The sequence below is a fragment of the Brachyhypopomus gauderio genome, unplaced genomic scaffold (assembly GCF_052324685.1).
Source record: "Brachyhypopomus gauderio isolate BG-103 unplaced genomic scaffold, BGAUD_0.2 sc156, whole genome shotgun sequence".
Taxonomy (NCBI): domain Eukaryota; kingdom Metazoa; phylum Chordata; class Actinopteri; order Gymnotiformes; family Hypopomidae; genus Brachyhypopomus; species Brachyhypopomus gauderio.
The window spans coordinates 79,821-151,909 of record NW_027506977.1 but is presented as its reverse complement, the minus strand read 5'-3'; the positions used below and the strand labels follow the sequence as shown (position 1 = coordinate 151,909).

At 40.2% G+C, this 72,089-nt stretch overlaps 3 protein-coding genes, 2 long non-coding RNA genes and 1 pseudogene across 5 annotated transcripts; 5 read left to right on the top strand and 1 right to left on the bottom strand.

Annotated features, from left to right (window-relative positions):
* Positions 1-15,560: 15,560 nt before the first annotated feature.
* LOC143500547 (uncharacterized) lies at positions 15,561-18,910 on the bottom strand. Its single transcript, XR_013126829.1, has 3 exons — positions 18,368-18,910; positions 17,809-17,907; positions 15,561-17,632 (listed from the first exon to the last, which is right to left on the bottom strand). It is a non-coding gene; the product is annotated as an uncharacterized LOC143500547 (long non-coding RNA).
* On the top strand, positions 18,162-22,498 carry LOC143500540 (uncharacterized). Its single transcript, XM_076994692.1, has 9 exons — positions 18,162-19,063; positions 19,284-19,379; positions 19,785-19,903; positions 20,000-20,401; positions 20,483-20,690; positions 20,884-21,101; positions 21,183-21,336; positions 21,457-21,566; positions 21,660-22,498. The coding sequence occupies exons 2-9, from the start codon at positions 19,340-19,342 to the stop codon at positions 21,969-21,971; spliced, it is 1,563 nt and encodes a 520-aa protein (XP_076850807.1). The 5' UTR covers positions 18,162-19,063; positions 19,284-19,339; the 3' UTR covers positions 21,972-22,498.
* An 11,525-nt stretch (positions 22,499-34,023) lies between these two features.
* Positions 34,024-34,450, top strand: LOC143500546 (uncharacterized). Its single transcript, XR_013126828.1, has 2 exons — positions 34,024-34,101; positions 34,320-34,450. It is a non-coding gene; the product is annotated as an uncharacterized LOC143500546 (long non-coding RNA).
* Positions 34,451-35,673: 1,223 nt separating this feature from the next.
* On the top strand, positions 35,674-36,852 carry LOC143500541 (histone H1 pseudogene; annotated as a pseudogene).
* Positions 36,853-37,346: 494 nt separating this feature from the next.
* Positions 37,347-38,133, top strand: LOC143500543 (histone H2A-like). The gene has a single exon (XM_076994695.1). It carries the CDS (start codon positions 37,347-37,349, stop codon positions 37,731-37,733), a length of 387 nt encoding a protein of 128 aa, XP_076850810.1. The 3' UTR covers positions 37,734-38,133.
* A 25,323-nt stretch (positions 38,134-63,456) lies between these two features.
* LOC143500557 (histone H2B 1/2) lies at positions 63,457-63,875 on the top strand. Its single transcript, XM_076994705.1, has one exon. The coding sequence runs from the start codon at positions 63,484-63,486 to the stop codon at positions 63,856-63,858; it is 375 nt and encodes a 124-aa protein (XP_076850820.1). The 5' UTR covers positions 63,457-63,483; the 3' UTR covers positions 63,859-63,875.
* Positions 63,876-72,089: the final 8,214 nt, after the last annotated feature.

Genomic DNA, 72,089 nt, shown 5'->3' with positions numbered 1-72,089 from the left:
TGTATTGTCTGATTTATGACAAGTTAAAACACTGAGGCAAATTGAGAAAAAGCCTAACTTTGATTTTGATAAGTTTACATGAGAGCCCATGGGGCAATTTGTGGTGCATAGGGCCAAACAAATGGTCATAACTTAAAAAGTAATTATTCAAATGATTTAGATATTTAGGACCGCCGGAAAGGACAAGTTTATCTCCTATGTAAAATTTAAATGGAGCTTCTAGGTAAATGTTTAAGGATTTTACAGCAGTTTATCCAGGAGATTTTTGATCATTTTTCACGACAGCACACTAACTGGCAAATATAATTTTTAATTCTGAAAATTTTGCCATTAATTTCTATGGGGCTTTTAGAATGTTTAAATTCATAAACAATTACAAATCCTGTCAACTCAAAAAAAAAAACATAGCACAAGCCCTATAATAAGAAGAAGTATGAGGCATAACAAAATAAGACTTTTCAAGCTCTATAATAAGAAGAAGCAGTGGGATAACAATAGTGGGCTTTTCAAGCCCTCTAACAATAATAATATTTATTATTATAAAAAAAAAAATTCCTGAGCTGTGTTCAGGTTGCCCTGAGGAACAGGTTTCAGACTTCTCATTTTAAAGAAAGAGTGCATATTTCTCCATTTTACAGCAGGACTCCTCTAACGTAGATGTTTGAAACTCTAGTTCCCAGTGCTGAGGATCTACACTATATTGTCAAAAGTATTCGCTCACCTTCCTTGACTCACATATGAGCTTAAGTGACATCTCATTCCTAATCCATAGGGTTCAATTTGACGTTGGTCCACTCTTTGCATCTAGAACAGCTTCAACTCTTCTGGGAAGGCTGTGCACAAGGTTTAGGAGTGTGTTCATGAAGATTTTGATCATTCTTCCAGAAGCGCACTTGTGAGGTCACATACTGATGTTGGAGGAGAAGGCCTGGTCCATCAGATTTTCAGAAACGTGATAGAGAAACGTGATTTGTCACTCCAGAGAACACGCCTCGACTGCTCTAGAGTACAGAGGTGGAGTGCTTTACACCACTGCATCTGATGCTTTGCATTGCACTTGGTGATGTATAGCTTGGATGCAGCTGCTCGGCCATGGAACCCCATTCCATGAAGCTCTCTGCACACTGTTCTTGAGTTAATCTGAAGGCCACATGAATTTTGGATGTCCTCTTTACACAATGTGCTTCAGCATCCGCTGACCCTGCGCCATCAGTTTACCTGGCCTACTACTTAGTGGCTGAGTTGCTGTCGTTCCCAAACACTTCAATTTTCTTATAATACAGCTGACAGTTGACTGTGGAATATTTTGGAGCAAGGACATTTCAGGACTGGATTTGTTGCACAGGTGGCATCCTATCACCGTTTCATGCTGGATTCATTGAGCAACCCATTATTTCACAAATACTTTGTAAAAACAGTCTGCATGCAAAGGTGCTTAATTTTATACCCCTGTGGCCAAGGAAGTGATTGAAATACCTCATCCTGATCATTTGGATGGGTGAGCGAATACTTTTGGCAATACAGTGTACTTCTATGCCAAGTCTTCTTATTCTTGTTATTAGCAGTAGTAGTAACAGTAAGATTTCTAGGCCCGCATTTGTTGCTCTTAAACTGTTGCTGTCTTTCTTTGCTTTCTCTTTTCCCTTTTATTTGCTGCTTGTTGTGCTTGCCTAAACTATCTCAAATTGTAAAATTGTACTTTTTGTGACTTAGCGTGGAGTCCTTGTTCCAGTTGGTCTAAATGTGGTGCTGGAGGCTTTGGAGGAACGTGGCATTTAGCTCCGCCTCCTCCAGTGCTCCAGTGTCTTCAAGCAGGTCCTGTAGAGAAGTATAACAGAGGCGCACTGGTTGTTGCAGCTTTAGTTTCACTTTTCTGTGAGTAGTTAAAGAAGCGTTTGGCGATGTCTGGAAGAGGGAAGGGTGGTAATCGTGTTGTCTTGTTTGGTCTTGAAGCCATTTTGTACTGCTAACTACGCTTTATATATAAGCTGTCGTACACCTTAAAGACTTTAAGCTTGGTGTGACAATACAGCCGCAATGGCGGCTTCACCTCACGCAGTGGGGAAACACTGGGCCAAAATTAAATACACTGGTCCAGGTGAAACGCCCAGCCGCACTGAAATCGGATCGAACTTGCTGTCTAGTCAGTGGCTCTCGGTGAAAGACATTTACTCCTTCATTGCTCTCCCTAATAACAAAATGTTTGAAGTTATGTTTTTCACTGAAAGAGGTTTGAGCATGTTTGCTCAAATTTTTAATAGTGGCGATTTTTGGAAGGACTGGGAGTTACAAACTTCAGCTCCACAAGACATCAAAACCATTTACATCAAATTCTGGACCGGGAGAGTCGCTGATGCCGATGTGGAGCAATATCTCAGAAGATATTGTGTTATCCTGCAACCAGTTTTCAAACCTGTAGATCAGTTTGGAATGTGGTACGGAGTTCGACGCTATAAAGTGAAACCTGACATGTCATCCAATGGAGCTCTGTGCCATATCCCTAATTCCATCTCCCTTGGACCCTATAATGGGAAGGTATCTTACCAAGGTCAGTCTCAAGGATGTTACATCTGTCACTCTGCAGACCACCAGGTGAAGGACTGTGAACTCCAGCGTTGCTGGAAATGTGGCAACTTTGGCCACCGGGGAAAAGACTGTACAAACGAAGAACTGTGCAACCTGTGTGGCTTAAAGGGCCATAACTATTTCACCTGCCCCAGTTCCTTCAGTAGCCGGGTGAAAGCGCAGAGGACGAAGGAGCAGCCCGATGTTAACACCTTCCCAGGAACCAAGAAGAAGAAACGGATTTGCAGGAAGCCACACGTCTACTTATGGAGAGCGGAGGCAGCGACGGTGAGCGAAGGAGAGACCCGAGGGAATCTGTCCTGACTATTGAACAACCTGCAGTAAGTGACCCCGGAGTCCCCAGCACTGACTCAGCGCCGCTCTCAACTTCTGAAGAGATCATCACTTCAGAACTACAGACAACTCAGACTCAAGAACAGCAAGCTCTAATCCCAGCATAACGTTAGTTATGAAGAAAATGTCTAGACTCTTATTAAATTCAAATTGATATAAAACAAATTTTTACAAAATAATTATCATGTTAACATCATCTTATCTTACTGTTGCCTCGTGTAATTTAAGAGGTATACAATCTGACAAAAATAGAAGGACAAAGATAAATATTTTATTACAGCAAAATTTTGATATATTATGTGTTCAAGAAACCAGATTAAAAACACTTAATGATATCAATAATATATATGAATCATGGGAAATCGGGAAATGATTTTTATCAATAGGTCAGAACACTGCTGATGGGATTGGTTAATTCTTTTATACTAAGAAGATCAATATTATTAAAATAAGAGAACCCGTCCCCGGACGAATCATGTATATTGACTTTTATTTAGCAAATAAAAAAACAAGAATTATTAATATATATGCACCACAAGATAGAACAGGGAAAATAAAAATATTTAATAAAGTTAGAACATTACTATTTTCATTTTTCATATAATTAAATGTGGTGATTTTAATGCAGTGACAGATATAAAAGATAAAAGCTCAATAAAAAAAATCAAGTATTGGAAGAGAAGAAAAGATGAGAGATAATGCCTGGTAATTGCCAATTACCTGTTAGAGCTGTAGTTCGATGGAGTTGTTTTGTTAAAACTGTACAATGTCCAATGTTAAACTGTAATGAAGAAGAAACTTTAGATAATTTTTTGATGGAATGTTATCGATCTTGTGAAGTGTGGGACATGAAGGACATTGGTCTAAAAATTGATATTAATTTAAAATCTGTGGCATATGGACTTTTTGATCAATCTGTACCCGTTACATTTCATGAATTTTATTGGTTCATTGTTTGTGTCACTAAATATCAATTGTGGAAAACTGGAACTCGCATGACGATCGATCAGCAATTTGTACCAGGTAAGCAAGTTTTTAAAAATATTATGTTACTTAAAAAGGACAAGATCTTTAAATATTATATTTAAAAACCCTACATTGTGGAATTCCCTGTTGCTATAAAATAATAATAATTTGCTGTACAAGTGATGATATGTGGTGATATAATAATTTTGTAATGTTATGTATGGTTGAGTATATTGTGTATTGTTTTTGTATCTGATATTTTTCTTCAATTAAAAAAAAAAAAAAGAAAGGGTGGTAAAGGTCTTGGGAAAGGAGGAAAATTAAATTAACTTGGGAAAATTAAATCAAAGAGTTAATATAATCAAAGTACGTGAATGTATTCCTGGGAGATTAATGTTTGCTGATGTAATTTTAAATAATCATAAAATAAGAATGATTAATGTTTATACAGCACAGGATAAAGTAAGAAAGGTAGCTTTATTTCATAAAATAAAAGTATTATTGACGGTAGGGTTTTATGTTATTGTTTGTGGAGATTGTAATACAGTAACGGATAGAAACAATGTTTTTCCTTTAACTAGGACTAGCAGGCAAAGTGTTAAAACAAATAATGATCCAGGGTAACATGCAAGACACCTATAGGGTGTTATTCACCAATGGCTCTGATTTTACTCGGAGTGATTCTAAATTTGAAACCAGAATAGATCGAATTTATAATAGTAATAATTTAGATGTTAAATTTTATTGTACTAAAATGCTTGTGGATTCTGATTACTTAGCAGTCATGTGTAAGGTTCACTTAAGTGGTTCTTTAACGAAATCATATTGGAAATTAAACACTAGAATTTTACAATCTACATCTGTGGTTGAGGATCTTAAAGGTGACTTATTGAAAATCACATCAATGAGTGAATTTGTGGAACCACTCACCTTGTGGGAAGTCTTAAAGAAACGTAGCAGGGCGTGGTGTAAAATTAAAAGTTTAGAAATAAACAAAGAAATTAATAATGAATACAAAAATAGTATAATTAAGTTTATAGCATTGAAAAATAATAAACAACTAAGTGATCTTGAGATAATGGAATTGAAGACACAAAGTTATTGATAAATATAATAATGACTCATTAGTGAATCTGAAAGTGCAGCTTGGAATGGACCTTGATGTTGATTTAAATCCGCAGCATGTGGCAGAGCTTGTTGATAAAAAACATAAAACTCTTAGTAGTAGTATTTTAAATAATGATGGTATAGTTGTTAATGACATGAATGAAATAAATGAAATAATTAAAGCAGAATGCGAGAATATGTATAAAAGTATTGATATAGATAACGAAAGCATGGCTAGTTTTCTAACTGATAAACATTCAGATTTGTCACGTATGGCCTCGCCCCCTCCCTTAGCTGTCACTCCGGGTTCCCTCATGTCTGTGCTCCTTGCCTGTTTATCCCGCCCTGCTCGTTGTCTCAGTGATTCCTCGTTTGTTACCACGCCCCTGTTTTATCATTCCCACCTGTTCCTTGTTTCAGTCCTGTGTATTTAAGTCCCTGAGTGTCCCTTGTCCCTCGTCGGTTGTTTTGGATGTTTGTTTGCTGTGTTTACCCATAGCATCTTCCTGTTTTGATTCATTGTCTGGTTATCGTGTTTCCCTTTCGTCATGCCTATATATGCCTGCTTTTCGGACTGCCCTCCTATTATGAACCCGGACTGGTTTAGCGACGACGATGATGGTATGCCCTTTAATAAATCTCGCTCTTCTAAGCAATTGTATCCGTCCTCTCGCTCCGCTCCGCGTGCAGCGTTATAAGATTCTTATGATCATTTCGCAAGTGATATCATGGTATGTGAGGTAAGGGCCACAATTACAGGTTTAAGTAAAAAAAAGAGCTCCTGGTAAAGATGGTTTGCCATCTGAGTTTTATCAGGTGTGTGAGGGTGAATTGTGTGAAATTTTAACATGGGTGTCACGTATGGCTACGCCCCCTCTCCCCGCTGTCACTCCAACGTCTCTGTTCCTCCTGGTTTTGTTATTCCCTGCCTGTTTATCCCGCCCAGCTCGTTGTCTCTGATTCCTCGTTTGTTACCACGCCCCTGTCGTCATTGTTTGCACCTGATCCATGTTTGGTGTTCTGTGTATATATAATCCCTGAGTGTCCCTTGTCCCTGGTCGGTAGGTTTGGATGTTCTGGTATTTTGATTGTTTGGATGTTCTCTGTTTTGTGTTGCCCTGCCTTGGTTCGTGTACTCTCTGTTCGTAATGCCCTTGTATCTGTCTAACCTTGATGGCTCTCCCGTTGCGACCCCTGCCTGTTACTATGACGACGATTATGGTATGTCCTGCAATAAATCTCGCTCTTCTCAGCGTTTGTGTCCATCCCCTCGCTCCGTGGCGCGAGCCACATTACAATGGGTGTATAATGAAGGTATAAAAAAAGGGTGTATGCATGACACTTTTTATGATGGTGTTCTATCCTTATTATATAAAAAGGGTGACGTGCGGCTATTAAATAATTATAGACATCTCACTATGACGAATATGGATTATAAGATTTTTGCTAAAATTTTAATGAACAGATTAAGTAAGGTTTTGGATTCAGTGATTATCAAAGAACAGACATGTGCCATAAAAGGGCAACTGTTATGGGACAACCTCTGCACACTCAGAGAGGCACTGTATGAAAGTAATGAAAGTTTTTTTTATTGTAGCTTTGGATAAAAAAAAAGCATTAGATTATGTCTCTAGAACTTATGAAGCAAGGGTGTCCCCTCAGTGCGGCTCTTTATATTCTAGCAATCAGCCCTTTAATAAAAAAAAATTGAAAATGACGATGAAATAAAAGGGGTTAAAGTCGGTGATAGGATTGTTAAAATTACTGCTTATGCCAATGATATTACTGTCTTTGTGAAAAGCAATGAAGAAATGCAGTGTGTACTTAATCATTTTAAAACTTACGAGGAAGCATCAGGTGTAAGGAACTTTATTAGTGTGTAAGTATTGATCTGTGTTCGTTGTATCTGCTGTACCAGACATATTGTTTTGTTAAGTTTGAATTATACGTAAGATATGCTCTGTGTTCGCTTTAAAATAATGACCTAAGTAGACATCTATCATGATTGCTAGTTAGCTAATTATCATGATTGCTATCTATCTATCTATCTATCTATCTATCTATCTATCTATCTATCTACCGTTATATTTAAAATACATTAATCATGTTTTGTGGTAATTAAACATGTTCAAAACCATATACTATCTGTTGTATGTATGATATTCCACTGTACATCATTTGATCCATTTAATTACAATGTCTTTAAAGAATGATTATATTCGTATTGCATTCCTGGCTGGGGTGATCCAGGTCTTTCTGTGTGGAGCATGTATGTGCTCTCTGTGTGGGTTTCCTCCCACAGTCCAAAGATGGTATGTTCAGGTGAATTGGAGAATGAAATTGCTGGGATAGGCTCCAGCCTTCCTGTGACTGATGGATTAAGCAGGTTTGATGATGAATGATGAACATTCATGTTGCTACATGCAAGATGTGCAATCAGTTTTGTCAGTAATTTTCACCAGGGTACCCGCGGGTCCTTAAAAAGTCTTAAAATGTCTTAAATTTAGTTTTCCATTTTCAAGGTCTAAAAATGTCTTAAAATGTCTGGAATTTTATGAGGGGAGGCATTAAATTATTATAAGTGTGTGTTGCTCAGTTGTTCTGTTTTATTTTACCGACAATATGTATATCCAACAATAATGATCATTTCCGCAACGGTCGTATTTTTCGCATGGTAGATGGCGTTACCTAACAGGCGGAAACAGCAGACTACCTAGCACGCTACGTTTCTTATTTATTTGAGGGCTGCGGCGGGAAAAAAATTCAATGCAGACATGGGTAAATGTAGATTCAATGAGAAGTGGCTGGAGGATGATAAATATTATGGCTGGCTGAAACCTTGCAGTGATCCATGAGGCGCGATGTGAACTGTGCCGAAAAACATTTAAACTTGGCACAATGGGTTGTAAAGCGCTGGATTCGCATATGAAATCCGAAAAACACAAACGATATGATAGCACTCGTAAAGGTAATATGAACATCGAGTCATTCGCTGCTACTGGCAGTTTAACTGTAAGTGGCAAAAATCATTCGTCTACTGTTAATATATCCGCTCCAGCAAAGCCTCCTGGCCCCGCTACCGGGTATCAGAACCCGTTCAGTACTTTTTCAACAACAGCCACGCTGAAGGCAGAAGGGTTTGGGTTTTGCAAACAATAAGTAGACACCACTCGTATACTTCAAACGACGACATTCACACAGTCTTCAGGGAAATGTTTCCTGATTCCGAACTTGCGAAAACATTCACTTGTGGAAGGGACAAGACAGCATACATTGTGCGGTTTGGACTTGCTCCTTACATAAAAAAGCAGCTCATCTCACGAGTGAATGAAGATTCGTTTGTCATTATGTTTGACGAGAGCCTGAATAGGACCACTAAAAATAAACAATTGGATCTACATGTAAGATACTGGACAACTGATGAGACTGGCACCCATGTTCAGACCCGTTTCTTTGGCTCTCAATTCATGGGCCATTCGACAGCAGATGATTTGTTGGAACATTTCAAGGTAAGCCATATGCTATGCAACTTATCACAATTAGACACATTATTGATACCTGATATTTATTTTACTGTTAATGATCTGTTTTGTTTGGCATGGACCTGTTGTTATTAGCCTAAAATAAGAATATTTATTGCCAAGCTATTTTCATACAAGAAATAAATTAAAATACCAAAACATCTAAAATAATGTGACAATAACATAACTTGGTAAAGTGTAATGCATATTAGTATTGTTAGTTTTTTTTTTATAGTTTGTTTTTATTTTTCACATTTGCAGGAGGGTACAAAGGAACTCATGCTTAAGAACATGGTCTCCTTGTCGATGGATGGACCCAATGTTAACTGAAAGTTTGTCGAGCTAATACAAAAAGATTATGGCGAGCAGTTTGCTGGGGCTCAACTCGAAATAGTTGGAAGCTGTGGCCTCCATACACTCCACAACTCTTTCAAGAGTGGTTTTCTGATGTGGCAGATTGAGAAAGTGCTCAGGGCCCTACACTCCCTCTTCAACTGTGCACCAGCAAGAAGAGACGACTTCAGTTCTGTAACAAAATCATCAGTGTTCCCTTTACCTTTCTGTGGCCACCGGTGGCTTGAAAATTTGCCAGCCATTGAAAGAGCAGTTAAAGTTTGGCCCTCTATTGTGAAGTATGTGGACCTGGTCAAAACAAAGAAGCTTCCCAACCCAGGGTCATCGTCATATGACACGATTGCTGTGGCCCGAATGGATCCACTTCTTCTTACCAAGTTCCATTTCTTCATGGCCATTTCGAGGGTCTTCCAACCTTTTCTGACAAAATACCAGACAGATGCTCCAATGATCCCATTCCTTTGGAATGACCTGGAGAATTTGATCAAGGTAACTGTTCAATTCATTATTATTATTATTATTGTACTGCTATTACTACTATGACTATTACTACTATTACTACTACTACTATTACTAATAATAATTATAATAATAATAAGCATTATATATAAACATTATATATATATATATATATATATATATATATATATATATATATATATATATATATATATCACCTTTCAAAAGCTGCAAATTATATGATGTCCACCCACACACTCATACATTCTCCTCTGACAATGGAACTACTCAAACACACACTTACTTAAATAACTTTGCTTTTCAGAGTCTTCTCAGACGCTTTATCAAGCGGGATGCCCTGGACATTACTCCATACAAGCTTGTAAGGCTTGACGTCACAGACCAGAAACTTTGGGTCAGTCCAAGGGAGGTCGACATTGGTATGGGGGCAGCAGCTATCCTCAAGGTATGTCATCCAGGTGTGGGACATCCAGTATATTCATCCCTTTTAATCAGAACAATTCAGTAATTGTTGTTGCAGAATATCTAAGCACCATGATGTTAGGTCATAGATGTGTGACTAATTAGGAACGTTTTAGCTGTATGTCCATGAGTTATATGATATGTTCAGAGTTGTTTGAGTTGTTCTGGAGATTTGACAAACCACTTTATTTTTGCCAGGGACTGTCGGGGGCCAAAAGTAGTGTAAACGAGCATGGAGTCTTGCAATTTCTGAAAGACTGTGAGATTGCCCTCTCAAGCATCTGCAAGAAAGCTTTGGATAAGTGCCCTCTGAAGTACTCTGTAGTACGAAACATGATGTGTTTGGACCCAAACAAAATGTACTCCAAGCCAGATGAGTGCCTGCAGAAAATGAGGTGTTTCATCCAGAAGTTTGTGCAGGATAATCAGTTGACGGGTGGAATATCTGCTGGTAAATTTTTGAAATAGAAATATCATGGAATAGACTATTAGGTTCATTAATTTCTTAGCTAAGAAATAATATTTATTCCCACATGGATATTAATATTCTCTTTAAACATTGAAATGACATTTCCTACACCAAGTCTCTTATTTTGACAGGGAGTATTCACTTGGCCAGTATATTCATGTTCATGAGTGCCTCACTAAGTGCTGATATTTGACACAAATTGAAATTATACACAATTAACCGTGTATAACAAATTTGGGTGTTTTGGGATCAGTCACAGCTTGAGAGGCAGGGGGCACTTTTTGTATTTGTTGAGTGATAGATTAATTTAGTTACACAAGTCTTTGAATATATGCTAAAATTATTGTTATCAATTATTAATGTTATGGTTTTAATTTTGTTCTGACATTATTAATTCATTCAAACTTTGTGTGTTTTGCTATTGTTGTTGTATGAATATTTATGTTTTTCTAATTGCAGGTGATATGATTTCACAGCAGTTTGAGACCTTCTTGTTTAACAATGCCAGAGCTGAAGACTTCATGTCATTCAGTCCACAAGTCCAAGGCTCCAGAGTTGATGTATTTTTACATCATCACATCAGCAGTTCTTACCCTGAGCTCTGGAGTTTTTGCAAGAAGTTGCTGCTCTTATCCCATGGGCAAGCAGAAGTTGAACGGGGGTTCTCAGTCAACAAAGAGGTGGAAACATGCAACATAGCAGAGGATACCATTATTGCACAGAGACTTGTCTGTGACCATGTCCGAGTGTATGGTTCAGTGTCCAAAGTACCACTTACAAAAGAGATGCTGAACTACTGTGCAACTGCACGCACCAGGTACAGAGCTTACCTGGAAGAGGAAAAAAGCAAGAAGGAAATGGCTGAACAAAAACTGAAGAGAAAGAATGCAGAAGAAAGCATAGAAGAACTAAAGAGGAGAAGAACATCTATACAAAATGTGTGCGAGAGTCTCCAAAAGGATGCAGACAACTTCGCAGAACAAGCAGAGAATACTGCAGGGACCAAGATGGCAACACTTATAACAAAGTCAAACACACTGAGGAGACGTGCAAAAGAAAAAAGAGCAGTTACTAATTCTTATTCTAGTGAAATTGAAGAGAAGACTGCCGAGCTGCGAAACATGGGAGACAAACACAGTCAAACAACTCTATAGATTGTCTCTGGCAGAAGTATGGTGCAGAACAAGTTGGATATTTTAGTTGTTTGGATATTTTAGTTGTTTATAGAACAACTTTAATTCTTAAGTTCTTTAGTTATTTAAAGAGTTCTCTTAACAGTGCACTTTCATATTTATTTAATAGTTATTTAAATTTTTTTTTTTAGTTTTTTGTTCCCTAAGGTGGACTGCATTATTTATTTCAGTTAAGTAAAAAGTTTTGTATACTATTACCTTGTTTGTCATTTTTTACAACAGTCACAGACGTAATTGGGGGTGGGGGGGGGGGGGGGGGGGGGAGCGGTACTTTTTAAAAAGCTGGATTTGGTCCCCCACAGTTTTTAACGGTTAAAAAAAAAAAAAACAAATATTTAAATAGCGACGAACCTATCGCTAGGACCATGCAGAAAACAACCGCTCCGATAACACGTGAACACCCCCACAACACCCCCCGGCGTCAACACTTTGCGGTCACCACCCCCCCCCCCCCCCCGGTCTACGATCTGGAAAACACCAGAACCCCCATTTGTGTCCCCCCCACCTGTTATTAATTTTTCTTGTGAGAGGTATTAAAAAGGTCTTAAATGTCATTGAATTTGAGATTTAAAAATGTGCAGATACCCTGTTCACAAAAGTAACAAGGGCTAGAATCAATCTGTACATGCCAATGTAAGCTATGAACAGAAGAGAAATCTTATCTTATTTCAGTATTAGATGAGAGAACTTGCATTACTATCCTGCTTTTAAAAAATCACTTGACACCAGGTACTAGCAGAAGCTGGTCCTAAACTAGATTTTTTAATTATGCCAATTTAATAATTTTAAATGAGTGCACAGTATCTTGGAATTTGGCAGGCCCAAAACCAGGTCTTAAATTAATTTCGTATTTCTGCTCAGCTATTATGACATTCTCGTTTTTTATTTGTCTAGATGGAACTACTGAAGATGAAGATCCACTTTCTGTACCACAAGTGCTGCAGTGACTAACTGGGCAGTGACACAGGCACCTACTACTTTCAGAAAGAGAGAACTTTAAGATTGTAGTGCACTTTGATCACACTTGCATAGAACGCATGCAAAGCCACACAATTTGTTATCCACTTGTTAGTGCATGTACACACACAATCACATTTCCTACTGCACACTTTGTGCTATACTGTGAATTTAAAGAAAACATAGCAACAGCAATCAAATGTGGTGCAGGCTTTTATAGAATCTAAAAAGCCTGTTAACCTCTCTAAATGGTTATTAAATGGTTATTACTAAATGTTGGTTTCATAGTTATAAAATATTTTCTTACAACATACTGCACTGTTGATAATTTTATTGTGCAGTGTTTAATACATTTACTATGCCTGTTCCAATTTAATGTAGAATACTCCTGTTAAAAAAATCCAATAAAATGAATAATACAAAAAGGACTGGCATTCTCTCATATTTACTCTGCTGAGGAAGATTTTAGTCAAAACTTGTTAAAGGGCAAATTGTAAAGTGTATACAATGCTTCAAGTGTACCTCTACATCTGGCTCAGCCACAGGTGTTTGGAGGTTCCCAATGTGCCACAGCTGCTCTGGAGAGAGGTTTCCTTCTGTTCTGATGGGATGCCTGTTCCAGCTACTCAGGAAGCACTCCAGGTCAGACTTCAATCGTGGAAGAAACACATAATGCACACAAAAGAGGTGCATTTCATCTGTGCAGTCAACCAACCGCTCTTCTTCCATTGTATGCAGTACATCGTAGTAGTTACAGGTGACAGCTGACCACTGATCATGAAAGCTAAGGGTGTTAATCAACTCATGTAGACTGTTAATAAGTTCCAGTGGAATATTTAGGACATGTGATGCCATTGTGGCTAAGGAAAGCTCTTGCTGAGCAACATTCACAAGGTAATCCAAATCTAGTGTTTCATTTCTGAGAATCAAGCTGAATCATGTTTGAATCCTTTGCAAGATTTCATTACATACTTGATCCTGCAGGCACAGATGTTATCAAATCAGCACTGAGAAACATTTGTGTCTATACAAACACATTTCATTACATGACTCTTAAAAAGTCTCGCTCACAGATTGTGCTACATTTTTTATAGCAGTAAGAAAAAACATTGTCATAGTTAAGTTAAACTGACATAATTAAGAATGGCACTGGGATCTAAAAGTACGTGTATAAGTAGTATGTAGAAATACATAAGCCAAAGATAAGCCAAGTTTCTCATTGTATGCCAAAACAGATGTAATGGTTTTATCCTAATCCTTTAAAACAGACCATAATTGACCTACCTGGGACTGCATCTTGGCTCAGGCCCTCCTCAGATGTCACAACTGCTCTACAGAGAGAACAACTAAAACTGTTGTTGCATGCATATCTACCCAGAGATGACACGTCTGTGTGCGAGCGTGTCTATTCACTCGCTCACTTGGTCAATAACAGTGCGCTAGCTAGCAAGCAATCATGATAAATAGCTAACTTGTAAGCAAGCAAGGAATCGTTATAGATAGACTAGCAATCACGATAGATAGATAGATAGATAGATAGATAGATAGATAGATAGATAGATAGATAGATAACAACCGTGGTAATTAGCTAGCTAGAAATCATGATAGATGTCTAGTTAGGTCATTATTTTAAAGCGAACACGGAGCTTATCTTACATATAATTCAAACTTAACAAAACAATATGTCTGGTACAGCAGATACAACGAACACAGATCAATACTTACACACTAATAAAGTTATTTTGTGAGTTGTCCTCTTATGTCCGTACAGGAGTTTTCAGGCCTGCTGTGCTAAACAACTTCTTCTGGGTCACCGAGTTTCCCATTAGCCAATGGGAACGCACCCCTAGAAAACCCCGCCCACGCAAGATCTTTGTGTCAGAATTGCAAACAAAAAGTCAGGCAGCGCAAAGGAGACAGCTGGCAACGCAAACGTGACAACGAGAGCAAACGTCTGGTCAGTGAGAAACAAGCAAAGAGAATCGCAAGCAAGGGCACATAATATTTGCAAAACAATTATTTCTGCAATACTTTAAACCAGTAGTCATTTACACTTTTGATAATGAGTTTTGCTTTTGAGCTGACATTTTTATCACTTCAGTAACATTATTTCTCTCTTGAGTTCTTGATTTTGTTTGCTATTTAAGAAGTTTTGTTTGATAATTTTGGCACAAATCTGATTCCATACAGGTGCAGTTCTAAATGTTTTAAAATCAGAATGTCTCTGGATTGGAGATCTGGATCTGAAGTTTAAAACTGATATCCCCGAACGATCACAGATTAAGGTCTTAGGTATTTGGATAGATAACCAAAAGTGTGTAGACTATAATTGGGAACAGAAACAAGAAGAAATTAAGGTTGAAATAAAAAAATGGTCATATAAAAATTTGAGTTATAAAGCAAGAATAGGTATTTTAAAAATGTTTTTTCTTTCTAAAATCCTTTTTCTAGTATGCGTATTTCCACCCTCTGACAGGTGGTGCAAGAGGATTAATAAGATATTATGTAATTTTATTTGGAATACAACAAGGGAAGTGACTACACTGCAAATTTTTGTCTTCTTACCAAGATTTAAAATCTTACATTAGGAAATTTTATATTGATTATCTTGTTTCAAGTGTTATTCACTAGTTTCTTACATTTGGTCCCATAGCATAATCTTAAAATTCATCATGAATGTGTCCATCTTATCTTACTTAGTCAAGAAATCTTAAATTTAGTAAATTATTGGTAAAAATACCTTAGGAATCAATTTATACTCTTTTATTCCACAACATAAAACTAATTTCAAGATTTAGCCACATAAACTGAGTTTGATTCATACATTACATTTCTTGATTTAAGTTTGATTTCTTAATTCGAGAAGAATTCACAATAATTTTTATTGGTAAATGCCATTTCATCATTGAAATTAGATGAACAAAGTAAGCAAACCAACAAAAGATTGGCTTTGGCCACTTTTCAACAATGGAATTGGATCAGTGAAACAAACAGCCTACAACTGGCCAATACATAGCTAGCTACAGCAAACTAATGTACAGTATAGGAGGACATCTCATTCAGAGCTCATTATACGTACCTGGGGCCGTTCCTATGACAATAACATCACAGAGAGTATATTTTATTGGCACAAACACACTATCCTTAAAATTTATTGGAAAATATGAGGTTTGATCTAAAAGCTCATGCACCAATTCTGTTGCCTGGGCAATAGTAGGAACTGTAACTTCATATGCCAACAAATTGTTATCAAAATGCAATGTTTCATAACGCTGATATTCAAAAGCAACAAAAGAAGAATCTACTAAAAAGATGTCTTTAACCAGTCCAAACACAGGCAAAGTATCATTCACATCTGCAATAATTAGAGACCTGCCACTGATGTATTTATTTCCATTGAGAATTAGCCACTTCACAGAGACAACAGATTGACTGATGTCCATATTTAAAAAATCTCTAAATTTGGCCTTAACATAATCAGTATTTGAAATATCAGTAACAGGCCCCAATTCCCTCTCGGTTGCGAAAATGGGATGTTCAATGCCAATTTCGTTCTGACAACATTCAAGAAATTGATTATGTTTGGCAAGTGACTTGCACACATTTTTAAAATTCAATTTTGGAGCCCACTGTTTGAAATAACTGTGCTTGGCCTCAAATCGCAGGCACATAGTTCTTATTAAAGGACCAAGGGATTGAATTTGACTGGGCAAATGCAACATGTAATGTTGCTTGGGTATTACATTAGTTTCGGGAAATAAATGTTTGAACTGACTAAGGTGTTCTTCAATCATAAGTTTAAGCCGTATTACTGTCTGTAAAGAAATAATAGGAGCAAGAACAATCTGTACAATTTCAATCAGCTTAACAATGAATGTAACATACTCATTGTCCAAGTCATACAGAATAAAAGGTAATACTTTTAACAGTATTAACATTTGCCCACATGATTGTTTTAATTTGTTGTCACTTGCTGTCAAAGTGCTGACACTAACAGGGCAAGGTTTATCACGTATATCAAGAGGCGAGTAAGGAAAACTCTGAATGGCTGAATTGAACACATCTAACTCTAGATTACCTGACAGTATAAGACTTTTTAACACAAGCTTGATTTCCATTGGTGCAACACCTTCAAAAATTACATGCATTATGTCCTGTGGAGTTTGTCTGATTAGGTCAAATGCAGGAACATCAATAAGTCTGCTTCTTCTATTAATTCCGTAAGTAGTTTTGAGGGAGGCCTTTAAAGTATCTGTGCTTGCCTTGTCTATTTCAAGACATTGCCTAATGTGCCTTTCTAGTGTTCTTCTGACAAAATTATTCTCATCAAAATGTATTTGCATATCCTCAAAGGTGCATTCACAGTGTCTGCACTTGCTATAGGCAAAGCCAACCCCTTCTTTAAAGCCAGCAAGCTCATGTTGAGCAAGTGTATCTCCACATACTGCTATCACAGCTCCAAACAAGTTCATTTCACCATGTGGTGTTTCAACCTTGACACCATTATAAAGTAGATTAAGATCTTTTATAATTCTTTGTAAAATAACATCTATACCCCATTTAGAAACATCAACAGATTTTGCAATAGCAAGGAGTCGTATTGCTGCTAACTTGGACCTAAATTTTGGATCAATATTACCTAAACTGTAGTAAACCATTAACAACTTATTTGAAGAAGTATGGGGCCCTAGAGGGTTACATATTTCAATATCGTCTGAGTACAAAATGATCTGCAAAGCATTAGGCCTCACAGAATATAAAGGATGAGATGTAAATAGAGCACCATCTGAAAAGTCATACAAGAATCCCTCTCTGCTTCTCTGTGGTACAGTGTTCAACATGGAGAAAATTCTAGAATTGGTCAGTAGCTGCTTTAGACTTTCAATTAGTGGTACATAGTAAAAACATTTGTTTCTTATGGCCATAACCTTTGAACTACCTTGTTTCACCCAACAAATCTTCTGAGAGACAACAACTTCCTCTGGGCAGACTGGACTGAAGAGTTCACAAATAGTCCTATTCTGTCCATATGCTGTGGTTGAGAAAGGATCTCTGAAAGTATCAAAAGTATTCAGAACCTCATTTTGAAGCTGAGTGGTTGTCTCTGGATGTCTGTCAAAAATTCTTCTCATTCTTATCCTTAATGTATCCAAGAGAGTTGCTTGGTACTGTTGCACCCCCCCAATGACTCTGTTGACAGTCCTCTGTGAAAAGTCATCAATTGGTCTTAATTTTTTACTAATATAATGTCATGACCTCACAGAATTAAATGCAACACATTCTGATGCATTAGAATGAGCCTACTTTACAATTAAGGTGTCAGTTTATCAATTATTATTACATTCACTCCATCTGCATGCATTTTTTATGCAAAACTGACCTGTGACAAATGGCATTCCTCCCGGACACTGATTGCAAATGCTGCCGCAGACTTGCCAATATCCGGTTTGGTTACAGATGTTCCAGCGCCATTATTTTCCTTTCATAAATAAAATTGAATATCTCAGTAGTCTTTCGTATTTATTCATTTATTATTTTTTTCTCTTCTCATAGGAATTTTGATAAATTGTTTTGTTATCTGTTTTATCATTTGTTTTGTTTTTAGTTTTCCATATTTGAAATAAACATTGAAATTGAATTGAAATAGGAATTTTGTAAAGTGTCCTTGGGTACTAGAAAGGTGCTATATAAGTTTAACTTATTATTATTATTATTATTATTATTATAGTCATAACAAATGCACATATCCAAATCCATAATACATATTAAATTTCAACTTAAGTTTCATAACCTACAATACATTTTATAGAATACATTTTGACTGTCTTCACTTCAAAATACAGAAATCATGTAGGCTAAACCATGTAATTTTAATCAAGAATCATAAATATGCCTCATGGATTAAAATTAACTTTGCAATTTGCCAAATCAAAACTTACCTGAATAGAATGGGAATCAGGAGTTGTTTCCATACAAGTTTCAATTTGACTACCGTGTGACTGTTCCTCTACAAAGTATGTTCTTGCAGGAGTAGTGGCTTCAGAAAAGATAGATGCACCAAAGTTCTCTGACCCAAGTACAGCTGATGTAGGTGTTGTCCTCCATCCGCTTGGTGGGCATCCGGTCGCCAAATACAAAGGGTGTGTTCGTTTAAGATGGCGATAAAATGAGTTGTAAACTCTAAAATCTTGTTCACAACCATCAATTCCACAAAGAACCCAGAAATCCTGACTACGGCCATGCGTGACATTTATGTGGCTGAGGAGCGATTTTAAACTTAACGCAACAAAAACGAAACAGATCATGCACCGCCACACCGCCATGACACTCCAGTAGTATTTAGTAGGCTCGTTTTGGTGCTTGTCTGTGGGATTGGTTACACCTGTGCTTCCTATTTGCTAACCAAAAATATGAATTGCCAGAAATATGAATATGAATTTTTACAACAACTTATGTCGTACAATTTTATATATGAGAAAATATTTGCGCACGCTGCTCACACCTCTGCTCTATGACCTGCTCTCCGCTCACCCGCACGTCAAACAGATGCGTCAGTTCAACGTTGAAGAGAATTGCCGCCTTTTTCAGATAAAAAGCAGCAGTGTTCAACGGAAGCCTGAAAAGTGCACGTCGGGGTAAGCACGGATTTAACATTATGTTCACGATATCTTTGGTGTAGTATATTGTATACATTTGTTCCGATATTATTTAATATTTTACCTGCTCTCCTAGCTTGGAGACTGAGGAGCTTAAAGTTATAATCGAAAGCTAGCCATAGTCAGCAAGTCTACATTACAAAGCTAAATGCTTTTGCTAGGTATCATTAGCAAACTTATCGATATGTTTTGTCCTCAGATAACTGCTTACATTTGAGAACAGAGACAGAAAGAAAAGCCACTTTCTTGGATGGTATGGATGATTTAGATGAGACTACACTGTCGGTGCTACGGGGTAAGTTGTGTTTAAGCTAAGCTATTTCAAAGCACGGTGTCAGTTGGTACATTAATGGAATCATGCGCAGATGGAGCAACATAAAGTTCACAAGCTAGGCTAACGTTAGCATTTCAGAAATATGTAGGATAAACCTAAATTAAATAGCTGGCACTTCTAAGAAAGACCTGTTAAGTTAGGGGTTATTTGCTCATCAGGATGGACAATGTGTAAGAATTCTTCGTGTATTCATCTCGTTTTGTATGTATTTTAAAATGTGTGCCATTTTTGTTCAGTTAGCATGGTCATGCTGCTAGCAAATATTCATAGATATGAACAGTTGTAGGCTATGTTTCAATGAAGAATTCGTACCAAAACATGTGTAATGTGATACTGATGCCAGGCATGTTACTGATATTTTTAAAGCTGCAAATATTGATGAGGAGGTTCTGAAAACCCTAAGTCGGGAAGATTTGAAAGACCTCTTTCCTGGACCAGAGAATTTTCTGAAGAGGAAGAAATTATGGGACATGATTGGCCCAAAGGTAATGCATCTGTGGAGGAACTCAGGAAGTTTATGGAAAGCATAAAATTAATTTATTTTAAAGAATGTTTTGTGTGTGTTTTTGTAATTCTTATAGGATGGTGATCCTGATCAAGATCGAGGAAGTGGGAATGTGTCCGCTACCTGTGCAGTGTTGACAAGCCAGCCTCAGACCTCTACCCCTGTTCATGAAATTACAGCCAAAACGGTGAAACTGCCAGACCCACCAGAGTATGTAGTGTACACAGACTCAGAGTTGGACATGGTGCGCAGCCAGTATTTTGATTTGCTCCGCAATGGAAAGGAAAAAGTTTGCAAGATGTCAAAGGAGCTAAGTTGCAGGCTCATCAGAAACACAATCACCAGCATGGTTGCCATTCTGCGTGCTAGTCCCCTGGGAAAAGAGGAAAGATACCCCTCAAAACATGAGCTGAGAGCAGTGTCACAGAAGATCGTTGACTATTACCCTATGCTACGTGACACTTCAGATCTGCCATATGTAAGTTATTTTGCATCTAAAACATTAAAGGGCTTGGTGGATGACATGACAGCTTAACTTATCAACTTTCCTTTGCCACAGCTGACGATTTACTCTAAAATGTATAAGCGACTGCAAAATATTAAGTCTCCAAGAAAGAGGCAGGGCCCAAAGCCACAAAGAGGGTCCGCAAAGAGATCACTCTTTGAAACGAGTACAGAAGAAGAAGGTACTGCAAGTTCTTCAGCTTCAACTGCTTCAACTGTTATTCTTCCAGAGAGCGATGTCAGCAATGATGACTTAAATCCAGGTAATACTGCATGCAGTATTGTTTTTATTGTGTGCGTGTATAAAATATAAAATTTAAAAGAGCTTACCTTTTACACTGGCACTTTGAATATTTACCAGTGAGTTTTATTTATGTGTTTTCCCTGTTCTTTGGCTGATCAAGAAAATATATTTAGAAATAATTAAACTTTCTGAACTCTACTGTTATATTTCAGAACATCAGGACAGCCTGAAAATGCAGGCAAGGCATTACAAAACACTCTCCAACATGTACAGCAAGCCCAACTCAAAACCTAACCAAAGTGATGTTGCTCAAATTTTGGACCTTGAGTTTGATGCAAGGCGGGCCTTCATCGACTCAAGTGTGTTGAAGGAGGAAGACAGGATTGCGCAGATATTTGAAGCATATCCATGTTTCAAAGACCCTAAAAATGTAAGTTTCATATCTCACTCTTTTGTGTGCTTGTTTCTGTGTAATGATATCAGCTGCACTAAATGCACAATTTTATCCTAGGCAATGGATGAGCTGCGTCGAATCTTGGGTGGCACCAACCCCAAATACATTGATGAAACAAAGAAAAGATGGGAAACCTTCTGTGCCAATGTACAGTTCTATGGTGTGTGGAAGAAAGTCCTGAAACCACCTATACCCTTGAATATGCGTGAAGGTATGTTGCAGTTCTATTCCAAATCTGAACTCTGTAAAACTGTAATCCTTCAGCTTCCTATTTGTGTCTGCAGGACCTCTGATACACGGATGTTAATTTATCTAATTATGCCTCTTCCAGCGGATTTCACCATTGCCTGTTTGACTGGTCTCCCATCACTCTTTCCCTCACCAACTTCACCACCAAAACGGCTCGGGAATCCCAGTGAAGCACTATTGCATGTCCTTCAGGTGAGGTTATTGTGCATTTCAGTTGGTGTATTGATTTTTCTTAGTCTTAGAAAAAGACATTTATAAATTTTTTCTTTTTCTTTCAAATTAAAGGCAATGGAGGATCCGTCACTTTACTTGGAAAAGCGCCCTCTCACCAGTCCTGTGTTACTCTTTGATGGAAAGGTCTGCATCCTTGCCGTGGGAAACGTACCTGTAAGCACCATACCAAAGGAGGAGTTCTTTGATGGGATGTTGATGTTGATGGCATACTACTATACGATGCACCTGACGTACCCAAAATGTGTTGCAACCCTCCTCTCGGTCATTCAAACTGAGGTACTGTGTGACACAATCCATGATCGAGATGCTACAGGTGCATATAAGAGGGCAATGGCAGAGTGGAAATCATTTATTGAGAAGTAGTTGCATTTTTTGTTTGCTTACTAGTGGGCAAAGTCATGTTCAAATGCAGTTGTTCACTGTGTATTTAAATGCCTCCACACTCTCTCTCTCTCTCTCTCTCTCTCTCTCTCTCTCTGTGTGTGTCAATCTTTTTCTTTCCCTCTTCTCTCTTTCTCACTCATTCATTCACACATTCTTTCTCTCTACTCACTCCTACCTCCCTCCCTCACCTTGCTGTTTGCTCAGTATACTGGGAAAGTGATGATGTGCAGTTGTTCACTGTCAGTTGCTGTGTACTTCAGTTGTTTAGTGTGTATTAAGTCAGTTGCTGTGTACTTCAGTTGTTTAGTGTGTATTAAGCCCCTGTGTTTAAACAAGTGGTTTGATGGTCTACAGTACGGTCAATAAATGTTGACAGAATTTTCACTTGTTTTGGTGGTGAATTACTTATGGGTTTCCTGTTTTAAGATGTAAGATCCTGGATTAAAACCTAGTTTCAAGTAAAATGTGGTTTTTAAGAGTACCTGTTTTAAGATGAGACAACTTGTTTCAAGTAGTCATAATACCCTAGTACTAAGTATTTTACACTTACATTAGAAAACCTATATTAAGAGTTCCAAAAACTAAATAAGCATTATTTGCTCATATTCAGAATAGTAGACTTGTTACTGTGGTCTAGCACATCTGTTTTCAAGTAATTTTATCTAAATATTAGTACTTTTGACTTATTTTAAGCTCTTGCAGCCTGTCAGAGCAATCTAATTTCAAGACTTGAACAAACTTATTTTGAGAATTCTTGTCAAGTAAAATTATCTTGCTGCATGGACAGATAATTTGACTAGTATTGATTAACTTTATGCTTGAATTAAGTATTTTTTTCTTATATTTCAACTAGCCTTTTTTGCAGTGTAAAAGAGAGTTACTTTTTAAAGGTAGGCACCTAGGGGGTTTGGGAGCTTTAGATGTATCTTTGAAACTTAAAATAGCCTTCTGCAAGATTATAGCAAATGGAATTAATAGGCAGGTTGAGTGGGTGGGTAACATCTCGAACTGGAAAGAAAAAATTAAAGGGAAAAAGTGACTTTATTAACAAATATGAACAATTGAATATTGATTGGGTGAATTTATCTAATAAAAGTATTTATGGCCTGATCTGTGAAGAAGCGTATGGGGATAAAGTTAATTTTAGGAATTTGGATAGTGGTAATAATGGCTTGTGTATACAAAACATTTTTAGTGCAAATATGTCTGAGGAGGTTCGGGATATTCAGTGGCTGATTGCAGTAAGGAGGCTCCCTGTACGAGTTGTCGTTAGGTGGAGCTGTTATGTTAAAACCACTGAATGTCCTATGCCTTGTTGTCATGAACGGGAGACTTTGGATCATTTTCTTTTCAAATGTAATCGATCTAAAGATGTTTGGAAAAAAGTTTATGATATGGGAGTTAATATTAATATGAATAGTAATGCAATATGTTATGGAATTTTTGAAGAAAATCTCTCTAAGCAGCAAAAAGATTTTTTTTGGTTTATTCTTAATATTGTGAAATCAAAATTGTGGAAGACTAGGACACGAATGACAATTGACCACATCTACATTCCTAGTGAACAGATTTTAAAGACTGTTAAAATACATTTTAAAAAAGTGAGGAATGGGAAACACCCCTTTCAACACTCTAGCCTATTGGGACAATCTGGATCTTTGATGCTTTTGTAATAAGGATATGATTGTATGTTTTTGTGTTTGTGTATTATGTATGTAGTCTTTTGAAATTTCTAAATAAATAAAAAAAATAAATGGTGGTAAAGGTCTTGGGAAAGGAGGCGCTAAGCGTCATTGCAAGGTTCTCCGTGACAACATCCAGGGCATTACTAAACCCGCCATTCGCCATCTGGCTCGTCGTGGCGGTGTCAAGCGTATCTCCGGTCTGATTTACGAGGAGACCCGTGGTGTGCTCAAAGTGTTCCTGGAGAACGTTATCAGGGACGTCAAATCATTCCGTCAAATTTCAATTCCGTCAAATCATAATAAACCACACATGCGCGTGCTATCTGTTTTGTGGCTGAAATATGATTCTTTCACTGGCGCTCATCAGCACTGGATGGATGACGGCGGTGTCATTTGATTGACTTGCGGGTCCGCCTTCAGATTTTTGGACAATACGTAGAAAAGTTACCTCCCTCCTTATACTTTCTCGAGTGACCGTGTCTCCGAAACGATGTGTTAGTAGAAAGAAACACCCCTCAAAAACAGGGGAATGAACCTGACGAATTTTAATGTTGCATTGTGTTCCACGTTTGAAAAGTGCTGGAATTTAGGCAAAAATACTTGAAAATGCTTGAAATTGTGACTACTTCGTTTCACAACGAATAGCTGTCTAACTGAACAGTTCTCTTGTATTATGTTAACAAATACGAGCCTCTTGTAATTCCAGGACGAAACATGAGAGAACGTGAAGACGTTAAGATTGGGCATTTTGAAAATAAACCACCATTAAATAATGTGATAAAAAAGCGAATTATTTCGAATCATTTCGAGCATATGTATAAATATTTAACTTTATTAAGTTTAACGTGCTGGGAAATATTGAAATGGACCTTGAAAGTGACGTACAAGTGCTTGAATTGCACCTTGTAAAGGTGTATGAACTCCGCAAACATGACTACACCACCGTCATCCATCCAGCGCTGATGAGCGCCAGTGAGAGAATATAATATATGTATATAATCGAGGGTTCGCGCGCCAAAAATGATGTAATCGCGGTGGCTCCACCCGTGCGCGTGAGCATCGCGTGCTGGCGATTCGCAAGGTCGTGCACCTCTCGAATTTTGTAACTTCGCACGCGGCTTGTGTTTTTACGATAGTGAATCTGATAAAAACAAGAGAGCCTCATACCTTTTAAAACTCACCAGGATTCACTAAATTTGACTTGATCTTTAAATATGACCGCTGACTTAAGGGGAGTTCGTGTGCTCAAACACTCAAGGACGAGCTCCCTGCTAAATTCTTCATTCATGATTATCTGCATTGGCGCCCAAACAAATTTCTCCCAGAAGGTCGTCGTCTTGGTTGCCTGCTCCTACCCCCACACAGAGACTGTCAGAGATGGCTCTCGCCTTCCACCGTGAACTTTGACACAAAAACTGTGTGCCAGGCCTCTGCCCCCCCCTCCCTCTCTGAATGGATCACGCCTCTCACTGCTTACTGTCTGTGTTATCAATGCTGTATGTGCGATGGAGATTTTTTGCATGCACACAGACTGTTGTCCTGTTTGTGAGAATAATCTGTGGTCATATTTTTTTGTCTCCTCCTGATGTTTATCTCTATGTTTCTCCCGTAATCTGTACGGCGGCGCTCTCTTGATGTGTGGCCATTCTAGGTTCTCGGTGCTTTACACCGGGTCCTGGGGAAACTGAATTTCCTCTCGGGGATCAATAAAGTTTGTTATGTTATGTTAAATTATTTTCTGGAAGAGCACCCCCAGATAACTCCATTGTATAAACATTTATGTACATTTATTGCTCAGGTGTTGCATTTTGTTGCTTCATAGATTCTCTCTTCTCTCCTTACACAGGCTGTTTAGGGGTCATTCCAGGATTTTGGTACATTTCCTGTCCCACCACTTAAATTTCAAATGTACACATCCAAAATATCTAAATGACTATTTTTTTAACAATGTACATGTTATAAGACAAACTGTAAAATTTGGTGGAAAAATAAGCACCTTAGATATTATTTAAAAGACCGAATACCTTTGGACCACCTCAACAAATGGCCGTTTTCTCTTGTTCCAAACATTGGGTGACCAAATCCTTTGCCAAATTTAACAATTAAAATAAGCTCTAAATAAATTACTTCCTTTTGTATATTGTTGAAATGCATCTCCTTTACTTATGAAAACAACTTCTTTGGTTTACATTGTATTGCATGTCACAGTTTTTACACTATTCAGTTGTGTCCCACAACATGCGCGCAGCCCTGTTACCATAAGGAATTTTATCTGGCAGAGAAAGGGTTAAAAATATTTGTGTACTGGCACAAAGTAATTTGCATCACAAGGACATTTCCTACGGAGCTCCGGAGGGGTCACTGGCGAAAAAAAAAATTTGAAGAGCAAAATCCGTACGCACGGATTACTAAACCGTACGCACGGATTTATAAACCGTACGTACGGATTACTAAACCATACGCACAGATTTATAAACCGTACGCACGGATTTATAAAACGTGTGTACAGATTTTGCTTTCTCCGGGCCTCCGTAGCTTTCTCCCTAGTAACCCCTCCAGGGCTCCGTAGGTTTTAGACTACTCCGCCCATGTCCTGGTCTTATATGTCACGGTTTGCCTGCTTGTGTCTGGGTGTTTTCATCCTCGAGCCTGCAGTGCTGCAGTGCTCCAGCGTGCGCGCGGTATTGGGAAATGTGTCCGCTGTGCACCGCGTGAACGTCTCGTGACGAAGTATCAGTCGCGCGACCCATTTTTCTGTTCGCGCGACATAATACGCTCACATCACCGAGGCTATCCACACAAAACCAAAAAACCTTCTCACAATTTACCACATCTGCCATATAACACACACACATTGACATTGTTTATTATTTGACCTACATGTTCTTTACACAGGTACATACATATTGTTAAATAAGTTTGTTCTAGTACACTAATTTACACAGACACTCCAGAGGTGGGGACTCGAGTCACATGACTTGGACTCGAGTCAGACTCGAGTCATTAATATTAAGACTTTTGACTTGACTTGAAAAAATATTCAGAGACTTAGACTTGACTTGGACTTTTACACCAATAACTTGGGACTTGAATTGGACTTGAACCTGTTTACATGCAAAGACTTGATTTTTTTTTTTAATCCCAAATCTAAATTTTAAAACGCATATTAATATTTATAAAGTGCGCCCCATTAATTTCATTTCCGTCCTTCTGACACAGACCGGCGTTACACCAGATTCTGTGACCGTCGAGTTTTGTGACCACAGGGGGCGCTATTTCACAGTTTCTGTTCAGAGGCACAAACGCTTTACGAATGCTACGTAAACTACGCTGATGCACTTTCTTTACTCGTTTTGTTGGTGTCGACGAGCCAAAATATGACAGATGTTTATATTTACATTTATCGTCTCTTAATTACATAAATGTACTTAAACAAGATTTACCATCCCCTCACCATTGCAGCCAACAAAGAAATCATGAATGGGATGTACAGGTGAGCCTTTTTAACTGGGGTCACCAATTCTGACGCCAGCCATCAGAATATGTGACCCCACTGAATCTCCAGGTAACAATAGTACACCGTGACCCCACAATAACACTAGAACTACCAAGCCGCCTGCTTTCGACAGTACCCCACTAGAACTACCAAGCCGCCTGCTTTCGACAGTATCCCAACTAGACTCTTGGTCTCTTGGCAGGTGTGATAAGCCCTTCTTACCTCCAGTGTTATGTAAATGAGGCGTGTGTCAGCTGTAGGTGGTTGCTGTTGACACACCTTTCAATACACACCTTTGGCTGCCTCATGAGACTGCAACCTCTCTTGGCAGAAGTCTGCTCAACTCAGGACCATGTTTGAGATTTGATTTGTGGAAGGTTGAAATAATGTGAAATTGACACAAACATAATATTTGAATTATAGTGGCATATTGATTATTCAAAATGGCTCTGATTTTTTAACCTTATTTTAAGTAGTTAAAACTGTCAATAGGTATAGGTAAAGATATTTTTACATAAATTTATACAAAAAACCCTCAGCTACTTGAAATAGAATAATATTCTTGAGCAATTTTAACTTATCAAGATGGTACTTTTTGCAGTGTGTCTCTTTCAAAAACACAACAGCCATAACTGGCAAACAAAAATAGAAAATTTACTTTTCTCTCCCTACTCTCTTTTTTTGGCCTACCTCCACCCCCCCACACCTTCTTTGGAGGACAACTTTATTTTTATGTAAGGATCAGAAAACAATTATGTACCACCACCATCACCACACAGAGAGTAGCCTGTTCAGCCATACCAGTGTTATGAAAATGAGGCCATTACATTGATTCTAAATGTAGGAGTACTGTTTGTGTGTTTGTATGGGGAGGGGTGGAGGTGGGAATATGTAGGTCCAGAAGAAATGTTCCTCTGGACGCCGTGTTCCGCAACGCACAGTGTACTTTCGTACATCTGGTCCATTATATCCACACCACATTTTAGGGAGTTGTAGTCAGTGATTGTGTTTGGCTTTTTTTTGTGTGTTCCCAGTCTCCACCGTACTGTGCATGGTACTGAGGATGCAGACAGTCTTTCTACGTTTGGGTGTGTAAACGGTCAGTGTGGCAACAGAGGTTGAAAACACCTGTGTGCTGAATTCCTCACGGACCAAAGTCTTTTTGGCAGAGTCTGGAAGCTCACGACGAATCCTGTTTACTGTGCCAAGGAGGGTGGTCTTCCGGCCCAGCAATCGTTTTGCTAGTGACAGTGAGGTGAAAAAATTGTCTGTGGTAACAGTTCTTCCTTGGTCCATAAATGGTTCCATGAGCTTCATCACCACATTTTCTGATAGTCTTTCCCCTGTGGGACGACTGGAGTCTTTACCAAGGTATGGGATGATGTTGGATACGTACTTGGTTTTCAGGTCACATGCCACCCAGAACTTTATCCCAAACTTGTCTGGTTTTGTGGCTATATACTGAAGAAAACAGTAACGGGTCTTGGATGGGAAAAGTTGCTCATCTATGGTGATCTATGGTTGCTCATCTAAGTTGCTCATCTATCTATACAGGACAGGATAGAAATGAGGGGGAGAGAAAAGTAATTTTTTAACCTTATTTTCAGTAGTTTTTAGCACTTTGAGTTGCATGAATGTATGAAAGGTGCTATAGAAATAAAGATTATTATTATTATTTATATTATAAAAAGGGAAGGGCAGAAAAAAACACAGCTCAAATGTCCACTGCAATGGTTCACCAACTGCTGCTACATTGGACATCCATATTCACCCAAACACATATACACCCACACACACATACACCCTCACACACATACACCCACAAACCTTATTTTCAGTAGTTTTTAGCACATGCATGTATGTATGAAAGGTGCTATAGAAATAAAGATTACTTATATTATAAAAAGGGAAGGGCAGAAAAAACACAGCTCAAATGACCACTGCAATGGTTCACCAACTGCTGCTACATTGGACATCCATATTCACCCAAACACATATACACCCACACACACATACACCCTCACACACATACACCCACAAACCTTATTTTCAGTAGTTTTTAGCACATGCATGTATGTATGAAAGGTGCTATAGAAATAAAGATTACTTATATTATAAAAAGGGAAGGGCAGAAAAAACACAGCTCAAATGACCACTGCAATGGTTCACCAACTGCTGCTACATTGGACATCCATATTCACCCACACACACATACACCTTTACACACATACACCAACACACCTTCATCCCAACATACATTTACTCATATATGTACCCACACAGACAATCTCCCCAAGGGGAGAACAGAGTTTTTTCCTTCTCTATCTGAGTCAGTGAACACATCCAGCAGAACAATGAACTGATGGTTCACACCATCACCCCCCCCCCCCCCCCACCCACTCCCCGTCTACCTATAATGGCTGCATGTGCATAACAAAGGGTGGCCTAATGGGATGCAAATGTCCCCAGAACTGCCCCCTGGTGGAGGCCAGGTAGAAAAGTTTGGAATTAAAATGGTGGTAGTCCTAGTGATAACAGAAAATAATGAAAAAATAACCCTAACTTTTTATTAGTCTATATTTAAACATTTTATCCAAATGTTTAGAATAACCATTCGTAATGACAGCATCTTGCTTACGATGAAGCTTGCTATTTTCGTGTAAAATGGTGTAACGAAACATTCTTGTTTAAGTACATTTATGTAATTAAGAGAAGATAAAATGTAAATGATCTGTCATCTTTTGGCTGGTGGACACCAACAAAACGAGTAAAGAAACGCATCAGCGTAGCATTCGTAAAGCGTTGGTGCCTGTAAAAAAAAAAAAGACTCGAAAGGACTTGAAATTCAAAGTTTCAGACTTGGGACTTGACTTGACGGTTGCTTGTCTTGACTCGAGACTTGACTTGAGTTGACTGTCTTTGCTTGAGACTTGACTCGGGACTTGAGGATAAAGACTTGGACTTACTTGAGACTTGCAAAACACTGACTTGGTCCCACCTCTGAGACACTCCAATAAAACAAAAAGTGGATATGAGTTATGGTCAGTCACCAGAGGTGTCAATTCCAGGTTCAGAAAGTAAAAGTCCTCACCAGGATTTTGCTCAAGCTTGCTAGATTTTCTAATTAGTGCAATCCAGGTAAAATTAGTGGAAGCCTGAGCAAAATCCTGGTGAGGACCTTTACTTTCTGACCCTGGAATTGACACCTCTGTCAGTCACAGAGAGAGACATTGTTCTGGATTGTTCTTTCATTATTTTATTAAAAAAACCTCTTTTTGAAGCATATTGCATGGTGTGGCCTCTGTTGTGCTTCTTTTGTCTATTGTGATATTTGAATTGGTGTCATTTGTAGTAAACTAATGTTTGTACTTTGTATAAAAGTTTGAGAAATCTAGCTCAAGAATTCAGTGAGATAAAGGTTCAGAAGCAAAAAGTGTTACCAAACAACCAAACACAGTCTTCCCCTATTATATATAATTATAATATAATCATTGACATGTTTTCCTTTGTTACATTTCATTATTAGCTAATAATATTCTTTGCCCACATATGTTGACTCATGATTTTCTGAGCAGGGTTATGAGAGACTTCTGCCTAGTCCCTAAGATCACTCCATATTTAACTCCATATTCTGGGAGTGCTAATACAGAATTGTAAACAGGCTTGCAATAATATTACCCAATATACCTGACCCACGGTGCCGCCTTAAAAGACCCACAAAGCAGTTAGAAAGGGAGAATCTTTCTTCATATTGATGTTTGGTGTGGTTTGGTATCGTTTGATTGTGTAGTTCAGGGGTGGCCAACCCGTCATAGACCAAGAGCTACTTTTCTTAGTAGCAAAGAGCCACATCATACATGGGCGGCGGGGGGGGGGGGGGGGGGGGGGGGGGAGTGTGGAGTGTAAATTATTAGCTGTGAAGACAGTCAAATGCGTGTTTTCCACTACGCCGGTTTTAAAAGTATTAGCGGCTCGCTAGGCTTGTAAACAAACCTCGCACCACTAAAATGTAACAGTGTGTCGCCCCGTTTGTGCAGGCAAGCCCGCGGACCGGCTGGGGAGCCGCATGAAACCAGGCAATGAGCCGCATGCGGCTCGCGAGCCGTGGGTTGGCCACTCCTGGTGTAGTTGATTTCCTGGTTTGTTTGAATTTGAATTATATTGTCCCTGAACTTGAGTCTGGAATTGCCCCTTTTTGGTTTGGTAGCTGATGTAGATATTGTATGTGTATATGTATATAAATATAGTGTGTATAAGTGTAAATATCTGTGTAAATAGTTGTGCTTGTTAATCCGGCCCAGACGGGAAGAAAGGACTAAGATGCTATTTTGGTTATCTTTGTTTTGTATAGGTAGTTATAGGTTATTGTGTTTTACTTTCAATTCTTTAAACATACTTCAGGTAAGGTAGTCGATATTATTTTGGTTAGAGACATTTTGTTTATTGTTTTGAGCATTGGGTTGTGTCCTGGAGCTACATCCCTTGGCCATACTTTGAATAAAAACATTTACCATTTCATCATATCTATCACAGTCTCTCAATACTCATTCTCTGTTAGGGCTATTGCCTAGAGTAGTCGTAACAGTGGCTTTATATGTAATAGCGGTTGGTCCCTTGTTACATTAGATTAAAAATGGTGCCAGGCTGAGTGGAGTTAAAATACATGGAGATAATTGGAAAATGTCAACATATACAGATGATGATACTGTTCTGATAAGAAATCAGGATGAACTAGATCAGGGATGTCAAAGTCAAATACACCGAGGGCCAAAAAACCAAATTTTCTACAAGCCGGAGGGCCGGACTGGTTCAATGTTTATTAAAACATATTGAAATGATTGCACATAGCCTATTGAACCAAGACCTAACACAGTGTAGGCTATATTATTTAATGCTTAAATGAATAAAGCAATATTTTCTTATGGATCTGTCAGTAATTTCAAGTGAAAACATTTTTCAACAGGCAAACAGATAAAAACAAACTTCCTTCAAAGTGTTTCTGAGACGTTTGATAGTGCCGCCTTAGATTCAGGGGCGCAGATGGAAATTCTGAAGTGAGGGGGACCAAGCGAACGTAAGTTGTTGAGCGGGGGGGACGTTTGGTCACCCAAATATATATATATATGCTTGTAGATGCTACATTTCAGATGGGGTGAATATAAATCTGGGGGGGGACATGTCCCCCCCGTCCCCAGTGCCATCTGCGCCCCTGCTTAGATTATATTCTTTCATTACAGCCAAACTTTCTCCACACAGAAGACACACAGGTTTACCTTTTACCTCCGTGAACATGTACTCTTGTCTCCGACCTGACTTGAAACCTCCTGGTCTCAGTGTCCACCTTACGTTTAGCCATTTTTGAGGAGGGGGATAGCTGAACGTTGATATCTGCTCTGACTGCTGATGATTGGGCGTTTTGAAAATAAACAACCATTAAATAATGTGATAAAAAGCGAATTATTTTGAATCATTTCGAGTATATGTATAAATATTCAACTTAATTAAGTTTAACGTGCTGGGAAATATTGAAATGGACCTTTAAAGTGACATACAAGGTGGAATTCAAGCACTTGTACAGGTGTATGAACCCTGCAAAAATAACCTTGTTCATTGCGCTGAGGCGCCGCGCACGCGAAGTTACAAAATTCGAGAGGTGCACGACCTCGCAAATCGACAGCGAGCGAGGCCCTCGCGCACGGGCGGAGCCACGGCTCATGTCAATCTCTAGTTTGGGCCGATTGGGATGGAAACATAATTTTGGGCCGGATTTGCGCATGAAACTCCCGGGCTGAAAAAGTGGCTCACTCCGGCCATGGTTAGTACTAATGTAGTACATGCTGCAACGAGTGTGATATAATATGTACTAGGTCGATGCGAGTCGTTATTATTTCGACCTGTGTTGTTGTTAGTTTCGCTAGCGAGCTAATTAGCATACCGGTGCGGGAGAAATTCAGTAGCCTTGTTAGCTCGTTACGAGCGATTGAGTAATTTACAGGTGTTCTGTTATGTCATTCAGTTTATCTACACATGATTGGTGATCTGTTAGATGTAACATTTTCATTCATTGGATTAATTTCTGTTTGTCACTGTACTAATTTGGAGGATGTGTTTGTTTGCTTAGCCTTGTAGTAATTGATTGAATGTACTATTAAAGTAATTAATCTGTTTTTCCTGTAATTACAGCCACACACATACAACCCTCTACACATATCGTCACGGGCATCTATCCCAAATCATGTCTGTATCATCCATCTCTCATCCAATCCTTGTAATATTCCATGTTCAATAAATAAAAGGTGGATAACCAAAATCTCTCTGAGTCTAGCTCTCTGACCGGAGCTTCCAACCTCCAACGTTTACCAGATCAGCACACATTAGAGCCAGTTACTCTTTTCAGCGAAGTTTTTGCGGGGTAGCTAAGTATTGGTTAAATATAACATTTGAGTGTGATTGTAGAGTGTGTTGGGTCGAGAAGGTGAAGTGAGGATATCAATTTTGGAGTACCAGCTAACGTTTTATTTCCTTTTATTTTATTTATTTATCCTTTTATTTATTTTATTTTCCTTTTTATTTCATTTTATTTATTTTTATTTTATTTTATTAACGTATTTCCTCAGTTTTTGAAACTGCTGGATATAAAAGACATAGAATATTTAAAACTTCATCACACTACATAGTATATCACTTAAAGAAATAATATTAATTATTAGGAATTCATACTTATTATACCTGTGTCACCCCTAACACTATCAGCAGCTATGGGGCCTGTCTTTACAGGTCCAGTGGTGCATCGTAGTGCAGGGGGCTTCCTCTTTCTGAGTGCGGGGCGATGCACAAAAATGGTGGGAACAGCATCTGCTTTCAGCCTAGTCTTGCCCTGTTTGGTTTTGATGAATTGGTCTGCCTCAAAATGTGCCTGCAGAGTGATGTGAGTTTACTCCTCACACATGACAACTCAGTTTTGTCTACCCATATATATATCCCATAGTGGGTGAATACACAGTATTAGAGAACACTTACTGGATATGTATACACTCATTACACGTATAAAAAACAACCAAGGATGTGCAACAAATTCTAATTCATATCACATCAATACTCATAATAATCATTTTCTCCTGTCTTTTTCTTCTCTCTCTCTTTAAGCCAAAGAACCATAGGGGATTCAATGGAGCCTGCAACTAGATAGCACCCTCACCCTGCACCCGAGTCTGTCTGGAGTCTTTGATTTTTTTTGTTCACTATTCTGTATTTTAATAAATCAGGCATTAAGCTTTCCAATAGTGTGTTTATTGTGAAAAGTGCAAATGCAGTGTTTGATGATTACCTCACATATATATTTGCTGTTGTAATCTTTAGTGAGGGTAAGATTGTTCCTGCTTAGTTGAGACAACCATTTTTTTTCTCCTCTCAGTATCAGTGGGGAAACCATACATTTTTGCTCCTTTCTCTGATCGATTGGAGTATCCCCATGCAGCACAGCAAACCATGGTGGACACTACACAAACAACACGGAGGAAAGGACACAGAAAAACTGCTTGACATGATATTCCTATTATTTAGATTAGGGTTCCACATTAGGATTTGTGTGAACTTGGGGTAATGCACATCAGGGGTACAATGAAGCTGTTCCATATACATATTAATTGGAGTTGACATCTAATCAATTTTAGGAAATATATGTATTTATAATAATTGCTGTTGGACAGGTTTGCTTCTAAACCACTGAGAGCTGTTAGTGTTTATGGCATTGCAGGAATGCCTAATGCTCTAAATTGCACAGTACACCTCCTACGTGTTACTACATCATGGACACATGTCTCCAACTACATAGATGTCTGTCCACAGGTATAAATGATCATTGCACCATGCCTACTTTTCCTCTGGACTACTGACCATTCACACTCTTCTTTTGTATTATTTGTGTGTTACTACTACATGTGCATAAGTTTAATTTGTCCTGATTCTTGAGAGCACCACTGTTATCTCATAGTATTTGTACATATGGCCACGGCCTCCTGCACCCCATGCTTGTGTTTTAGTCACACCTACACAAGGGGTTTTTTAACTAATAAACACACCATTGTCACGTTCAAAACACCTCCATGCCTTTACTCAGACTCTCCTTCATAGCACACACTATGAGCTGTTAGACCTACTCCTTCATTTCTGTCAATTTCACCCCACATATCACACAAAACACAGCATGTCTTCTTAGGTGAGACAGTCGCAGGTTGCATTTTTGTGGCAGTTGTGAAAAACGACCCGAAACTGCATGGGCTTCCCTGGCACGCAAATAAACGAGAGAGCCTTCTCTTGCCATTCGCGTTTTTTGATGCACTGCAAATAGTGTTTGGATGCATATATTAGGTCGAGATTTGTCGTGAGAAAACACAAGTACCATCTACTCACGGAAGCACAGGCACGCAGTGTCGGGCGAGTTGAGTCTACACCGTCCTCATGTGTATTTTAAGACCACAGTCCGTCGCGAGGAGGGAGGTTCGCGTTCACAGATCAGTTCGTTCAGTGTTTATTTCTCTTAGAAAATTCAAGGATGGCAGAAGTGGCTCCAGCCTCAACCGCTGCCGCGCCGGCTAAAGCGCCCAAGAAGAAAGCTGCCGCTAGACCCAAGAAAGCGGGACCCAGCGTCGGTGAGCTTATCGTTAAAGCTGTTTCTGCTTCCAAAGAACGGAGCGGCGTGTCTCTCGCCGCGCTGAAGAAAGCTTTGGCTGCTGGCGGTTACGACGTGGAGAAGAACAACTCTCGCGTCAAGCTCGCCATCAAGAGCCTGGTGACGAAAGGGACTTTGGTGCAGACCAAAGGCACCGGAGCGTCTGGCTCGTTTAAGATCAACAAGCAAGCGGAAACTAAGAAGAAGCCCGCCAAGAAAGCCGCGCCTAAGGCGAAAAAGTCCCCCGTTAAGAAGCCTGCCGCGGCTAAAAAGCCCAAGAAGGTCGCGGCAAAGAAGCCCGCCGCCGCTGCAAAGAAGTCGCCCAAGAAGGCGAAGAAGCCCGCTGCCGCCAAAGCTACCAAGAGTCCCAAGAAAGCGAAGAAGCCGGCCGCTCCGAAGAAAGCAGCCAAGAGCCCCAAGAAGGCAAAGGTTGCGAAGCCCAAGACCGCCAAGCCAAAAGCAGCAAAGGCGAAAAAAGCAGCCCCCAAGAAGAAGTAAACGTGCATGTTTTCATGTCTTGGTCTCCCCAAAAGGCTCTTTTAAGAGCCACCCACCTTTTTTTCTAAAGAGCGCTTTTCTTTAAACTCTAAATATTTTGTGTCGTTGGTGGATTTTAAGGTGCAGTTTCATCCATTGCTCTACATTAAGTGCGTGGACATTGGGAAGAAAAATGACAACCTAAAACATTCATCCCGTCCTAAATACAGAAATACTGTGTAGAATAAGATTCTATTTTATATACGTGTGTTTTATTTGCCCAAGTGTACTTTATTAAAATGGAGAATGAAAAGTCAATACACAAGCATTTCAAGCAATCCATACTCATAACATTACAATATCAATATGACGGTAAAACAACATATATGTAACTTTATATATCTATTAGGGTCCAACGACAATCAGTTTTTCTTACTGTATCCATAGTAAACATGTTGCATTTCATTATTCACAGAAATATTGTATATAATAAGATTTTATTGTATGCTATGAATACATTAGTCTGCCCATCTCTCCTCTCCTTGTCATACATGTACGTAGCTTGAATAACTTGAGTACATTTCTACATTAAATTGAAGTGCATACATATAGAAAAACGTTATTACGAGAGGGAGTTTTGTAGAGTAAACGCGCGTAAAACATTTTGCATCTCATTCAACATATGGACATGTACACAGTAATATTCTATTGTATGCTATTTTTTAATTTGCCAATCTCTCCTGTCCTTGTCATACATATGCGTGTACCCTGAATAGCTTAGAAGATTTCTAAAACTTTATTCAATATTGAAATGCATATACGAAGGACAACAAGAAAAGACGTGCCACATGGAGTGTTGCAGGGGAAAGAGATGGAGGCTGGCTTTGGATGTCGACCGCTTCGGGTTGGTTATTCGTCATGCCTTCTTTAAGCCAATAGGAGAGCAGCTTATTTAGCTATATCTCCAGCCCTCTTAGAGCAGGCGTGATTATTTCGTCTTTGCTTACAGCGCTGTGGTTGACATTATGAGTGGCAGAGGCAAGACCGGTGGTAAGGCTAGGGCCAAGGCCAAGACTCGTTCGTCTCGCGCCGGACTACAGTTTCCTGTGGGCCGTGTACACAGGCTTTTGCGCAAGGGTAACTACGCCGAGCGCGTCGGTGCCGGTGCTCCCGTCTACTTGGCTGCCGTGTTGGAGTATCTAACTGCTGAGATTCTCGAGTTGGCAGGCAACGCCGCCCGCGACAACAAGAAGACTCGTATCATTCCTCGTCACCTGCAGCTCGCCGTGCGTAACGACGAGGAGTTGAACAAGCTGTTGGGAGGAGTGACCATCGCTCAGGGTGGCGTGCTGCCCAACATTCAGGCTGTTTTGCTGCCCAAAAAGACCGAGAAGACCGTTAAATCCAAGTAAATTTCCCTTCTGTTTTCAGAATCCAACGGCTCTTTTAAGAGCCACCCACATCGACTTATGAAGTGCAACTTTTCATTCATGCAGATTTTATTCTGCGCTCTTGTCATTATTGGATGCTGCTGTTTCACGTCTAAGCATTCGCACACTTCGTTTAAATGCGCACAATCACTCAGTAATGTTGCATATGCACACATGAATTTATACGTGTGCATAAAGACAGACATGATGTTGCTCCTATGAACAGAATATAGGACAGTAAGCATAAGCTGCTGGCAACTAATAAAAGCCAGCAGTGTTGGCAGGTGAGAAATGTAGGATTATATGGTACCAGAGACATAAAATAACAGTGTTATACCTGCAGTCTGTTTTTAAGCAGATTGTATGCGAATTAAGGAGACTGATTATGGTACATTATGTAAACTTATAGAATCACAGCATATAAAATCCTTTACTCCTTATTTTTTACTCCTTATTTTACCACATGCTGGGGTAAATTGTAACAATTAGACAAAACAAGCAACAACAGAGGCCACACCATGCAATATGCTTCAAAAAGAGGTTTTTGAAATAAAATAATGAAAGAACAATCCAGAACAATGTCTCTCTCTCTCTGTGACTGACCATAACTCATATCCACTTGGTTTTATTCAAGTGTGTGTGTAAATTAGTGTAATAGAACAAACTTATTTAACAATATAGGTTCATTATGCTTAATGAACACTCTAATACATTGTACCTGTGTAAAGAACATGGAGGTCAAATAATAAGCAATGTCAATGTGTGTGTGTGTGTGTGTGTGTGTGTGTGTTATATCACAGATACTATGTGCCTTCACAACTGATCTGACTGACTTGCCCTTCTTTGTGACCTCATAAGATGTTTTTTTTTTTTTTTTACATTTGCAGGCTCACCACTGTTAGTCTTTCTTTTTCACTGCCTAGACATTCTGTAAAATTATTAAAATCAAGAATGTTTTCTTAGTAAGGTGATGATTATAACACTTTAACACTAGGACTACCACCATTTTAATTCCAAACTTTTCTACCTGGCCTCCACCAGGGGGCAGTTCTGGGGACATTTGCATCCCATTAGGCCACCCTTTGTTATGCACATGCAGCCATTATAGGTGGACGGGGAGTGGGTGGAGGGGGGGTGATGGTGTGAACCATCAGTTCATTGTTCAGCTGGATGTGTTCACTGACTCAGATAGAGAAGAAAAAACTCTGGCCTCCCTTTGGGGAGATTGAGGGAGATTGTCTTTGTGTTTGGATGAATATGGATGTCCAATGTAGCAGCAGTTGGTGAAGCATTGCAGTGGACATTTGAGCTGTGTTTTTTCTGCCCTTCCCTTTTTATAATATAAATAATCTTTATTTCTATAGCACCTTTCATACATACATGCATGTGCTAAAAACTACTGAAAATAAGGTTTGTGGGTGTATGTGTGTGAGGATGTGTGTGTGTGTGTGTGTGCATATGTGTTTGGGTGAATATGGATGCCCAATGTAGCAGCAGTTGGTGAACCATTGCAGTGGTCATTTGAGCTGTGTTTTTTTTCTGCCCTTCCCTTTTTATAATATAAATAATAATAATAATCTTTATTTCTATAGCACCTTTATAGTGAAAAGTGACTAGTCGCTTGCAAAGTTTCCTCTGTTTCATCTCTTTGGAGATACTTCATGAACGAGCTGCAACTGACCGGTTTGCTGCAATTTCTAATATTTGGAAATCTTTCGTTGGCAACTGCATCACTTCGTACCACCCAGGAAGGCATATCACCATAGATGAGCAACTTTTCCCATCCAAGACCCGTCTAGACTGTCTGCATCCTCAGTACCATGCACAGTACGGTGGAGACTGGGAACACACAAAAAAAAGCCAAACACAATCACTGACTACAACTCCCTAAAATGTGGTGTGGATATAATGGACCAGATGGTACGAAAGTACACAGTGCGTTGCGGAACACGGCGTTGGCCAGTCGCTGTGTTTTATAATATGATTGACATTGCAGCACTGAATGCCTATGTGCTTTTTCAAGCATGCACTGGGGTAAAGGAGAGACGGTCGGAGTTTTTGGTCAATCTTACAGAAGAGCTTGCACAGGCTCATGTGGCAGCCAAGGAGGTGGCCAAGGAAAAGGCTCAGCAGCAGCAACCACCCACACCTGACACAGGGAAAAGGGCATGGTGCCAGGTCAAGTGTTGTTGCAAAAGTAACCGTGCCACTAATCATTGTGTGTCTTGTGATAGGTTCACATGTGGCAAGTGCAGAAAAGAGATGATGTGGCAGTGCCAGGTGTGTGCAGAATATTCATAGGTGTATTTATATATACACCTGTATACCAATAAATCTAACTTGAATATAAATTTCTGGCAATGTTGACTTTTTTTGGGGGTGGGGGGTGGCTTCACCAATTCAACTTCACCTTGTTCCAGAGGACCATTTCTTCTGGACCTGCATATTCCCACCTCCACCCCTCCCCATACAAACACACAAACAGTACTCCTACATTTAGAATCAATGTAATGGCCTCATTTTCATAACACTGGTATGGCTGAACAGGCTACTCTCTGTGTGGTGATGGTGGTGGTACAGAATTGTTTTCTGATCCTTACATAAAAATAAAGTTGTCCTCCAAAGAAGGTGTGGGGGGGGGGGGGGGTGGAGGTAGGCCAAAAAAAGAGAGTAGGGAGAGAAAAGTAAATTTTCTATTTGTGTTTGCTAGTTATGGCTGTTGTGTTTTTGAAAGAGACACACTGCAAAAAGTACCATCTTGATGAGTTAAAATTGCTCAAGAATATTATTCTATTTCAAGTAGCTGAGGGTTTTTTGTATAAATTTATGTAAAAATATCTTTACCTATACCTATTGACAGTTTTAACTACTTAAAATAAGGTTAAAAAATCAGAGCCATTTTGAATAATCAATATGCCACTATAATTCAAATATTATGTTTGTGTCAATTTCACATTATTTCAACCTTCCACAAATCAAATCTCAAACATGGTCCTGAGTTGAGCAGACTTCTGCCAAGAGAGGTTGCAGTCTCATGAGGCAGCCAAAGGTGTGTATTGAAAGGTGTGTCAACAGCAACCACCCACAGCTGACACACACCTCATTTACATAACACTGGAGGTAAGAAGGGCTTATCACACCTGTCAAGAGACCAAGAGTCTAGTTGGGACACTGTCGAAAGCAGGCGGCTTGGTAGTTCTAGTTTAAAAAGCTGTGTTACAACACACCCCACCCCTGTCTGCCATTGTTTAGCTAACTGTATTAGCAAGGTGATTTGAAATTAACAGGGCAAAAATGCATCAAAATTTACCTGAGAAACTAGTTTAATGTAATAGAAGTCACATCGTTTTTTTCTGCAATAGTATAAGTACTAAACAAAAAAATAAAGTCTTGATTCAGAAATTTACTTTCTTACCTCGAAATCAGTTTTTTCTAAATGGAATCTGCATGTGCCCGTTTCCATCCTTGATAGTCACCATATGGGATCAGGGAGGAATTGGGTAAATACCGGAATGATCATATGACTCATATCTGATCCATGATCGGTGGAATTCATGGTGTTACAACTCTCCACCTGTCCCAGCCATACTCCAGTTCACGCGCAGACGCTGTCTTGCAGGTTTGTTGGTGTTTTATTTGAACAAAACATAATATATAAAATTAACAACAACTCAAATTAAAATAAGAAACATATCAATTTACAGCTTGCGGTGGAAAAACTGTTTGCTCTTCTGACCGGGCCCCAGCCAGGTCTACCCATTTCCCTTAAATCAGGACCCGATAACCCGATGGATGCAGTGACCGGTATGCACCACATGAGGGAGGTCTAGTTGGGTACAAACACAAGGGATCTAGGGAACAGTAAAGACAAAAGACAAAAATGGCTCCAACACCTGGCCCCTAATTGTGTATCTCACAATTATAGCATGTAAATAAAAGGAGCCATAATGTCAGAATCAACAAAACTCAAATCAACAATGTCAAAATCACAAACTACACATCAGTCCTTAGTTGTCGTCTCGAAGTTGGGGGTTAGAGGTCACTAGCACTTAACCCACCGTTGGGATTCAGCCTTTACCACTGATCCATCACTGCTGTGATGTTTCCATCAGCAAACAGAGCTTACTGATTGGTCTTTGCAGGACAGTGTTCTTGGTCTTAATCAAAGCCGCTCGGACAAGACCTTGTTTATCTGGAAAGGTCTTCAGAATTCTCCCTAACAGCCATGAGTTTCTTGGTGCCTTGTCATCAACAATGACCACTAAGTCATTTGGCTGGAAGTTCCTTTTGATCAGGTTCCATTTGGATCTCTCTTGCATAATGGGAAGATACTCCCTTATCCACCGTTTCCAGAATAAGTCTGTGATGTACTGTACCTGTCTCCATCTTCTTCGTACATACAAGTCAGTGCTCTGAAAGATTCCAGGTGGTATGACTGGTTGAACTTTCATTCTTAGTAAATGATTAGGTGTCAGAGGTTCCAGATCAAGTGGATCGTCTGATACAGTTGTTAGTGGACGATCGTTCATTATTGTTTCAACTTCGCAGAGTGCTGTTAATAATCCATCATCATCAAGAATTTGCTCTCTAAAGAGTGAATGAAGAATTGTCTTCAGTGACTTGATTAGGCGTTCCCACACACCTCCATGGTGAGGTGCAAAGGGTGGATTGAACATCCACTTGATTCCCTCTTTTGTTAATGTTCCATGGATTTTCTCATGATCAACATTTTTCAAGCTGTTTTCTAGTTCTCTATGACTTCCAATGAAATTTGTACCTTGATCCGTTCTTATAGTGTCAACTGGCCCTCTTCTGCAGATAAATCGCCGCAGGGCATTAATGCAAGCATCTGTGTCTAAAGAAGTTGCTACTTCAAGATGGATGGCACGTGACACAAGACAAGTAAAGATCACGCCATATCGTTTTGCAGTTCCACGACCTTTCTTGACTTCTATTGGTCCAAAATAATCAATACCTACGTGGGTGAAAGGTGGTAAGTCTGGGGTGATTCGTTCTGGAGGGAGATCTGCCATCTTCTGTTCTCCCGGTTTCCCTTGAAGACGTCTACAGAGGACGCATTCCGTAATAATCCTGCGTGCTAAGGCATTTGCACTTGGAATCCAATAATGCTGTCTCAATTTTGATAGAACATGATTCCTCCCAGAGTGACCTATTGTCTGGTGGATGTGCCTCATGATTAGTCTAGAGATATGGGACTTCTTGGGTAATATGGCTGGATGCTGTTGGCTTACGGGCATGGCCATTCTATTAATTCTGCCCCCTACCCTTAGAATCCCAGCCTCAAGAATCGGATCCAGTGATGAGATGCTACTAGAGAGTTTAACCTGTTTACCTTTCTGTAAGGCTTCCACTTCCTCATGGAAACTCGAGTTCTGTACATAAGAGATCACAGCCTTTTCTGCTCTTTCCAGTTCATCTACAGACAAACACTGGGATCCCACATTCTGGGCATTGTTGTTCTTCACAGCATGCTTTCCATGAGCCTTTGCTTTAAGGATATCTTTCAGTCGTAGAAACCATGCCACTGCCCTTTTTAAGTGACTCCACTGGGAATAATATTCTAGGAAGTTGCTTGTAGGATTATCAGTTACGGTTGTCCAATGGACCTGAACATTTCTCACTTCAAGGGTTTTCAAATCAGTAGACATTAGTTTGCTACTAATCGGCCAATGTGTTTCTTTCCTTCGTAAGAAGTCTGGGCCTGTCCACCAGTGTTTGGACATTAGAGAGGCTGCTCTTACACCCCTTGATGCAGCATCAGCCGGATTGTTTGCTGAGTCTACATATCTCCATTGTTCTTTGGTTGTAAGATCTCTGATGACAGTAAGTCGGTTGGTCACAAAGGTTGAAAATCTTGTTTGTTCATTATTAATGTACTTCAGAACTGACTGGCTATCAGTCCATAATACAGAAGGTTCCAGATTAATTTGAAGTTCTACTCTAAGCATTTTATCCATCCGTGCAGCAAGCGTTGCTGCTTGAAGTTCGAGCCTAGGGATGGTCATTTGTTTAAATGGGGCTACTCTCGCCTTTCCCATGACGAAGCTAACGTGTACATTACTATCACTGACGAACCTGATGTAACTAACGGTACCATAACCTACTTCACTGGCATCACAGAAGTGATGCAGCTGGACTGATATGACCGTGCCAATGTCTTTTGGTTTCATACATCTATCGATTCTCAGACCAGAGAGATGTTCAGTGTCTTGTAGCCATGTCTTCCATTGATTGAGCATAACATCAGAAACAACTTGATCCCAACCACAACCTGACTTGCAGAGAGCCTGCAAAATCTGCTTGCCTTTCAGAATGACAGGTGCAAGAAATCCTAAAGGGTCATATATGGAACTTACAGTGGATAAAATCCCTCTTCTAGTGAGGGGCTTGCTGTTCTCAGACACTTTAAATCCGAATGTGTCATCCTCCAAGTTCCACTGAATCCCGAGCACTCTTTCAATTGGAGGGTCTTTCCTGTCCAACTCCAAATCCTTTACCATGTCTGCTCTTTCCTTTTCAGGGATGACTTCTAGCACTTTATTGCTATTACTGACCCATTTCGTAAGCTTGAATCCTCCTGTGGCACACAAATCAGAGAGGCCTTTGTGTAATCTGATAGCATGCATTTCTGTTTCTGCAGTCTTAAGGCAGTCATCGACATAGAAATTGTTTTGAATTGTCTCAATTATCTCTTTGTCATACTTGTGCTGGTTGTCTTGAGCAGTTTTTTGCAAAGCAAAATTTGCACAACTGGGTGATGAAACAGCACCAAAAAGATGCACCTTCATACGATAATCTTCAGGCTGTTTCTTAAAATCTCCATCTGGCCACCACAAAAATCTAAGAAAGTCCACATGTTTTCTGTGGACTCTCACCTGATGAAACATAGCTTGGATATCCGCCATTAAAGCTATGTGTCCTTGACGGAATCGCATGAGCACACCTAGTAGATTGTTTGTCAGATCAGGACCCTGGAGTAACTCTTTATTGAGGGAGGTGTTTTGAAACGATGAGGTACAATCAAACACAACACGCAAAGTGCCTTTGCGTCTGTGGTAAACACCATGATGTGGTATGTACCATGTTTTACCCTCAACAACGTGTACCTGGTCCGATGGTATCTTCTCAGCATAGTCCTGTTCCAACATTTTGTCCATGAATTGCTTATACTCTGCTCGGAAGCTTTTATCCCCTTTTAACCTTTTTGCAAGACTCGCAGCACGCTGGATTGCCATATCTCTGTTATTAGGCATCATCACATTATCATTACGAAATGGAAGTGGCAGATAATAATGACTGTTCTCATAAGTCACTTGTTCTGTCAGAATCTTCATGAATTTTTTATCATCTAGTGACATTTCTCTCTTCTCAGTATAGTGTGTTTCTGGGAACTCTTGGTTGTATAGTTTCATCAGGAGTTCTTCAATTTCCGACACTGATATTCTGTTGGTGGTTACGACATGATTTGTTGCATCCCCCATACTACCAAGTGGACCATTCACTATCCATCCAAGCAGGGTTCTCACTGCGTAGGGTCCGTTCCCTATGCTGTTTATGATTTCCCATGGTTCCATGGCCTTTGGAGTGTTAACTCCGATCAAGAGTTCCACATCAGCATCGATTTCTTTGATGTCCACATTTCTGAGATATGGCCATTTCTCAAGATCCTTTGAAGATATGACATTCTCCTTTGATACAGGAATTACGTCCTGGGTGTAAACACAAGGCAATTGAATAAAATTCTTCCCATCTTTGTCCCCCACTTCTAAATCTAACACCCTGTAAGTGGTGACAGGTTTCTCTTGAGCCATTGTTCTCTGCAATATTTCAGTTTTCGTTCCCTTCGCATGTAGTTTTCTCATCAAGCCTTCAGTGCAAAAGGTTGCTGAACTTCCAGGATCCAAAAAGGCATATGTTACAAGAAACTGGTTACTGCTTGCTACCTTGACCTGTACTGGTACTATTGCAAGTATGCAGTCTTTACTGGCCCCATTATGACGACCAGATCTGAGAGAAACAAATGCACTATTAACTGGCTGTCCCTCTAATGTTGGCTGTTCAGAATTTGGATCACTTGAGTTATCTACAGATCGTTTCTGCATGACCTTTTCTGAAATATGCAGTAGAGTAGGGTGTCTGTAATGGCAGATCTCACAGGTCATCCTTTTCCTGCAGTCCTTGCTCAGGTGGCCTTTGGAGAAGCATCCAAAACAGATTCCATTATGTTTCAAGAACTGCACTTTGTTCCTATGATCCAGAGATTTGAAGTGGTTGCAGCTGGCTAACACATGATCACATGAACAGTAAAAACATGAGGAAGATAATGTTCGTGCCTGCTTTGTTTTGTCGTTAGCAGTGCCAGACACATACTTAGTAACTGGTACCACTGTGGTAGCAAAGCTGGTTCTACTACTCTTTGACCTCAAGGGGAGTTTAATCTCATATGTAACAGATTTTCGGCTTGATGCTGGCACCAAGATATCGCCAAAAAGAGGATCAGAACTCATTCGAACCTGCCTCTCAAGAAACACAACAAGATTATCAAACCCTGCTCTTTGCTTCGTTTTATCTGATATATCATAAGCTACTGCTCTCCATTTATCCTTTACTTTGTATGGCAATTTTGAGATGACTATCCTAAGATTTGCAGCACTGTCCAACTCTTTAAGGTATCGTAATTCTTGCATTACATTGCAGCATCCTCTCAGAAACAATGTGTACGCGTGCAGTGCTTTAGAATCTTCAGGTTTTATGTTAGCCCAATGCAGAGCTCTATCCATATAGGCATTTGTAATCCTTATTTCATCTCCAAAATTCTCTTTCAGTAGTCGTTTAGCCTCTGCATATCCAGTTGTAGCATCCATATGTAAACAACTGCAAACAAGCTCTCTTGGCTGACCAGCAGTGAACTGCTCCAAATAATAAAGCCTTTCCTTATTACTTTGTGTTCTAGTTTCAATACTATGTTCAAAGGCCCTCATAAAGGAGAGAAAACATAATGGGTCTCCATCAAACACAGGGATCGCTTTTGTTGGAAGCAATGACAGATTTTGCTGCTGCAATAGAACCTCAGTCAAATGTTGCTGTTGCTGCATTGCATTAAGGATCACTTGACCCTGAGAGGAGCTCACACCTGTGTTACCTAGCTCTGCTACAGCTTGAGGCTCAGACTCAATTATTAACTGGGGAGGTTGCAAAAGTTGAACAGTTCTTTGCAATGGTGTTTTAGGAACAGTTTGTATTAAGGCATAATCAGCTGTATGTTTATGACCACCAGTATCAATTGAGGAATGCAGGTACTTCTGTGCTTCATCATAATACTCATTCATGCCATCCTTTTGTTTGGCTTCCGATGAGGGAGATTCAAAGCTCTCGTACACTCTTATTTCAGCAATTGAGGCTGCAATATCTGTCTCCACCCGAAGCTTTTCCTTCATCATTTTTATTCTTATCTCATCAGTTTTTAATTGGGCTTCTTTCATTTCTAAGTCATGCTTCTTAGAGAGTGCAGCTGCACGTGCCATTAAAACTGCTTTTCTTGCTTCAGCCTTCATTCTTGCCGATATTGCAGAAGAGGCTATTGAGGACTTTGATGATGTTACTGAGTCTTCTGACTGTCTCTTTAAACTAACCGAAACACTGTCAAACGGTGTTATATTATCAATGTTTTCATCCAGTTGTATCTCATCTTCACCTCCGTTTTGTTTCTCAAATTTAGCTCTCAGCCATGTTTCAGTTTCTGTCAAAAACTCCTTGAAATGGGCCATTTTTGGTTCAAACCACTCTGTCTGGTCATGCTCCTTTTCTGCAGTGTCTAATGACATTTGTACCAAATCATGCACTTGATTAAATTCATTCAAAGCAGCACAAAAGGAGTCCATAAGCAACTTCACTTCTTTGGCTTCTCCATTCCCAGTACGCACTGTCATAATTTCATTCATTTTACGTGTGCACATTCCCAGTTTACCTCTACGGGAACCCATTATTGTCTTTATGTAATCCCCATCATTATCCATTTCAGTTGCTTCAGCACTGCCTAAAGCCTCCATGCTTAATCAAGGCAATTATTTACTCACGACCTTCTTGGTTGAGGGATAGATGAGAGCATTCCAAACTTCCGATTGTCCAAAGCAGTTTTTCCACTATTTGTCCCAGCCATACTCCAGTTCACGCGCAGACGCTGTCTTGCAGGTTTGTTGGTGTTTTATTTGAACAAAACATAATATATAAAATTAACAACAACTCAAATTAAAATAAGAAACATATCAATTTACAGCTTGCGGTGGAAAAACTGTTTGCTCTTCTGACCGGGCCCCAGCCAGGTCTACCCATTTCCCTTAAATCAGGACCCGATAACCCGATGGATGCAGTGACCGGTATTCACCACATGAGGGAGGTCTAGTTGGGTACAAACACAAGGGATCTAGGGAACAGTAAAGACAAAAGACAAAAATGGCTCCAACACCACCTGTAGTATATTAAATATACTCTCACACTATTTCTCACACGTCAACATACAGGTGTATTTGAACACACACGCACATATACTCAAGCTGAGATAGTGAAAAAGAAAACGTAGTCATGGCCTGGTGGTAGGGAACTGGTCTTGTGACTGGAGGGTCGTGGGTTCGATTCCCAGACCTGAGGCCATGACTGAGGTGCCCTTGAGCAAGGCACCTAACCCCAACTGCTCCCCGGGCGCCGGGCTAGGGCTGCCCACCGCTCTGGGCACGTGTGATCCACAGCCCCCTAGTAATCACTAGTGTGTGTCTGTTCTAACTGCACAGATGGGTTAAAAGCGGATGACAAATTTCGATTGCGGTGTAAAAATCACAATTGACAAAAATACAGCACACATTTAAACACATTTAACTCCCGCCCCAGCCATTTCTACCTTCAACCTCCTCTTTAGTTCTGCTTGCACAAGGAATATCTTATCATTTTATTATACTAAAATACTTTGGATGAGGTTCAAACTAGCTAGGTCATTACTTTGATTATCATTACAAACGTAATAATAATCTTTATTTGAATAGCACCTTTCATTTATACTCAAAGTGCTTTACAGAATAAATAAATAAAACCATTAAAAGAACCTAAAAAAAGAAAACACACATAATAAAATAAAATAATAAAATGACAATTTATTAAAATAGACAAAGTAATGTAATAAAGTAAATAAGATGGCAAGACTTGAAATAATTAGAACAGACATAGAATGTTAAATAATGTCATAACGTCATAAAATTATTTACCATTAGAGTTTCAATAATGCAGTTTCATTGCATTATTTTGTCATAAAGCGTCTCCATTTATTTTATAAAACGTGTTTTAGGATTCAGAGACTACAACGTGCATTTTAAATTGTGGCAAATTGTAGTAGTGCACGGCAAAGTCGGACATTTTGGGTGATAAATTGTGTGTACGGTTTATCTGGGGAAATAACAGAAGTAACAAAGATTGAGTGAATGTATAAAATGAGGAATAATGTAAGCTTCGGAGCTGTAGAAATTGGAAGACAGTTAAATATCGTTTTTACAGAATAAATAAATAAAAACATTAAAAGAACCTAAATAAATTAGTATATGGGGACTTTCAATTTAAATATAGGAATCAGAACCTTGATTGGTGTAGATCTTTAACTTGTATTGTATTAGAAAACTGCACACATCTTTGGTGTTAGCGGGTTAGTTTTGACCCGATTCAAATCAGCTTGAAAATACTCAAAAACAACATCATCCGATGTTGTTAGTCACCCCTTAGATAAATTTAAATCCACGTAAAGACCTTTTTGAATGTTATTTTGTTCCATTCACTTTTCGTCTCACAATATAACACTCGTTTTCAATGAACTAAATTTTACATTCACTATAGTGAAGAAAATGAGTCTAATAATCTAATATCTAGTCAAGTCAACTCAAATTTATATATATATAATATATAAATATATAAATGTATTATATATATATATATATAGTGTATACGTATGTTATATGTGTAGGATCACTCATGTTCAAGATATCTGCAATTAATTACTGACTAGTCAATTAAATTGTGACGCTGGCGGCTGGACGAAGGATGAGACACAGAATCCCGTCTTTGCGTCACAAACGTCACTTTTAATACACAAGTGTTGCGCAATAACGCAACACTAAACAGAAACATACACACTACCCGTCCCGGGGTGCCAACAGGACCGAGTGCCCCGAACCCACGACGATGGGCGTATCCGACGCGCTCAGTCCTGCGTCTGGGAGGTGACTGCCCTTGGCGAAGCGTCCGCCACGAATCGCCTAGCACACCCTCCCTGGGAAGACAGGGGAAAACACGTTAGACACACCAAACGGAACATTCACAAACACACACACAGGCACGCTTACACATAGTGGCACAAGAGGGAAAAACGGGTTCGGCACACACAAGGGAAGACTGACGAACACTGGCACAGACAAACACATAACAGGCGCCAGGCTTCGCGCCAGGAGGAGAGCGAGCAGGGGAGAGAAGTCCGGTGCTGCTGGTGCTGCGTTAGGCAGTCCCCCTCCTGCCTTCGCTGCGGGCTCTCCGCCAGGTCCAGCGCGGCGGGCAGACGTGCCCGGTGCAGCGCGGCGGGCAGACGTGCCAGGAGCAGCGCGGCGGGCAGACGTGCCAGGAGCAGCGCGGACACTCCCGAGCACACGGACGGGGGATAGTCCTCCTGCTCCCCTTCACCGTAGTCTACGGTCGACGCATCGTCATACTCCGACGGGGAATAGTTTACCTGCTCCCCTTCACCGTAGTATACGGTCGACGTATCGTCATACTCCACCGGGGGATAGTTCACCTGCTCCCCTTCACCGTAGTATACGGTCGACGTATCGTCGTACTCCGACGGGGAATAGTCCTGGCCACCCCCTCCATAACCCACCGTGGGGGCGTGACAGACCGAGGAAGCTGGGTCTTCCGCCTCCTCCTCGCCGTGGTCCACGGTAGGAGAGGGATCCACAGACGGAGGGAGGTACTCCTCCTCCTCCTCGGACTCCCCCTCTCCGAACTCACCCTCTGGGGTGGACTCGGTGGCACCGATGACACAGGCGGTCACCCTCGGAGGCGAGAGGGCGCGGGAAGGAGACGGGTGCAGGTGTCTCCAGATCCTCACCACGCCCTCGCGAAACAAGGCCGCCCTCACGGGGTCCTGGCTCTCCCGTGCCGCGGCCAGCTGAGCCGCGCTTACTGGATCCTGCTCCAGCTGTTCTACAGTAGGCGTGGCTTCTTGGTGCGTGGTGGAGTCTTGTTCCTCCTCCTTTCCCTCGTCACGAAAGGCGGGATCCCCTTCCAGCTCGTGGAGCCCCACCCGCAGGGGCGAGAGCTCCCGGGAAGGAGAGAAACGCCTCTCCTGCCACACCCGGACAGCTGTCTGGCGGTACTCCTCCGCTAGCTCTGGGATCGCGGTTTCCCGAGCCGCGCACAGCATATAGGTGCACTCTGGGTCCTCTTCGAGCTGCGCCAGTGTCGGCGTGGCTCTGCGGCGAGGGGGGGAGGAAGAAGTGAGGTGACGCCGCTTGCTGGGCTTCTTGCCTTTCTTTTGCTTGGTTTTATAGCCTGGCATCGTGGTGTCTCTTGAAGGCTCGTCGTTCTGTGACGCTGGCGGCTGGACGAAGGATGAGACACAGAATCCCGTCTTTGCGTCACAAACGTCACTTTTAATACACAAGTGTTGCGCAATAACGCAACACTAAACAGAAACATACACACTAGACGTGCACTACGTGCAGACTTAGACAACGACGAGCACAGGACACTGCGCGAGCGCACATTAAATAGACAAACCACATTAGCCCCACGTGATCACGAGACGATTCACAGGTGAGACTTATTAATCACACGACAAAACCCTAACCACGGATATCCACTGACGCAGACAAAGCACGTAGACAACGTTGACAGACGCCCAAAAGGGAGGGGCCGGGGTCCTCAACGTGACAGACGCCCCCTCCAAGGGCACTACCCGTCCCGGGGTGCCAACAGGACCGAGTGCCCCGAACCCACGACGATGGGCGTATCCGACGCGCTCAGTCCTGCGTCTGGGAGGTGACTGCCCTTGGCGAAGCGTCCGCCACGAATCGCCTAGCACACCCTCCCTGGGAAGACAGGGGAAAACACGTTAGACACACCAAACGGAACATTCACAAACACACACACAGACTAGTCAAAAGTCATTTAAAAATGTCTACAAATAAATTGCAGATATCTTGAATATTTTTTATCTAGATGTTTTTTTTATTCCTGTTATCTTGAATAATTATTCTGACTAGTCGGAATGTGTTTGTAGATATCTTCAATAATCATTTTGTCTAGTCAATACGTCCCAGATTTACGTAGCATTTTGGCGCCAAACTTGGCACTCTTTGTATTTGCTAATCTAGGGTGACCAGATTTGGGTTTCTGAAAAGGAGGACACCTTTTTTGCCGGGGTCATCGGTGTATCTGTGTTTGATATGACACAAATGACATGGTGTCTGTGTAAAAATTGCATTTATTGAACACCACAAAACAACATAGTACCTGCCGTACACATCAAGCACTCTGCCTCATATGGTTCACGACCCTGGCGGAAGCACAGGAATTTTTTTCTTTAACTCCTCCGTAAACGTTCACTTTAGTTTCGGCATTGCCGTAGAACCGGCGGACACACGTGCTTTCGCTTGTAAACACTCGGGGGTAGACTGACAGGCCCACACTTTCTTCTTCACACACACACAATATAAAGTAGATAGATTTGAGGAGAAATACGTGACTAATTTGCGATACAGAAAAACCTGGAATTAAGTGGAATGGAACGGAGTGGCAATTCTAATCACAATGCACTGTACATGTATTATGATTGAGTCAGTCGAACAAAACCCTGGACGATTTTGAAATTCCCCCCGGACATTTATTTAGGTCTCAAAAGTAGGACATGTCCGGGAAAAAGAGGACATCTGGTCACTCTAGCTAATCAGTGGTCTGTACGCGATGTCAGGACAGTCGAACTCACATTCTCGCGTTTTTAATACTATTTTTAGTGCCGCATAATCCATACTGTTGAGCTCTTTCAAGATTGTGGCATTTTCTGTCAATTTTTTCAAGAACAGCTAACGCCATTTTACCCACCCAAAATTCCGCAGGCAGCAGTTTCGACGACTCGGCAACATCGCAAAAGGGGCGTAATGCACGTACTTCTTTAATTCAGATATCTAAAAATGTCATTTTGACTAGTCATAATTACGTTAGAGATATCTTGAATAAGAATTACGGATGTGTGACTCATAAAATGACGAATCCAGTGACGTCATTTTAGATATCTTAAAAGCACTTGAGACGAAAAAGTCAAAAAGGCGGCTCTCACAGATGTGTTGGCCTGGTCAAGATGATAGTGAGCCTGATCACAGCATGATCCACTCCAGCCTTCTGCTGGTAAGCAAACTTCAGGGGGTCCAGGAAAGGGCTGACCTGAGGTCTGAGATGTGTCAGAACAAGTCTTTCAAGGACCTTCATGACATGAGATGTGAGAGCCACTGGTCTGTAGTCATTGAGAGTGGAAGTCTGAGACTTTTTTTGCAACAGGAACCAGACATGATGATTTCCCCAACACCTGCTGGAGGATCTCACACAGCTGAGAGGCACAGACCTTCAGGACTCTTGGGACAATTCCATGAGGGCCTGCAGCTTTTCCTGGCTTCAGCTTCTCCAACTGCCTCTTCACCTGGTAGGCGGTCACCTCCAAAGGTGGTCATTGACTACAAACGGGCACTCGCTAAAGCACGCTCAGCATACCTAGCCTCACTGATAGAGAAAAATAAAAACAATCCTAGATTTCTTTTTAATACTATTTCCAAACTTACAAAAAATCAAGCAGGCGCAGAACCTCAGATTCCAGTAAACCTCACTAGTAATGTATTTATAGATTTTTTTGATAATAAAATAGAGAATATTAGACAAAATATAAAACCTTTTATTAGTAATACAACTGGTATGTCATCTGGTTTGGTTGACATCGATTTAAATCGCATACTGGGAGAAAAACTTGATGCTTTTCATCCACTCCCACAATCAGAATTAGAAAAAAAATTTCTTCCTTAAATTGTGCTACCTGCACACTAGACTCGGTTCCATCAAAGTTATTAAAAGAGGTATTACCAGCGGTAACTGAACCTCTTCTAACTATAGTTAACTCATCCATTACAATAGGTCACATGCCCAAATCATGTAAATTAGCAGTTATTAAACCTCTGATTAAGAAACCAAATCTTGATCCTACTGTACTATCTAATTATAGACCCATTTCAAACACATCATTTATATCTAAGATCATAGAAAAAGCTGTTGCCCAGCAATTATGCCTATATCTGCATAGGCATCACATATTTGAAAAGTTGCAATCTGGTTTTAGGCCCCATCACAGTACTGAAACAGCGTTAAAGTAACAAATTACCTCCTCCTTGCTTCAGATCAAGGTTATGTATCGCTGTTAGTGCTTCTTGATCTTAGTGCAGCTTTCGACACAATTGATCATAGGATCTTGCTAGAAAGGTTAGAACGCTGGGTTGGAGTTTCTAGCACAGCCCTTTCATGGTTTCATTCTTACTTAACAAATCGCTATCAGTTTGTAGAGCTCAATAATGTTCCATCCAAACGTACAAAAGTTAAATATGGGGTCCCGCAAGGCTCCATTCTAGGACCACTATTATTTACATTATATATGCTACCATTGGGCACAGTTATAAACAAACATGGTGTCAATTTTCACTGCTATGCAGATGACACTCAACTTTACATATCAGCCAAACCTGATGACAAACTCAGTTTAAGAAAAAATTGAGGCCTGTGTAAAAGATATTAAATGCTGGATGTCTCTAAACTTCCTCCAACTTAATGAGGACAAAACAGAAGTTCTCCTTCTGGGCCCTAAGGCCTCAAAACAGAAAATTCCAGATCTAATGCTTAATCTCGCAGGCTACCCCATTACACCTGGCACAGTAACCAAAAACCTAGGCGTCATACTCGACTCTGACCTATCATTTGATAAATACATAGATAATACTACTAGGATAGCTTTTCTACATCTCCGTAACATTGCTAAATTAAGAAATGCATTATCACAGGATGATGCGGAAAAATTGGTGCACGCCTTTGTTAGCTCTAGATTAGACTACTGCAATGCACTACTGTCAGGATGTTCAAATAGGAATCTAAATAAACTTCAAATAGTTCAAAATGCCGCAGCCAGGGTTCTGACCAGAACTAGAAAATTTCAGCATATCAGTCCAGTCCTATCAGCCCTGCATTGGCTCCCAGTTAAATTTCGTATTGACTTTAAAATTCTTTTATTAACTTATAAAGCATTGCACGGGCTTGCTCCGGAGTACCTTCAGGAACTTATTTCCTATTACGAACCCCCACGCCCACTAAGATCACAGGGTGCTGGTCTTTTATTAGTTCCAAAAATTAATAAGGTAACAGCAGGGGGAAGAGCCTTTTCTTGTAAGGCCCCCCAGCTTTGGAATAATCTTCCTAAATGCATCCGGGACTCCGACACAGTCACAATCTTTAAGTCTAGGTTGAAAACCCACTTATTTAGTTTAGCGTTTGATAATTAATATCCCCCCTTAGATAAAAGTACAGATCCAGGGGTTCATAGACGAAGGGTTTTATGGTAGACTGGGGCGCTGGTGCTGTCGTCCTGTCACTGCTCGTGGTCACTCAAGTTTGTTGACAGTGCAGTGGACGGATGCCATTGTCTCAGAATGCCCCCAAGCCTATGTTACCTTCTGGTTCTGCCTTTTTAGCTAGGCTGTAATAATTTAACTAAATGCCGGAGTTGCTGCCACACTCCGGAAATGTTTATAATTTTACCTGTCCTGTATATGTCCTCATACAGAGCTAATTTTCCCTGTTTCATTTCTCCACATGGCTGCCCGCCTGCTTGAGGAATAATGAGATGAGGAGACCAGCGATCCATCCTGAGCCAGCCACCTCCTGCCTAACCGGATGCATACATCATGATGGACATTATTACATATTTTTCCTTTTCTTTCTCTTCTTTCTGTCTAAATTGTTGTTGTTGTTGTCATGGTGACCGGTGTCGGCCAGAGGAGGATGGGTTCCCCCCCTGAGTCTTGGTTCCTCTCAAGGTTTCTTCCTCATGCAAAAAAACTAGGGAGTTTTTCCTTGCCACTTTCGCCCTTGGCTTGCTCATTGGGGGCTTGGACTCGGCACTTGTAAAGCTGCTTTGTGACAACAACTGTTGTAAAAAGCGCTATATAAATAAAATTTGATTGATTGATTGAGGTGGATGTGTATCTGCAGACAATGGCTGTGAAGTGGTGGGGTGTGAAAAGGAATGAGAAAGCTGTTAAGGTGACAAGGGTGTGAACAGGGTGCTGCTGGTGATGGGTGTGGGTGTGCTAAATCTATTGAAGGAAGCATTTAGCTCATTGGCCATGTCCAGACTACCCCCAGCAGCTTGTTGTTGTGAACTGTAACCCATGATCATCTTCATTCCTGACCAGACTTCCTTGGCATTGTTCTGCTGTAGTTGGCCTTCCAGCTTCCTTTTGTATGCCACCTTGTTCACCCTCAGTCTCACCTTCAGCTGCTTTTGCACACTCCTAAGAAGATCTTTGTCTCTCAGCTTGAAAGCCTGCTTCTTTTTATTTAAAAGTTCTTTCATATCACTGGTGATCCATGCTTTGTTGTTGGGAAAACAATGCACCCGCCTGACTGGAACAATGGTGTCAGTACAGAAGTTGATGTAGTCAGTGATGCGGTTCGTCACATTGTTAATGTCCTCTCCAGCTGACTCATACAAAACTCCCCAGTCTGTGGTCTCAAAGCAGATTTGTAGAGCCTCCTCTGCCTCTGGAGTCCACCTCCTGATGGTCTTTACTGTCACAGGCTGTCTTAAGACCACTGGTCGGTATGTGGGGGTCAGCAGGACCAAATTGTGATCGGACCTACCAAGTGGGGGAAGTGCAGATGAGCTGTATGCAATTTTTACATTTGCATACAGAAGATCCAGGACTTTATTCTCCCTTGTTGCACACTTTACAAACTGGTAAAACTTTGGTAAGGTGGTGGAGAGTGTGACGTGATTGAAGTCATGATTGAAGAGCATTTGGATACAGAGTCTGAAGTCTTGCGATACATGAGAGTATAACGTCACACGCTACCTCCGCATCCGCAATTGGCGGAATGTAAACAATAACAAAGATGGTGGCGGTGAATTCCCTCGCCAGGTAGTACGGACGTGAACTGACTGCTAAAAGTTCAGCGTTTGAGCAACAATGACTCTCCTTAATAGTAAGATGTTGCGGATGGCACCATTTTTCATGTCGGCCCTCACGATCCGAAAGCCGGGCACCGACACGTTAGAGTACGGACAGTCAGTACACAGCCAGGTCTCAGAAAAGCACAGCACACTGCACTCCAGGTACTCCCGGTACTTTATCACATTCTGGAGATTCCAGAACTACCTGCAATCCACGAAGTAGAAATGGTATATTTATTTAAGTTTTTATACACTATATTAAGGCTTTATAAACCCTCCCCACACCTTTACATAAACTTTTCCCATTCACTTAATAACCATTCCCACACTGTTCTGTGCATGTGTGCTTGTCCAGCGAGCAGTTGTGTTGCATACTTATTTTCCTTCGGGATTAATAAAGTACCTATTCTATTCTATTCTATTCTATTCTATACAATCTCATGTAGGCGAGTAGAGTCTCAGGCAAGTGATGCTGGTTCTCGTTTTCGAGAGTAAATATGCTCTATTTCCTGTAATTCGTACTATTTTATTATTTATAACATTCCTTGTTAATTGTTAGAATTAATACTTATAATTTTTTTTATACATTTTGGGATTTTGTCATGTAAAAAATCATAAAATATATTTTTTTTCAGCAGATCGAATTCCGCAGACAACTGGCGAAAAAGTGAAGACCCACAAATTATTTTTCCCCATTAATATCTTATAAAAACCCGTGAAAGAGTAAATTCGCAAAAGCTGAAGCGTGAAGTGGCGTGGGATCACTGTAACTTAATACAAAAAATAAGTATGTACTAACCTACAACTGAGTGCAAAATAAATATAAAATTAGGATAAAAACTGTACATTCAGAAGAAAATATCAACTTAAATATGCAATCAAAAAGAAAATGTGAGTGAGTAGCAGTGTAAACGTAAATCACGTCCTTAGCAACAGTTCTCTGGGTGACAGTATGTTCAGTGAACGAATCAGAGAATGAACGAGAGCCCACAGTACAGTGAATGAATCAGAGAATGAACGAGAGTCCTCAGTTCATGAACGAATCAGAGAGTGAACGAGAGCCCTCAGTTGAGTGAACGAATCAGAGAGTGAACGAGAGCCCTCAGTTCAGTGAACGAATCAGAGAGTGAACGAGAGCTCTCAGTACAGTGAACGAATCAGAGAGTGAACGAGAGCCCTCAGTTCAGTGAATGAATCAGAGTGTGAACGAGAGCTCTCAGTACAGTGAACGAATCAGAGAGTGAACGAGATCCCTCAGTACAGTGAACGAATCACTGAGCATGCGCAGTTCCCTCACAATGAATGTCTCCGCCTCTAGATTCACGGGTGAATCAGTGATTCACAGGCCACACAGCAGTTCCCCCTGCCGGCCTGCACGGTCGCTGCTGAGCTCAACTACTGAACTGAAAAAGGAACGAATCAGCTGAGGAAGTGAATCGATTCAGTACGTTCTCTCAAATGATTCGTTCATTTCAACGAATCGTTCACGAACAACACAACACTAGAACAGCCTAGCCTGTGTATCTGCTGCCTGGCCTCTGCTCTGGTTTGTCAATCCCCATTAACTACTCCTCCTAGGACAGGAGTACTCAACTAAATTTGTCCACGGTCCAATTTTGGCAGATACCTGTGACCTGAGGTCAGGTGCGGCGGGGGTGGCGAACGTAAGTTGTTGAGCGGGGGTGGCAAACGTAACACTCGTGACGGAGTGTTTATTTTTCAATAGCCCTGAAATAAATGCTCCGTTTTTTTTTTTGGTCCGTATCCAGTTAATCAGGAATGAGATTGGGTCCGGATCCGGACCGCGGTCCGCCAGTTGAGTACCCCTGCTCTAGGACTTTCTAAAGCCCAGATGCGTGTAGTTCATGAAGGTGAATAGTGTGTATAGTGTGATGTGTATGAAGGTGCACAGTGTGCTGTATGTCTGTGTGCTATGGGTATGAGAGAGATGTATGTATGTATGTGTCTGTGTGGTGTGTGTGTCTGTGTGGAATGGGTAAGAGACAGATGTATGTGTGTGGGTGTGTGGGGGGAGCTACCTGTTGTGACAGGATTAGAGTGCAATGTGTGTAGAGTCTAGTTGTGTGTTATGGTTCATGGGATTGTATGTGGTGTGTATGTTTATGGCATATATGATGCATATGTTGTGTGTATGAAGGTGTATTGTATGTATGACCACCTCCTTAGCTATGTATCTGTCTGTGTACGTGGCATGGGTATGAGAGAGATGTAGGTATGTGTGTGTCTGTGTGGAGTGTGTATGAGAGAGATGTATGTATGTATTGTCTGATTTATGACAAGTTAAACACCGAGGCAAATTGAGAAAAAGCTTAACTCTTATTTTGATAAGTTTACATGAGAGCCCATGGGGCAATTTGTGGTGCATAGGGCCAAACAAATGGTCATAACTTTAAAAAGTAATTATTCAAATGATAGATATTTAGGACTGCCGGAAAGGACAAGTTTCTCTCCTATGTAAAATTTAAATGGAGCTTCTAGGTAAATGCTTAAAAATTTTACAGCAGTTTATCCAGGAGATTTTTGATCATTTTTCACTACAGCACACTCTAACTGGCAGTTATAATTTTAAATTCTGAAAATTTCGCCATTAATTTCTATGGGGCTTTAAGAATGTTTAAATTCATAAACAATTACAAATGCTGTCAACTCAAAAAAGTCCTATATATAGCACAAACATAGCACAAGTCCTATAATAAGAAGAAGTATGAGGCATAACAAAATAAGACTTTTCAAGCCCTCTAATAATAATAATATTTATTATTATAAAATAATTTTCCTGAGCTGTGTTCAGGTTGCCCTGAGGAACAGGTTTCAGACTTCTCATTTTAAAGAAAGAGTGCATATTTCTCCATTTTACAGCAGGACTCCTCTAACGTAGATGTTTGAAACTCTAGTTCCCAGTGCTGAGGATCTACACTATATTGCCAAAAGTATTCGCTCACCTTCCTTGACTCGCATATGAGCTTAAGTGACATCTCATTCCTAATCCATAGGGTTCAATTTGACGTTGGTCCACACTTTGCATCTAGAACAGCTTCAACTCTTCTGGGAAGGCTGTGCACAAAGTTTAGGAGTGTGTTCATGGAGATTTTGATCATTCTTCCAGAAGCGCACTTGTGAGGTCATATACTGATGTTGGAGCAGAAGGCCTGGTCCATAAGATTGCCAGAAACGTGATAGAGAAACGTGATTTGTCACTCCAGAGAACACGCCTCGACTGCTTTTGAGTACAGAGGTGGAGTGCTTTACACCACTGCATCTGATGCTTTGCATTGCACTTGGTGATGTATGGCTTGGATGCAGCTGCTCAGCCATGGAACCCCATTCCATGAAGGTCTCTGCACACTGTTCTTGAGTTAATCTGAAGGCCACATGCATTTTGGATGTCCTCTTTACACAATGTGCTTCAGCATCCGCTGAACCTGCTCCATCAGTTTACCTGGCCTACTACTTAGTGACTGAGTTGCTGTGGTTCACAAACACTTCAATCTTCTTATAATACAGCTGACAGTTGACTGCAGAATATTTTGGAGCAAGGACATTTCAGGACTGGATTTGTTGCACAGGTGGCATCCTATTACAATTTCATGCTGGATTAATTGAACAACCCATTATTTCACAAATACTTTGTAAAAACAGTCTGCATGCAAAGGTGCTTAATTTTATACCCCTGTGGCCAAGGAAGTGATTGAAATACCTCATCCTGATCATTTGGATGGGTGAGTGAATACTTTTGGCAATATAGTGTACTTCTATGCCAAGTCTTATTCTTGTTATTAGCAGTAGTAGTAACAGAAAGAGTTGTAGGCTGGCTGTTGCTGTCTTTCTTTGCTTTCTCTTTTCCCTTTTATTTGCTGCTTGTTGTGCTTGCCTAAACTATCTCAAATTGTAAAATTGTACTTTTTGTGACTTAGCGTGGAGTCCTTGTTCCAGTTGGTCTAAATGTGGTGCTGGAGGCTTTGGAGGAACGTGGCATTTAGCTCCGCCTCCTCCAGTGCGCCAGTGTCTTCAAAGAGGTCCTGTAGAGAAGTATAACAGAGGCGCGCTGGGTGTTGCAGCTTTATTGTTTCTCTTTTCCGTTGTTTAGCGATGTCTGGAAGAGGTAAGGGTGGTAAACGCAATGGAAATGGGAAACAAATTAACGATAGCCTTTTGTAAAAATGTGGCACAGGCTATAGATAGACGCGCAGATTGGGTAGGTGACAGAAAAGACTGGACTAAAAAACGAGGGAGAGGGAGACACAAAATACCTGATTTTAAGCTTTTATATGGTGACTTTATATCAAAACACTCTGAAACCAACATAGACTGGCTAAATATGACAAACAAAGTAATCTATAACAAAATCATAGCAAAAGAATACGGGGGTAATTTTTGTTTTAAATACCTTACACCTAACGAAATGGATGTAGGGATAAAAAACCTCAGATGTAAAGATCTCTCAGAAAATATGAGAGACGTAATGTGGTTGATTGGTGTGGGTAGATTATCAGTCAGGTGCGTTGTGAAATGGAGTTGCTATGTTACCACCAAACTGTGCCCTATAAATGGATGTAACAACGATGAGACTGTTGAGCACCTTTTGCTATATTGTCCCCGCTCAGCAGAGATATGGCAATACATGAAAGAAATCGGGCTTAATATTACCATAAACGAAAAAGCTGTCATGCATGGCATATTCATAGAAACACTTCCAAAAAAAGTTCACAACCTGTTTTGGCTAACAATCTGCATAATAAACAATAAAATTTGGAAAACAAGATGCAAAATGATAATAAACCAGTGCCATATCTCTGCTGAGACGGTTTTTAAACAGATAAAAATCGAATTGAGGAGACAACGGACGGTCGATAGAAGGACAATTAACACACTGCCATGGGACATTTTGGATTTTTGATAGTGAGTAATTGAATGTAAAGGAAAAAAAAAAAAAGGATGTATGTGGGTATTTTGTTTATTGGTGTATATTCCCACATGTTGTTTTTTTTTGAATAGCTGTTGAAAATCAATAATAAAGATTCAGTAAGGGTGGTAAAGGTCTTGGGAAAGGAGGCGCTAAGCGTCATCGCAAGGTTCTCCGTGACAACATCCAGGGCATTACTAAACCCGCAATTCGCCGTCTGGCTCGTCGTGGCGGTGTCAAGCGTATCTCCGGTCTGATTTACGAGGAGACCCGTGGTGTGCTCAAAGTGTTCCTGGAGAACGTTATCAGGGACGCGGTTACCTACACCGAACACGCCAAGAGAAAGACCGTCACCGCTATGGATGTGGTTTATGCTCTGAAACGCCAGGGACGCACTCTGTACGGATTCGGAGGTTAAACGCTCAACTCGACACGAAACCAACGGCTCTTTTAAGAGCCACCCATATACTCATTTAAAGAGCTGTTTCATGCGTTTACTGGTAACCACAAGCGTCAATTACTTAAACGCGCACAGAGAACGTTTTGTCCGACTTTGCTTTTTGAAGGTACTTTTATTAAAATTATGGAAGGGTCAATACACAATCATTGCAAAATCCATAATGTCAAACATTACAATATTAAAACAGCATACGCTTTATACCATTTCATTTTATAGGCTACATGAACTCTGTTACATGAACCCCCAGATAATTTCTACACCATTTATCACACAGAATGTCCGACGTTGCCGTGTACTACAACAGTTTTAAAATGCCCTTTGTAGTCTCTGAATCCTAAAACATTTAAATAAATGGACATATTAAATGAATGGAGACGCTTTATGACGAAATAATGCAATGAAACTGCATTATTGAAACTAATGGTAAATAATTTTATGACGTTATGACATTATTTAACATTCTATGTCTGTTCCAATTATTTTAAGTTGTCTTATTTACTTTATTACATTACTCTGTCTATTTTAATAAATTGTCATTTTTATATTATTTTATTATGTTTGTTTCCTTTTTTTCTTTAGGTTTTTTAAAATGTTTTTTATTTATTTTGTAAAGCACTTTGAGTTTCATGTATCTATGAAAGATACTATACAAATAAAGATTTTTTTTTTGTAATGATAATCAAAGTTATGACCTAGCTAGTTTAGAACCACATCCAAAGAATTTTAGTCTAATAAAATGAAAAGCTAGAAATTCCTTGCGCAAGCAGAACTAAACAGATTTTGATGTTCTATCATAGTTTTCGTTTGAAAGTTGAAGGCAGAAATGGCTGGGCGGGATTAAGAGGTAAACGCTACGGCACAGTGGGGTGGCGGAGCCACGATAGGAGGTCCTGTCAGAGGAGGGCTTGTTTTTGACCAATGATGCGTAGTCATGACCGCGGAGGGAGGGCGTGACCTAATTAGAATACCAAACTCTTAATGTAGGAGGTGCTGGAGAGTTTTTGCTCATTCAACGGCGTTTCACTCATCTACGAGCATCATGCCTGAGCCAGCAAAGTCCGCCCCGAAGAAGGGATCTAAGAAAGCCGTGACCAAGACGGCCAGTAAAGGAGGCAAGAAGCGCAGAAAGACCAGGAAGGAGAGCTACGCTATCTACGTGTACAAAGTTCTGAAGCAGGTCCACCCCGACACCGGTATCTCTTCCAAGGCGATGGGAATCATGAATTCTTTCGTCAATGACATTTTCGAGCGCATCGCTGGTGAGGCTTCTCGTCTCGCCCACTACAACAAGCGCTCTACCATCACCTCCAGGGAGATTCAGACCGCCGTGCGCCTGCTGCTTCCCGGTGAACTGGCCAAACACGCCGTGTCTGAGGGCACAAAGGCCGTCACCAAGTACACCAGCTCCAAGTAAATGGCCGAATAGTGCGACTTAACCAACCCAAAGGCTCTTTTAAGAGCCACCCACACTTTCACCCAAAGAGTTTTTTCCTTAGGAATGTGTTTGCACAATAATTAGATTAAAGCTATTTCTGTCCTGTTAATTTTCCCACGTGCTGTGCTTTGTTGGGCAGCCTAGAATGTATTTCATGTTGTGTTCTATAATGTATATGATCTGTACAACTTTGTATCCACTGCTGTACGGTTTCTTTTTCAGCATCTCAGCTTGTGTGTGTGTGCGCGTTTTACATTTACATTTATGGCATTTAGCAGACGCTCTTATCCAGAGCGACTTACAAAAGTGCTATGTAGTTGCTTGGAATCTCCAAGGTAGAATAGATAGTCCTGAACACAAGGTACTCGAAGCTGGAAAAACCACTAGACGAAAGTCAAATGATACCTAACAATTATACCTGAACATACTAGTGCTGTCAATTCCAGGTGCCGCGATTAAAAGTCCTCACCAGGATTTTGCTCTGGCTTCCTGGATTGTATTGATTCCACTAATTTTACCTGGCTTGCTAATTAGAAAATCTAGCAAGCTTGAGCAAAATCCTGGTCAGGACTTTTAATCGCGGCATCTGGAATTGACAGCACTAGAACATACACATCACCTGAGGAAAAAGACAGTAAACAATACCTGTAACAAACACCTGAGGAAAGAGACATGAAAGCACAATAGACGAAGCATAATTATGCAAAGTGCACTTGAAAGAGGTGGGTCTTCAGTCGGCGTCTGAAGACAGCAAGTGACTCCGATGTTCGGACACACAAGGGAAGTTCATTCCACCACCTTGGAGCCAGGACAGAGAAAAGTCTGGATGCTTGTCTCCCATGTGTCCTGGATGATGGAGGGTCAAGACACCTGCATGTTGACGTGTAAGAAAGGAGAATATAATATACTGTATGGGGAGACCGGGTATTGTTGTAACATAGGGAGAGTTGTAACACCATCAATTCCACCGATCATGGATCAGATATGAGTCATATGATCGTTCTGGTATTTACCCAATTACTCCCTGATCACACATGGTGAATATCAAGGATGGAAACAGACACATGCAGATTCCATAGAGAAAAAAATGAGGTGAAAGAGTTTTTAGTTTAGTACTTATGGTTTATCTGCAATAGTATAAGAATTATATTACATTGAACTATTACATTAATTGTAGTAGGTAAATTGTGATGCATTTTGCCCTGTTAAGTTCAAATCACCTTGCTAAAACAGCTAGCTAAACAATGGCTGACAGGGGTGGGGTGGGTTGTAACACAGCTTTTATAAGTGTTACAACCATCACCTTACATACAACTAAGAAAACATTATTGAATTTAATAATTTTACAGAATGCCTAGGCAGTGTAAAAGAAAGACTGACATGAAAGACAAATGTTTTTTCTTAAAGCATCTGATGAGGTCACAAAGAAGGGCAAGTCAGTCAGATCAGTTGCGAAGGCACATGGTATCTGCCATATAACACACACACACATTGACATTGTTTATTATTTGACATTCATGTTCTTTACACAGGTACATACATATTTTTGAATAAGTTTGTTCTAGTACACTAATTTACACACACTCAAACAAAACAGAAAGTGGATATGAGTTATGGTCAGTCACAGAGAGAGAGACATTGTTCTGGGTTGTTCTTTCATTATTTTATTTCAAAAACCTCTTTTTGAAGCATATTGCATGGTGTGGCCTCTGTTGTTGCTTCTTTTGTCTATTGTGATATTTGAATTGAGTTTTGAATTGGTGCCATTTGTAGTAAACAAATGTGTGTACTTTGTATAAAAGTTTGAGAAGTCTAGCTGTAACGTTCCCACAAGGAAGACAGGGATCCAATTGCGGATTTTCGTTTTCTGTTTATTTTTTGAAGTGAATGCGGAGTACTCGTGTAGACGAGCAACACTGTGGAGTGTGTGCGGTGTATGTGTGTAATAGCCGAGGTCGAGACGGTCCGAGTTCACGCCGGGTAGACAGATGACTGGAGATACAAGAGGGCTAGGCTGGGAACGAGGTCTGGAACGAGAGCAGAGGTCAGAACACAGGAGAGCAATCACAAGGAGATAACGCTTAGTCAGTGGCATGCCAACAATACTTCGCAACCCGGTGGTGAGAGGGGAAGGCTTAAGTACACGTGGCTATGGGAGATAACGAGCGGCAGGTGCAAGGACTAAGTAGGTGGTCACGTGCTGTTCCTGACACTAGCTCAAGAATTCAGTGAGATAAAGGTTCAGAAGCAAAAAGTGTTACAACCAAACCCAGTCTTCCCCTATTATATATAATTATAATAATTAATATTCTTTGCCCACATATGTCCACATTCTGGGAGTGGTAATACAGAATTGTAAACAGGCTTGCAATAATATTACCCAATATAATTGGCAAGGAACAGACGTGTGCAATTAGGGGTCATCATATGAGGGATAACTTGTGTACATTAAAGCATCTGTTGTGTGAAGGAGAAGAGAAAAACTACTTTATTGTGGGCTTGGACCAGACGAAAGGTTTTGGTCTTGTGCAAAAGGAACATATATGAAAGGTTATGGAGTAATTTAGAGTACCAGAAGCACTGGTTAATGATAAAAATGTTATGCCAAATCAAAGGTACAGGTTAATGTTAATGGTGTTTTGACTGAAGCCTTTGAAATGCATATGGAATTATTTGTAATTTACATCTAGTAAATTTTAGGAAATATATGTATTTATAATAATACATACTATAAATATGAATAGCACTTTTCAAACACAACAGCAATTGTAAGAACACTACAAAATACAAAAGGAAACATACAGACAAATTGAAGAAAACAATTTTCTGTCTGTCATTTAGGCTTCTGATAAATTTAAGGATTTTGCACCATCATAAAAAAACCAGTGGGGGGAAAACAGTTCAGAGAGTCCTTGGAGTAGAAACACGCCTACTTGTCTGACAAGCTCTTTTTTGGTCATTAATCAGTGTTTTTATTTGAGTGTTCTTCCGTTTCTCTGTCTCATGGAGCTCCTCACGCAGAGCCTCCACTTTCTTCTCAAATATAGCTTCTATTTCTGCAGGACAAGATCAGCATATTTGCTGCATAAGCAAATTCCATAGCAAATTCCCAGAGTGCACAAATACATATTTTTAACCAAAACCACACAAACAGGAAATATATTAAATATGACAAATTACCACATCACACAGAAATAAAGCTGAACATCAGATTTCACAAAATACAGTGAAAGACACAGGTAAGATTAAGTATACTGTCACGTTGAGGACCCCGGCCCCTCCCTTTTGGGCGTGTGTTTACGTTGTCCACGTGCATCGTCTGCGTCTGTGGATCTCCGTGATGGTGGTTATTGTCCCGTAATAATATGTCGCACCTGTGGCTTGGCTCATGAATCACGTGGGGCTAATGTGGTTTGTCTATTTAATGTGCGCTCGCGCAGTGTCCCGTGCTCGTCGTTGTCTCAGTCTGCACGTTGTGTGTGTATGTTAGATGTTCTACGTGCGCTATTGCGCAATCATTGAATAAAGCAGTGACATTTGTTGCTACAAGAAGGATTCTGTGTCTCGTCCTTCGCTGCGCTCCCAGCGTCACATATACCTTGTACTTGTCTCTTAAATTAATTCAGTGCAGTGTCTGTTGGGAATTTTCTTCTCCGACCCAGACGGGCCCCAACACCGCCCCGATGAACCGACTGGTTTTTGACTGAGTGGTCCAAGCAAAGTCTTGACAACAAAAGTTCTTTTAAAATGATTTATATAGAATATTAATGAATGCAATATAATAGATGTATACGTGGTACAAACTCTTCAGTGCACTGGTGCTAGTTGCCTAGGAATCTACCTAACCCAAGTGGATCTCAGCAGTGTCCAAGCGAAAAGCCTCTCGTGCTGGGCGATGTCCTTTCTTTCATACTCTCTGTCCATAAGTTTTGATTTGTTAAGTTTCGATAACTCCCCAATCCTGGCTGCTCTCCATGGAAAATCACCTGCTCCTCTTCTCCCAGCCTGTGTGCCTGGTTATCTAAAAACTGCTTGCTACACATCCTGCACTGAATAGGCCCCTTCTGTTCTCCTCAAGGCCACTGAGGCCTCCTTACTCCTGCTTTCCCACAGTCTTCCTGAAAAACACTAAATTGACACATCAAGTTATTAGCCTTTAATTTTATTTTTTCCAACATGTCCCGTGCTCATCGTTGTCTCAGTCTGCACGTTGTGTGTGTATGTTAGATGTTCTACGTGCGCTATTGCGCAATCAGTGAATAAAGCAGTGACATTTGTTGCTACAAGAAGGATTCTGTGTCTCGTCCTTCGCTGCGCTCCAAGCGTCACATATACCTTGTACTTGTCTCTTAAATTAATTCCTCAACTTGGTAATTTGCTCGTCGTGTTCCTGTTAAAAGAAAGTACATAAACATAACTAAATCCTCATAAGGAGACACAGTTCCATTAGCACACTGCTGGAGAATGTGAGCCGTCATGTGGTGCTAGGTAGCACAGGCCACCCTGCACACACCAGCTTAAGACTCTTGAGTAGATGCTCATCGGAGAACTCCTTTTCATTGCTGTCCACTTTCAGAGAGCGTATGCTGGGAACAACCTTCTGCTTGTACGCCTGGGAAACAACAGACCAAACGAGAAATCCGTCCAGTTAGGAATGACCATGTCAATGTGGAGCCACAGATGAACGTTCTTCCTTGTGCGTCCCGATACCTTGATCTCAACTGAAATATTGCAGGTTGAGCACTACATTTGCACACCGGTCATATAATTTAATCAGTCTGGCTAATTAGCTAGCATTATGTAGGGACTTGGATATTTCCGCGTGATAATGATTGAGCCGCGGCTATTTTTCTCCGGTCGCGCTGTCTAAGCGAAATCAGTCATCACAAGCGCGCTGTAATAAATCGGACTAAAACTAGCGCATATTTCTTGATCACAGGTTTTAGGTCAATTGCATTAAAAAAATAAGGCCGATTTAAATGTGAATATCTTTCGACTGGCTTAATCAAATTTGACAATTGAGGCATCTTTTTCTTAGTTATATTAAATGTGATTAAATAATTTTGAAAAAAATGTCCAAGTCCCTACATTATGCTAGTCTATAACTAACCCCGGTTAGTCAAAATGCTAAAGTGGAAGCTTTTAGCTAGCTAGCCGTTATATTCATACTTACCATGTTTTTGCTTTAAAGCTAAGTAGCTAAATAGTTGGTTAGTCAGCTCGCATGGAATCACCAAGTTGTTTGTATATAATACAGCATTATGGCAACAGATGCTCAAATATCGCGATACGAGAATTGAAAACATCGGTAGCGTTTGAGTATCGCAGATTCACAATATTAATGTATTGACTTTTAAAAAATTTATTGTGTATTGTATTATATCCTCCTGAGACCCAGGAAAAAAAGACTTCATTATGATTTTTTTTCATATAAATCAAGTGTTGGGGTCGAAACAAACATATAGCAAAGACTGTTTTATTTTTAACAAATTTTTTAAAAAATGTTACATGTGCACTTCAGTGCACAACAGGACTTCGTTAATGTGAAATGTGGAATGGCAGCCCAATGGCAGGAGAGAGAGCCACGAATGAGACACGAGAGAGCCAGAGAGGTCTGACTAGGTGATGGGTTATGATTTTTGAATCGAGCATTTGATATAACCTTAACTGGCCATCAGCGCTAGTTCTCTCTGCCATACCTGAAGTGAGTTGATGAGGGAAACGTTAGTGATGTTTTTGCTGTATTTCCTAATTTTGCTGAAAGCTCTTTTTTGGTCATTAATCAGTGTTTTTATTTGAGTGTTCTTCCGTTTCTCTGTCTCATGGAGCTCCTCACGCAGAGCCTCCACTTTCTTCTCAAATATAGCTTCTATTTCTGCAGGACAAGATCAGCATATTTGCTGCATAAGAGCAACATAGCAAATTCCCAGAGTGCACAAATACATATTTTTAACCAAAACCACACAAACAGGAAATATATTAAATATGACAAATTACCACATCACGCAGAAATAAAGCTGAACATCAGATTTCACAAAATACAGTGAAAGACACAGGTACGATTAAGTATACTGTCACGTTGAGGACCCCGGCCCCTCCCTTTTGGGCGTGTGTTTACGTTGTCCACGTGCATCGTCTGCGTCTGTGGATCTCCGTGGTGGTGGTTATTGTCCCGTGATAATATGTCGCACCTGTGGCTTGGCTCGTGAATCACGTGGGGCTAATGTGGTTTGTCTATTTAATGTGCGCTCGCGCAGTGTCCCGTGCTCGTCGTTGTCTCAGTCTGCACGTTGTGTGTGTATGTTAGATGTTCTACGTGCGCTATTGCGCAATCAGTGAATAAAGCAGTGACATTTGTTGCTACAAGAAGGATTCTGTGTCTCGTCCTTCGCTGCGCTCCCAGCGTCACATATACCTTGTACTTGTCTCTTAAATTAATTCCTCAACTTGGTAATTTGCTCGTCGTGTTCCTGTTAAAAGAAAGTACATAAACATAACTAAATCCTCATAAGGAGACACAGTTCCATTAGCACACTGCTGGAGAATGTGAGCCGTCATGTGGTGCTAGGTAGCAAAGGCCACCCTGCACACACCAGCTTAAGACTCTTGAGTAGATGCTCATCGGAGAACTCCTTTTCATTGCTGTCCACTTTCAGAGAGCGTATGCTGGGAACAACCTTCTGCTTGTACGCCTGGGAAACAACAGACCAAACGAGAAATCCGTCCAGTTAGGAATGACCACACTGTAAAAAAAAAAGTCCTAAAAAAACGGTAAACGACTGGCAGCAGCGGCTGCCGACCAAAAACTTTAATTTTAAAGTAAAAAACCCTGATTTAAATTAAGTAGAAAAACTATAAATTTACAGAAAAATTTCATTAAACATTCTGCAGAGAAATACCGTTATTTTACAGATTTTTCCTGGATTATTATGATTTAGCACTTTTAATGGAGTGACAGCACTAATATTTTTGCAGAGAAATATCATTATTTTACAACTTTTCCCTGAATTATTATGATTAAGCACTTAAAAAAAGTGACACCACTAATATTTTTGCAGAGAAATATTATTTTTACAACTTTTAACTGAATTATTATAATTACAATTAATTATTACAATCCAGCTGCAAGATGAATTTTAATTGCATAGGATTTTCTCCATTAATCTGGAAAGATTTTGACAAAAAATACCGCAGTTTTAAGTCTGTTCATATTCTTTACATATTGTAATGGCTTTGAGTCAGAAGGACAAGAATGAGCCATTACACCAATGTTGAACTGTTATTTTATAAGCAACCCACTAAAGGGAAGGGAGAACACTAACGCACATACAACACACATCCAGAGAAACAGGGCGAACTCACCGCAGGGCCTGCTGGGAAGTCTGTAGACTCCACCCCTCAACGCTGCCCATTGGCTGACGGTACAATATTCAGCCACCACAGAATGTGATAGAGGTGGATTTTTTAAAAAACCCCATTAATGTCTGCCACCCAAAATTTTATGTGACTATTAATCATTAGCGATAGAATAGTCGGTGACGTTCCTAGCAAATTAGACTTTCCATTACAATGTACGTCTACCAGTATATCAGTTCATCTGTCTCTCAGTGTGTTACAGGTTATTTCCTTGGTTATGTTCAAGTATAGACCCAGTGTTTAGAAATGTTTCTTTTAAAACACCTAAACAAACTGCCATTTTCTATTGCCATTGACTGCACAAGAACTAAAATGAGAACAGCAGGGTTCTTGCACCATTTTAAAAGTCAAATTTAATGCTTTTTAAGACATTTAAAGACCTCAATGCATATAATAATAAGACCCAAAAATGTAAAAAAAAATTTCGGTTTTCAATTTATTCACTCCCACATTGGAAATCAAAACTTAATGTTTGCCATTTGTCATCAACAATCTTTTCAATTTTGTTCCACTGGGATGCAGAACAGAGCCAGCATAAGACACATAAGCTGCATTACATTAAACAACACACTGACTTGCATGTAGAAACCATACAGAATTATAAAATAACAAGTAAAGCAGTCTGTGTTGTAAATAAGCAAAAAAAAAAGTCCTCAAAACAGCCTATCTGCAAAACACAAAATGTTATCACATGGATCAGAGAGAAACCAATGAACAGAGAGGTCAAAATTCTGCTCAAGACGTGTAGCGTAGCTCTGCCACCCTCTTCTCAATTTCATGGTCTAGGTCCATCA

Excerpts from the sequence above, each read along its gene's own strand:
- LOC143500540 (XM_076994692.1), top strand. The coding sequence starts at position 19,340 with ATGGATGATTTAGATGAGACTACACTGTCGGTGCTACGGG. Across the intron at positions 19,904-19,999 it reads GGGACATGATTGGCCCAAAG|GATGGTGATCCTGATCAAGA; the intron begins GTAATGCATCTG and ends TAATTCTTATAG. Across the intron at positions 21,567-21,659 it reads CACTATTGCATGTCCTTCAG|GCAATGGAGGATCCGTCACT; the intron begins GTGAGGTTATTG and ends TTCAAATTAAAG.
- LOC143500543 (XM_076994695.1), top strand. The coding sequence starts at position 37,347 with ATGAGTGGCAGAGGCAAGACCGGTGGTAAGGCTAGGGCCAAGGCCAAG.
- LOC143500557 (XM_076994705.1), top strand. The coding sequence starts at position 63,484 with ATGCCTGAGCCAGCAAAGTCCGCCCCGAAGAAGGGATCTAAGAAAGCC.